Source organism: Carassius gibelio, chromosome A2 (genome assembly GCF_023724105.1).
Source record: "Carassius gibelio isolate Cgi1373 ecotype wild population from Czech Republic chromosome A2, carGib1.2-hapl.c, whole genome shotgun sequence".
Classification (NCBI taxonomy): domain Eukaryota; kingdom Metazoa; phylum Chordata; class Actinopteri; order Cypriniformes; family Cyprinidae; genus Carassius; species Carassius gibelio.
Window position 1 is genome coordinate 8,330,151 of NC_068372.1, and position 72,089 is coordinate 8,402,239.

At 36.3% G+C, this 72,089-nt stretch overlaps 1 protein-coding gene across 3 annotated transcripts; it reads left to right on the forward strand.

The window, feature by feature from the left end:
* Positions 1 to 10,011: 10,011 nt before the first annotated feature.
* Positions 10,012 to 53,560, forward strand: LOC128025892 (divergent protein kinase domain 2A). 3 transcript variants are annotated; one of them, XM_052612480.1, is made up of 5 exons: positions 10,012 to 10,263; positions 14,972 to 15,872; positions 31,901 to 32,204; positions 32,424 to 32,497; positions 51,763 to 53,560. In XM_052612480.1, the coding sequence occupies exons 2-5, from the start codon at positions 15,219 to 15,221 to the stop codon at positions 52,066 to 52,068; spliced, it is 1,338 nt and encodes a 445-aa protein (XP_052468440.1). In that variant the 5' UTR covers positions 10,012 to 10,263; positions 14,972 to 15,218; the 3' UTR covers positions 52,069 to 53,560. The 3 variants fall into 3 exon arrangements, with proteins under 3 accessions (XP_052468440.1, XP_052468450.1, XP_052468458.1); XM_052612490.1 differs by having other exon boundaries at positions 10,012 to 10,180; XM_052612498.1 differs by lacking the exon at positions 32,424 to 32,497.
* The last annotated feature ends 18,529 nt before the right edge of the window (positions 53,561 to 72,089 follow it).

Sequence of the window (72,089 nt, forward strand, 5' to 3'; positions counted from 1 at the left end):
CATTACTGGTCAAAGTTTTGGAATAAGTTGTTGTTTTTTTATGTTCTTGAAATAAATCTCTGTAACACTTTATAATAACTTTCATTAATAAATATTAATAAACATTAACAGATCAATAGTTAATATATATTCAAATAACTAGAAACATGAGATGTGCTTGTTAATGTCTTCTAATAAACGTATTAAACATTACCCAATGATTAACAGATCATTATTTCATGTCAATTAAAATGCTTACAAATGTCATTAAACTTTCAATTCATATGCTCATGCACTTCTTGAAAATCTACAAATGATTTTAACAGATGTTATACAATAATAAAAAGCTTTTGTTAAAGCACAACACTTTTGCTGCTATTGAAGAATGATACAAGTAAGGTTAGGGACAGGTTGGTTATGATGAATGAACAAGTATTTTCTTGGAAAACTGAGTTTTTTTTTCTGTTGATGTATGATTCAAGGAACACCCTATTCAATTGTATGTAAAGATAAATGTGACTTAACTAACCACCCTTTACATAAACGTTGTTACAGCAGCTAAAAGTCCCCTGCCCATAAAGGTACTAAATGATTAGTAAACGTTTATAAAGTAATGACTTCATTAATTTCTTCACTGATAAAATAGATATAATCAGAAATACAATAACAAATGTAGAATAAACAGCGCCTTGTAATTCAGCTCCATTCATTGCACCCAAAGAAAAACTGCAGTGCTTTATAACTATAGGAAAGGAAGATTTAATTAACTGCATCTAAACCAACAACATGTTTATTAAATCCTGTACACACTTAATTACTGAAATGACTGAGTTGTTACCTGTAGCAGACGAAGCACTTCTCAATATTATTAACTTGTCGTTATATCTAGGTCACGTCCCAAAATCATTTATGCTGGCAGTTATTAAGCCTCTTATTAAGAAAAATGTGTCTGCTTAATTGTGCTCCTTCACCCTTCACCCTATGAAGAATGCAGTTAGGTTTCAGGCCCCATCATAGCACAGAATCTGCATTGTTAAAATATAAATGACTAGCTTCTTGCATCAGACCAAGGCTGCATCTCATTGCTAGTTTTACTTGACCTTGACATACTCATAGATCTAAAAACATACAGGTATTCAGGCTGGCTTTAAGATGGTTTAGATCATACACTTCTGACCGCTATCACTATCTATTTAAATGGGGAATCTTCTCAAATAAATCTAGTAAAATATGGAGTGCCACAAGGATCTGTTCTAGGCCCTCTGCTATTTTCAGTATACATGTTGCCCCTTGGTAATATTATTAGAACATGGGGATTATATTAAATTGTTATGATGATGAAACCTAACTATATATTTAAACAAGACCAGATGGAACTTCTAAATGATCTTAGGTAACAGAGTGTATTAAAAATGTAAAAGGATGTCCAATAATTTTATTCTATTACATTTAGATAAGACAGAGATATTACTTATTTATTAAAAAAACAGTACAGAGAATCTCATAGATTACAATTTGCATCTAGACGGATGTACTGTTACCTTCTCTACAGTCAAAAATGTGGGTGTTATATTGGACAGCAATTAAACAGCATTCTTTCATCTTAGAAACATTGCCAAGTTTTGGAACATGCTACCTGTTTCTGATGCAAAAAAAGCTAGTCCATGCATTCATTTCCTATAGACTGGACTATTGGACTAGACAGCACAACTAGCTGGTTGTCCTGCATCTTCAATAAACTAACTACAGGTGGTCCAAAATGCAGCTGACAGAGTCCTTAACAGGTCATACATTATGATCATATTACTCCAATTTTACATTTACATTTACATTTACATTTAATCATTTAGCTGACGCTTTTATCCAAAGCGACTTACAATTGTTATATATGTCAGAGGTCGCACGCCTCTGGAGCAACTAGGGGTTAAGTGTCTTGCTCAGGGACACATTGGTGTCTCACAGTGGATTCGAACCCGGGTCTCCCACACCACACCACACCAATTTTACATTGTCTGCACTGGCTACCTATTAAGTTCTGTATCAGTTACAAAATATTTCTACTTACTTTTAAGTCCCTAAATGGTTTAGCACTGGCAAACCTAACTAATCTTCTATCATGCTACAATCCATCCCCCTCCAAAAGGTCGCAAACCTCTGTACTAGTAGTTCCTAGGATAGCAAAATCCATTAAAGGAGTGTCACGCTGTCTAGTCTCTGTTTCCCTGGGTGTCCACTAGTGGGCTCACTTCCCCTTAGGCACTTCACCGTAGGCACTAGAATTCCCACTAGCCTTGTCCCTTCATCACAGTAATTTCACTCCTGCTAATTGAACCAGGTGCCTTCACTTTACTGTCATTAGCCTCCCTATATTTACCAGTCCTTTCCTGTTGTCTGTATGGAGTCCTTTCCTTTTGTGATCCTGTCTTCTCGTCCTCCTGTTCCCTTTCCTGTTCCTTTTTTTTTTTTTTTTTGGACTGCATTCTGGTTTTGACCCTGGCTTGTTTTGACTTTGATTTGGATTACCCCAATAAAACATATATGCACTTGGATCTCTCTCCCTGTCTTACTGGGTCGCGATCATCACAAGGAGGTAGAGCTTTTTCGCATTTGGCTCCCAAACTCTGGAATAGCCTTCCTAATAATGTTCGGGGTTTAGACATTCTCTTTCTGTTTAAATCTAGTGTTAAGAGCCCCTGCTCTTTCTATTTTTTGCTTTCCTGAGTACAGCAGGTAATTGGATGTGGGCAGAGACTATTACAAACACCTGAAGCCTCTACCTATTTAAGAGCTACTGGCACTATAATGGTGGCTTGCCCTGGGAACTCTGTTTTGTGTTTGCTTTTAGTCTTGTTTCTCCTTATTCTCTTTTGTTTAAGGATGGTGAGTGATTGCCTGTTTAGTTACCACCAATTACATAGAAAGCATGTGTAAGTGAGTGTAATATAAAACTCCATAATCATCTGGAAGAAGGAGGCGGAACCGGCGAACAATCCAAATGAAACTTTAATAATTCAAAATAAACACAAAACAGCGCACCAGTCCCTCACAAATGACTGATGCGAACAAAAAAGCAAACATAAACTAATGCCCAGGCCTTTATCCTTCCATCTCCTCTGTGGGACTCGAGACCGGTGGTGGGTTCCAGGTGTCGCTCATTTCCCAATCACTCCACCGGCCTCGCTCATTCCCACATGCCTCGGCCCCGCCCCACTCGTCACAGTGAGCTGACCCGGAAGACTTTTTGCTGTGTTTTAATTTCTTCCTCAGGAGATAGGAAGTTTTCTTGATTCTTGAGTTAGTGGTAGTTTAAGTTAGTTAGCTCACCAGTCCTTATTCAGGATTTGTTTGTTTGAATGCACTTTTTGCTGTTTTCATATTTGATTTATTAATTGGCTTTTTGCCCCAGCCACTGTGGTGTTTCAGTTAGAAACTGAAATTGTTCACCATCTTCCTCGTTCACCCACAGTGGAAACCACTGAGCTCCGAGCATCACTTTGAGCACAAAGTAATGATCTTCTGTTACAACAAATTCACAACTTGTTTGACACAAACAATGACAACTTGACGGCTGTTAGAGAATGTTTCCCAGATAATTAGCATCAGTTTTTCATCATTGTCTGTTACTTAGCCAACAGGACTCACTGCACCAACTGCCAGGTAATGCTTTGAAGTCACATAGGGAGATAAACCTGTATGCTTATTAACAACAATTACACATTTTCTATGGATTGAGTGGTCTTTCTGATGATGGAATATGGATACAAAATTTTTAAAAGTATGGTATCCCAATAACAATATATTCACCCCTCTGCCATTTGGTAGAAGATATAAGAGCATCAGAAACAGCTCTAGTAGATTCAGAGACAGCTTCTATCCTCAAGCCATCAGAATGCTGAACTTTACTCAACCATCTTCACTCTCCTAAATGGTACACTTGTCACTTTTTAGAATTAATCATTCAACCTAAATTAATCCTTTTTTATTTTACCTCTTCTATTTATCTAGTTTCCATTTTTTTTTTTTTTTTAATTCTGTAAAGTTGAGATTACTCAGCTGTCACTCTTGCCTGTCTTCAAAACTTGAGAGCCCTGAGATCAACTGCACATTAACATTCTTTTGCTTGGGTTGAACACATCATTTGTGCTTAGTTAGAACAGCAGGAATATTATCATCCTGTGGTTACTATAAATTACACAATCTTCAATCGGGATCCAGCGCATACAAAGACCTGAGATGACCGAACACCTGAGAAGAGATGATGCCAACCCCTCAGAAGTCCTCTGATGCCAACCTACATACAAACATGGAAGTCCTTTCAGAGGAACCAGTCGGCAGGCCTAGAAGAATCTATTTACTGTTACTAGAAGAATGCAGGTAAATCCATCAGAAGGTGATAAGTCAGTAACAAAATCTATCCCTAGGTGTGACCATGGACGCCGAGGAACAGGAAAAGGTAGTGATTTGTCAAGGTGTCTTGGCCATTGCACACTCCTGGCATCCTCACACGTACCTTCTGATGTCCTCTGGCATCCCAGGCTAAAAAAAAAGTGATCTTTTAGCAGAAAGGGGCTTTGGTTGATCCGATGATGACCAGTGTCCAGGGGAGTGTGGATTGAGTGGATCAAAAGGGCAGCCCGGCACCCCAGCAGAGCAGGATCGGAAGCACTAGTGGCCACGATGTCTTCATCCAGTGACCATTTAATGGGACAAACAAAGATAAAAAGAGCATCGGCCCTGTCGATCATTAGACCGATTACAGCAATTCACAATACAGCAATACTGAACCATTTTCCAAAAAATAACCAAAATTAATGACCAAATGACCGACGTTACCTTCTGCCTACTATACGCTATTATACAGTACATCATCTTCCGTACCGCGATTCCCACAATGCATTGCAACGTGACGTAACAATCCCAACCTCTTGTTACTTGCTAACGTAGCATTCTATCATCCTGGGTAACACATACTATCACCAGTTAATACTATTTTCCACAGTAGAATCTGCATTTGAAAGCCTGGTCAGTCACTACTGCTAGTTTATTTGTGTGGCTAGCTAGTTATTTTGCCTACTTAACGTTACACTCTGACTCTGCTTTATGAAAAAGCTTCTTACTGTAATTCCCCTTTTTTCTTCTTTTGTGGCATCTACAAAGTACAAAAAGGGGGCAAAAAAACGGAATATTAAAATGTTTTTACTGGCCTTTGTATGTGGTACAGAGACAGCCCTGGTAGCTTACCATCGGCTGTCGGCCGTCGTCAACATGTGCGCGCGCGCACACCATAGACAGTAAAAGAAATGGACACAGCGACCCCATTGGAACTCAACTGAGACTATTGAAGCCCATTTTTAGCGTTTATTAGCACTTCCGTTTCTGACGCGCAGACTCAAACGAAGCTTGACCACGTCAGCAACCTGTCTGACAGATGTAAATCTTCTAAGTGGCTGTGCGTGAAAACTGCCATCGTTAATCTTGCAGAGACGGTGAGCTTGAGCGGGGAGTTCTTTGGCGTGAGTGAGCAGGAGTAAGTATTCTGATTAATTATTTTGTATAGTATTTTAAAATGTAATGCCAGTACGCCATATTAAGTTAATTGCCTGCGAGCTTCTCATCCTGTCTGTACGGTAATGCGACAGAGAGTCGAGTGGTTATGACGCAATCGTTAGCCTATTTTTTACAAAAACTGTTTCTACGGGGCCATAAGGTAACATAGAAGGTAATGGAGCCATTTATATATTTATTTATTATAAATAATGGACAAACGGAGTCTTTAAACGCCTCAGATGTACAGTTATTCGCTGTCAAAGTGACGCCAAAATTAATGGGAGTCAATGGGAATGCTAACGCAAGTGAAGTTCTGCTACAAGATGGCAGCACGCAGCCGACTTCAACTTCTGGTCGACTTCCTTGCCGCCTGGCGCACACACACATCAGCCGCTCGCTGCTAGTGCAAGCACAAAAGTAGTCCCGGCCCGTGCGTGTAGCCTGTCAGATATCCCGCCGCCAATCAAATTACAGTGTTTCTTGTAGTGATGGGCATTTCGGCTCTTTTTCGTGAGCCGGCTCGTTTGACTCAGCTCACTGAAAAGAGCCGGCTCTTTTGGCTCACAAACGGCTCTTTAAAAAACAATAATGTTTTGACTATGATAGGTGTGAAAACAATTCTAATTAAATTATTAAATGAAATCCTACTCACAATTTCTCACAATTTCTTTAAAAATGCATTGATTTGTTATGAAAAAAAGAATACTATTAAACATTTGCATTTAAATTACAACTTTTAGATATATAGAAACAACATTACAAAACAAATACAATCTGAATCTGAACAAAATAATAGAACCCATATTAAAGAAAGATAAATAACTAAGGATTAAACTGGTCCCTCTTTTTTGGCATGTTATATAGTCAGCATGAACTATCTCGCTAGTTATGTTTTGTATAACTAGCATGAACACACACACACACACACACAGTGTCAAACACGGAGGAGATGACAGGAAAAACACAACAGCTTTTGAAAACAAAACAAAAGCAGGAAAATGAGTCGGAAGCACAGCCGCCTTTTTAAATAATTTTAATGATCATTAGCCTCTCGAAAGTAAGGCAGCTTGCATTTCTGAATGCAAATCTCTCATAAAATAAAAATATGATCAGCATTGTGTGTATGTGTGTGTGTGTGTGTGATGGCTCGGCCCCTCCCTCATGCCGTATAATTGGTTGACACCTCGTGTATGATTGACAGGAACAGAATGAGGCTGATAAGACAGTCAAAATATATTTTTTTTGTTCTTTGAATTAGTCATTTATTTTAAATAAAATAAAATGCGTCCATTATTTCATTATTACATAATTATTTAATTTCTATAGGCTATATATATATATATATATATATATATATATATATATATATATATATATAATTTTTTTTTTTTTTTTTTTTGTTTTTTTAAATAGAGTCAGCTCTTCAGATACGCGAGCCAGCTCCCGTCGTTCACCTACAAGAGCCGGCTCTTTCATTCGCGAACGACCCATCACTAGTTTCTTGTACTGTGATCGTGGCCGTTAGAATCGATCCAAATAGCAGTGCAAAGATACAAATAGCAGTTTAAAGGAGCTTGCTAAATATTGGTGTGGACAAATTTGTCATCTCAAAATATTGATAGGGACTAGTACCTAGTCTTAATACAGGGGCGATGCAGTCATAGAAAGGGCTCTAGTCCTTGCTGCTAAGTGGGACCACCTGTTCCATCCACTAGACCCAGTGAGGCGCCTGGTTGTAAATGGGACTGGCAGTATACAGTAGATCTGAGCCGAAGAAAATACAGTTGCTTATTTATGTTAATATCGGAATATCATTGTCCATGTAAACATACTCACTAATGTGACAGAGTATGTGCTCTTTTAGTTCCGAGGACGTGGTGAGATGATGGACAGGTGTGCCTAGTTAAAAATTGGGTGATTGAGTGTTTTAAGTGGTGGAAGAGCCTGTCGTGACTATGACATTAATATTGTAAAATATTATTACAATTTTAAAATGTTTTCTAATTTAATGTAATATTTAAAAATGTAATGTATTCCTCTGTGGCACAGCTGAATTTGCATCAGTCATTACTCCAGGCTTTATAAGAAAAGATTTAATTCATTTTCTTTATTTAAAACAAAACCAAAAAAAAACACTTACTTACCCCAAACTTTTGGATGGTAGTGTATTATGGTTTCCACAAAAAATATGAAGCAGTGCAACAGTTTTCAACATTAATAATAAAAAGCAATGTTTCTTTAGCAGCAAATCAGCATATTAGAATGATTTTTGAAAGATCATGAAGACTGGAGTAGTGATGCTGAAAATTCAGTTTTACATCACAGGTATACATTTTTATATATTTTTTTAATGGAATAATATTTAATAAAATGTATCAAGATATTACTGTATTTTACAATATAATAATTTAAATACAATATAGCAATTTGAATTATGTTTCTGTCTTTATTTAAAATCTGTTTGCTAAATGGCTTTGGTTTTAAGTAACCTTAAAGACAAGGGATAATGATTCTGCGCTCGCAGAGTGTGTGCATGAGTGGTTTGCCTCGTCTGTCGACTAAATATCTCTGTGCGCTTGTGGTGAATGAAATTTGACTGCAGACGACATGGATCTTCTCCCTCCTCTGTCTCTCTTAATGGACTTGATAATGGGATGATATTCTTATCGTTCTTGTCTCTGCTCATCTGGAACATCAGGTTAATGACTCCTGATTGGATCATGGCCAAAGAGATTCACCAAATGGCCTCGGCAGAACTCACTCTTACTCAGAGATGTGAAGGTTTTAAAGGTTAGGATTTGGATGCTGGATCATCATATTGACAGCATTGCTAAAATGACAATCCCAAATATATACAGAAAGAAAAGAAAACAATTTATGAATATATACTGTACCATGGAAATTATTTATGACTCATGGCATCTACTGCCAAGCGGACTTACTTACATTTTAAATCAATTAATTAATATTTCCCTTAAGTCTATTACATTTGTACAGTGTGCATTTTAAAGGCACACTTAATGAAAATGGTTCTGAAAAGTACCTGATTAAGGCTTTTAGGCTTGTAACAATAGCAGAAACCATTTTGGTGCTAAATAGAACCATTTTCATAAGGCTCTAAAAAAAACCATGCTTTGAAAGTACTATTGAAACTTTATAGTGTTGTAAAGAGCCCACCCCTTACTTCATACATTCACTACAAATCACCTTGACACCAGCTGCCCTTGTTAAAACCTCTTAAAAAATCTTATCCTAAGAAAAAGTTCAACATCATTCGTTTGAGTGAGATAAAGCAAGCACCACCAGCTAACTTGGGGACATAATGAGTGTCCATAAAAATGTAAAGAAATTATGGCTCACTTCACAACAAGGTGAAATTTATGTACAGTGCCAAAACAGACAGTCCAGTGGTCAACTATCTACAAGTGCACAACAAAAATACAATTTAATGTAGCCTACCAAAGAAACAACAAACAGGACAAATAAACATAGAAAAATCCACAACATTGGGTTCTTGGAACTTAAGAGTTAAATGTTTTATCTAATGCAATTTGACATTGTCCACAATATTTATGTGTGGCCCAAAGACATGTGTCCAAAGACATTTCACAGTATAACATCAATTTATTCATAAAATAAAGTAAACAAATAGCCTACCACTAGATGTCACCAGAGTACTAATATCTGGTGGAGGGCTATTTATCTTTTAATGAGGAGCGAATGGATTTGATAAGTTTCTAGTTCATTAATTAATCTGATATGTTTAAATCGAGCCAAATATTCAAAGCTATATTTGCATTTTCTGTTCATTAATGGTCTAGTCTTAGAATGTGCAAAATGATAATATGAAATTTTATAAAATTCAAAAATGTGTTTGCTAATGTAGCCTTAATCAGCGTTAAACTTTCATTAAATAATCTTATATAAAGTAAAACGGAGCCAAATATTACAGATTATAGGTAAAGCTATTTGCATATTCATTCAAAGTCAAGTCATAAACCGTGAAAAATAATACTACTAAAAAATAATTTGTTCCATGCATAAAGAAAAGGAAATTAATGTTCACGTTTTCACAGAAACTGAAAATAACTGCGTGGGATGAAGCGATAGACAGAAGTGGCTTTCAATCTCTTCACTCTCATCAATTGCAATTTCGCTTACAACTGTTTGAGTAGCCTAATAATGTGGGCGTTCAACTCGAATAACATTCACTTATTTTCATTCATCTAAGATCTGACAGACTGTTCGAATGTAGCAGCTCTCCACAATGAAACAGATTTTCTTTTGCTCATAAGATGACCCCAGACTTTATGCAGGTCAGGGTCCTGTTGGATAGAACCAATTAAGCCACTTTACACCTGAAGGATGCACTTACTCCTGAACACGAGGACGAGAAGAGCAGCGCTCTAGATTTCGGGGAGGAGTTACAAACACGATCACCTAGTAACCAGTAACGTAAACTGACCAGAAGGGTCGTAAATACGAAAGCAGATCCGCGAAGTCGGATCTTTTGTGCAGCTGCTTCAGCGCTCGCGGACTGAACTTGTCTCGAGATTGAGAAGACAACCCTTGGGAAATGTAAAGGGATAGAGAAAAAGCAATAGTGCACGCAGCATATAGAAACGTGGGAAAGCGTCGACGTGCACGGCTGCTGGTAAGAGACAGGAATTCATAAATCGACAACGAAGCTTTCTCGAGCCACTGGAATAAACCAGGAATTTCACACATTTTTATTTGGTAGGTTTGGGTATTTGCATGCCATCCTTTCATATAATTATTTTCATATTTGCAATGTTTCTACCATACATTTTGAATGAACTTGGGAACTTCTGCATCGAGACGGAGAAAGTAACTCCAGTTTATTGCTGTTCTCTAGTAAAGCGAATTAAACGAGAAAGTTTTCTATTTTGGACTGGAGAAAATGGATAACAAATTGCTCAAGCATGTTGTTATTATTATTATTATTATTATTATTATTATTATTATTAATATTATTAATATTATTATTAATAGTACAATGAACATTCAGATATATCGTGATATATTTTTATACAGATATATAGATATATTTTTCTTAGACCACCAGCCGTGAAAAATGATTAGATAAACAATACATTTCGTTAACTGGTTTTGTGTTTTTGGAACTTTACGTAGCTACATCACATACTCAAGTCTGTCGTTTACATACCGACAAAGAAAGTCAGAAAAAAGTTCCTGAGTGCGTTACTTGTCTCATTCCTCTTGTTTACCTGCTGGTTTGCTCTATTTTGTCCGCGATATGATGAATCTTCACGGCTTCAGCGGTCAGAGTTTGAGCGGTCAAGCTAGTCATAGTTTAAAGTACAAAGTAAGGCTTTACATTTTTTTTTTTTCTCGTGTGTGTGTGTGTGTGTGTGTGTGTGTGTGTGTGTGTGTGTGTGTGACAGTGATTAATTTGTACCGAAACCGGTTATGTTCTTTTGTATTACGTCCAGACGTCTCAAGTGAGTATTATGGTAATATCTAACGTTACAAAGTTAACGGTTGAACTACACAACACGAAAATACTCCCCTGGTGCAGCTGTCAAACAAGCTCAAGTCAAGTTTCTCAGAACTGTTTCGCAGTCTGATAAGTCCTGGAAGCCAGTAAGAAAACATAATTTATTATATTACCAGTCACTAGAAGTGGATGACACATCGGATGAGTGGTCCAGTTTTTTTTTTTCTGTGTTTTTATGACAGAGTTTTGTTAAAGAGATAGTTAACCTAAAAATAAAAATGGTCTACATACCATGTTGCTTTAATTCTTTCTCTCTTTCGTTTCTGGAACAAAGAATGATATGTTTATGTCTTTCATAGAGTTGTAGCAGGCTAACTAGTATTTCATATGTGAATGGTGACTGCATCTTTTCAATAAATAGCTTAATTTTAGTTTGTTTTTTCACTAAAATATTCCTTTAGAATACTTGGAATATGGTGCATGATCCGAATAGACTACTTTCGTTATGCTTTTACTGTGTTCTTTTTATTTATTTATTTATTTTTTGTCTTTGATAACCCTTGGTGGTTCCTATTCATTTTCATTGCATGGAGGTAAGCAGTATTAATATTTGTCACAACTTTTGTGCGTTAGACAGAAATTGTATACCTTATGAGTTTGGACTGACAGTTAGGCTTCCTAAATGGTGACAGAGCTTTAATTTATTTATTTTTGTGGTGAACTGTCCCTTTAAGGGTGGTTCATGTAGGTCACCACAATTGCTTTCTCACAGTACAGCCATCAGTCATAACAGTGTAAAGTGCAAGATGACATCTGCCCTCCTCACATTTACGGTTGGTTATTTATAGCTCTTTATCTGGTTGGGTTGTACTCACAGCATAACAACACTGCCATGTCGTGTGATCAAACATTATTGACTTAAACAGTCAATAACTGTGACAACTGTGGTTTCTCATTCTCAGTACCACAGAGAAATGCTACTTAAAGCAGCATGCAAGACAATGAATGGCCCAGCACACATCGTTTAAGCATTGATAGAGAAGAATTCTGCTATTTTGAGGACATTAATGTTTAATTTACACCTACTTATGTCTTCAAATCGAGGTTTTGTTGGACCCTTTTGCATTTTTTATTAAAGTTAACATGTTAGTTCTGAAGTGAGTGAGATGATAATAAGATACTTTTGACACATTTTAGTAAGCATAAAAAGCGTGTTTTTTTTTTTATAAAAGGGCTCATTGGAATTCTCAAACATCATTGTTTTAATGCATTTGTTAGGGTAAATGTTGAAAATGTTTAACTAGAAACTGGGTTTGTTTCAGTGGTTGAGCCCAGGTTTGTTGTGAAGCTTTGAAACTGGTGTTGATGAATCATCTTGAAAGCCGTCACCATCTGCCAGATGTTTTCCAGGTCTGTTTACCCCTCGTTCGTGTGCCTTATCCCTTCAGCAGAAGTTTTGCACTTCATACAAAGTCTTAAAAGTTGTGAGCTGCGAGAGCTTTGTGTCTTTTTCGGTATGGAAAACGTGTCTGGTGAGAAGGCTGTGTAGTTATCTGAGCTCTCTTTCTCCATGATGAGTTTTTTTTTGGACCTTTCCCCTGCTCATCAAGTGCTGAGGGGGAGGTAGAAAATGAGCCTCAAAAAAACCCCATGAAAAACCATCAGCATACAACATGATGCTTTCATGCTAATGATTTGGTTGCATACTTGTGAAAGTTTATTGGTTTCCACTACTATTGCTTTTTGATGCCATTTTGCTGATCGTCTCACTTTTTTTTTTCTTTTGCATATTCATTATAAAAAAGTACAAAAATATCCAAAATATAATAATTTGTAATGTTGCAAGACTTATTGCAGATTACAGTTATTATTTTAATTAGCAGAGCTGCCATAAGCATTGTGAGTTTAATACAGCATGCACATTTATTTAAAAATAATCAGATAAAATAAAATAATCAGTATCAACCTAGTATTTCTTTACCTTTGGGTAAAAAACATTTGGGTAAAAAACAAACAAACATAAATCTATGTATATTTTGAAGAATGTTGGTAGCCAAACAGTTGATGGTAGCCATTGATTTTTAAAGTGTGAAAAAATAAAATAAAAATAAAAATACAATTTTAAATTTTAAAATAAAAAAAATTATATATATAATTAAATCCTTAAAAATTCTTAAATCAGAGCAGAAATAAAAAGTCTGTTGTGTGTGTCTCTAAGTATTGCATGCACTGCAAAAAAATATTTATGCCTTCCTTAGTATTTTTGTTTTCCAACACATATTCCAATACAATAAAGAAATCCATTTACATGAGAAAATGCAAAATGTAAAATAAAAGTAAAAAAAAACAAAAAAAACAAAACAAAAGTTGGTTATGTTTATGCTTAATACAAGAACAAATATCTGTCAATGGGGTTTTAAATCTTTCCCATTTATTTAAATAGTTTGACAGACATTTGTTACTTCATTTTGACTAGTTCCACAGAAAACAAGATGATCTTTTATGTAATGAAATTTTGCTTCTCAAGTAGATGTATCTTGATTTAAGAGGTTTTTGTGTGACCAGAAGTACAGTAAATGTTATTTTCATATTATAGTGGTTGGGAGCAGAGGTATTCAAGTCTTTTTTTATGGTGTGTGCATGTAAAATGATTTTTAGTAATAGAGATGGCTTAGTAATATTGCTAATATAACTCAAACACAAACAACTGTTTCCTTCAAATTATTCCTTAAATTTTCTTTACTTGGTCTTAAAATGGTCTTTAAATTTCCTGCAAACCTGACATTATGTGCAACCATTTAAATGAATTTTCCACTATTATTGTGTTATCATTAGTTTCAGATAAACCAGACCTAATTTACAAGTAAAAACTAAACAAACTGTGGTTGAGTGCATTAAACGCTGGTCTCTTCCTGTCTAAGTGGGTTCCTCTTTACCAGAATAAGTTGCAAAGTTGACCAGATTACTTAAGTATACAAGTACAATATGTCATATTTTAACATATACAAACACATTTATTAGATATGAAAGACTTTGTGTACAAAATAATTTTACTGTCATTAAAATAGTTTTACCCAAATACTATTTTTAAAGAGCAGGCAGCCTTGTTTGAAGTTCATGTTAGTTATGTAATCATTGAGTTATAGTTGGTTTGATTTGCATGTTCCTTTTATGCATTCATTTAACTGAATTCTTTAAAAAAAAAAGGTCAGTGACGCTAAGTGCACTCTTTCGTATACTAAGCTGTAAATGTACTGCTTTATGCTAAATGTTTTATGAGGTTAAAGATGATGAACAAAACCATGCCTACATTTTTATAGAACCCTAATCTCACATTTTTCTGGAAAGAGTCTTCTTCTTTTTTGAGCAACAGTTTCTGCTTTACATCAATGACATTTTACAGTGTCTTATCAGCACTTATTAATTGTATATTTTTGTATTAGAGATGTTTGTGTGAACTATTCTAATTGGCTAACAAATTAGAATTTCAAACAAGCTGCTTACTTCAAATGTACCTCTCTCTGTGTGATTCTGTCTTTTTCTAAGCCGTCTGCTGAAGTTAAAGGCTTTAAAACATACATCACTGGATTTGAAGCTTTCGAAATAGATTGAGCACTGATATTTAAATATTTTAACAACACCCACTTCCTGTTGCCGTCCCCACTAGGCTGAGGTTTGGCTATATTAGGTTACCGCTTACAAACTGACATATTACTAACATAAAGATTGATTGTGAATATATTTTCCCCCCCTTTTTTTAAAAAAAAGGAAGAATGCACATTATATAGGTTTGGAAAACATGAGGGTGAGTAAATGATGAAACTTTGGGGTGAACTATCCACACAGATACCTCTGAAACGGCAACTGTGTGAAAGAAGCGTTTATAACTGCTTTATTTTATAATGTCATTATTACACTTAAAGCTTAATTTGCTTATATTAATCTGATTTCATTTATCTGTTTCAGGTAAAGGGATTCCTGATGTGGCAGCTTAATGGAAACTCGATGTAAAACCAGAAAGCCCTTCTGTGAAACATGCTGAGAGGGGTTCTTGAAACCGATGAGTTTACCAGGCAACACTGCTGCCATTATGGAGCACTCTCTAACTAATGTGAACTTGAGGGGGATGATGATATTACACATAGCAATCATGGAACAGACACATTGACAAAGATTAACTGCACTCACTCTCAGTGCGCTGCTGCCAGTCAGCATGCTGCGGATACTGTCGCTCAAATTTGGCCGCGTCTACCGGTGCGGCAAGTTCCTCTTCATCGTAGCTTTTTTTGTTATCCTGCTGATGAACACTCACAACCTATTCGCCTCTTTCCAGAGAAACGAGCTCACCGACAGGCGATTCATCGGCTTAAACAAGTGTCCAGCCTGCTTCGGCACTAGCTGGTGCCGGAAGTTCATGAACGGCCAGGTGACCTTTGAGATGTGGGGTCGCCTGCGCTTCCTAGACTTTTTCAACGTGAAGAACGTTTATTTTGCTCAGTATGGAGAACCCAGGGAAGGAACGCGCAGGGTCGTGCTCAAACGCCTGGGCTCCAACCAAGAGCTCGCAGAGATCGATCAGAAGATCTGCAAACGGGCCACTGGAAGGCCTCGCTGTGATCTCATTCAGGGTATGTACAAAACGGAGTTCGCCCAACTTAATGGGGACGTAAGGCTGCTGACGCCAGAGGTGGTGGAGGGCTGGTCGGATCTGGTGCACTGCCCCTCACAGAGGCTTCTTGACCGTGTGGTCAGGAGGTACGCGGAGACCAAGGACTCTGGCAGCTTCCTGCTGAAGAACCTGAAGGACACTGAACGGATGCAGCTGCTGATGACGTTGGCGTTCAACCCTGAGCCGCTTGTGCTGCAGGTATCCACACACTTCTCTAAATGCATTTTCAAGTTGCTGAACCTTTCCTTTGATGCTGAAGCACTGTGTCTGATGCCCGCTTGGAAGTTAAAGGGATTAACGATGCATCTTTGCATATTTTAAAGCTCTGCACAAGGTTGTGTCAATAATAGATACTTTGTGTCTGTTGGTGGCTTTGCACAACAGTATGCTTGTCTTGAAGAATTCCTATAGACATAAATCAAGGGCATTTGTTATTGAATAAGCAAAGTTTTTAAAAACAGAGGTGGCATTTTGTTCTGACAGTTATTTTGTCCAAAACATGTTTTTAGCATAATAAACATTTTCCACTTAAGGATGTGTAATATTGACGAAAATATATATTTATTTATATGTTATGGGATTTTGTCAATAGCGATAGTTAGATGAAGTCTTGAGTATGTTATTGTACTCGTACCTTGGCTGGTTTATACCTGCCGTGGACTGCTGACTTTTGAACTGTTTTCAAGAACAGTTCATATATATATATATATATATATATATATATATATATATATATATATATATATTATTCAACATCAAGTCAGGAGCAGCAAAAGCAGTCAAAAGAAAACTGCTATCAGTAGGCTGTTCCAGTTCATTAAATGACTTTCAATCATGACTTTTTCTTATATTCATGTTTGAAAAGTTACATCAAAAACAGGTTTACCTCTTGCCATCTTCTCTGTCAGACATTTAAGTTTCAACCCATCAAGCGCATAGCGCAACCACAGCTGTAACAATGGTGCAATACATCAATAGCACTCCTGTTGTAGTCAGTGGAGTGCACAGAAACTTTGCTGGATAAAACTGCAAAGTCGCATTGTGTTTCAGCAATGGTTCGTTTGGCTGGTGGAGAAACTTCCAGGATGGGGCCGGCGCATTGATCACTTTAAGTGTAGATCTGGTGAATGCTGTGTTTGTAGAATGCTAGCAATACAACCAGACGTTAGGGACATACATTTAAAAGAAAAAGTTATAATAATAATAATAAAATAAAATAAAAATCATCCAATAAAACGACCCAACAGGATAAATCCAGAATTTGGGAAAAAAACAAATGTTTTTTTATGAGTGTAAATGTAATAATTTGCACTACACTGATGAGTACATTTACATTAACATTAATACATTTATGCAGATGCAGATGCTTTTATCCAAAGCGACTTATTTAATCATGCTATAATTGTTTTTTTTTTGTTGTTGTTGTTTTTTTTTACCAGTATGTGTGAGTAAATGATTCAGTCAGGCTATAAGTACATTCATTTGTGAAGTGAAACGAATCAGTTGATTTAAGGATTAAGACAGTTACTCGCTGCCGCCTAACGCCTGTCATAGTTTCACATTTAAAAAAGTACTGTAGCTTATTATTTCATTTTTGCAATCATTAAATATTTTTACATTAAAATGTTATATTTAAACTATGTACTATCCAATCTATGTATGGATTTCATTGATAGTGATTTAATTTGATTTTTAAAAGGCAACATTTTTATTCAGATTGAATATGATTCAATTTAAGAATCTAACATAAGTTGACACATATTGGTTATGACAATAAATTTTGTATAATACTAACTATTTTTGCTCTGTGTAATTTCAGGGTTTTGATCTCTCAACTGAGAGAACACATCCTGTTTTTCGTATTATAATGACTTTAATATTACATCTAAACTTTTAATAGGCTAGACATGTTGCATATTAGTTGTACAATACATGAACCTCAAAATATTTAGTGCGTGTGCGTGTGTGTTTTGTGTTACTCCATAATGATGTTCTAGCCGTTTTTACAGTATAAGACCCAAACATGACCTCAAGACCAGGGGCCCCGGCCCCCTAACTCCTGCCCTGGCTGGGTTAGTGAACCTATCAAAGATTTTTGATTTTAAATAAAAACAAGTTTTATATATAGGAGAGGAATAGTTAATACAATATATATTTATATAAAAGTATACATAAAAGTTACATCAAAAACAGAAATATCTATATATATATACATTTATTAACCTGCCAACTGTCACCCCCGTCCCGTATACGGGACGCCTACGTTGACGATACTATATTACAATCAAATCTAATCTAATCTTGACAAACTATATATCGTTGGAAAGTTCTAAGACTCCCAAATATATATTTTACCAATATTTTTTGTAGAAAATTATGTAGGAAAAGTAATTAATTAATTTATGACAAGAGTGCACCCTCAGAAATCTACAAAAGGAGTTTTGACCTTTTTTTTAAAATAAGACTTCCTCGTTGCCTTTTTCTCTATCACATTTTAGAAATCATCAGAAGTTATATATCACTTGAAAACATAAAATCTCAAAATTCATCCTTCAAAACCCATTTTAAAATCAGACCATGTATTACCATGTAAATGGTACATCAAAATCAGGTTACAAAATGTTTTCAGTCATGAATTTAAAAAAAAAATTGGGTTTGTATCATGCACATTCATGTCTATCTTCAAAAACGTGAGTGACAGTTAACAGGTTAATTGGAGTCAAACACTGTATAGTTTAGCCTTTGAGCTTTAAAACAACTGTAATACTTAAACATTAAATAATAATAATAATAGTAAAATAACCTTTTTTTGCTTAACAAGTAGAATTAGGCTACTCTTCAAAATATTTGAATAACAGAAATGCTTAAGGGGGGGGGGGGGGGTGAAATCGTTTTCACTCAATATCCTGTTAATCTTGGGTACCTATAGAGTAGTACTGCATCCTTCATAACTACAAAAAGTCTTTAGTTTTATTATATTCATAAGAGAAAGATAGTCTGTACCGATTTTTCCCTGAAAAACACGACCGGCTGGAGGCGTGACATGTGGGCGGAGCTAATGAATCACGAGCGCCAGTAGGCTTTTGCGTTGAGAGCGTCCAAAACAAACCATGGTTAACAGTCAGATTCAGCGTATATTTAAGATCCAGAATCAGATCCAGAGGTTGAAATTTAACAAGAGCAGCAGCAGCAACGAAGTCTCTATGTGGTATGTATTGAAACTGTATATATTTGCTTAGCGGTTTTGGAAAATGACTAAGTTCCACTTCATGTCGTCTTATTTTTTTATTTTTTTTAAGCTGTACATGTGGAAAGTGCAGTTTGATGACAACATCGCATGTTGTTTACTTGATGTGCTTACGCGCCGATAGCTAAGTTAACAACACAGAGATATTTTAAGCAGTTTTACTCACCGCCTGCGGTTCCAACACACGATCGTGACCCTTTGTCGTTGGGACTGCATTATCCTTAAGAAATAAACGATATGCAAATCCGTCGTCAAACTGGGCCTTGTTTGTAAAACAAGCATCTTCGAAATGCAGGGGAACAAACACAAACACAAACACTTGCACAACTCCGTTGATGCTCTGTAAAAATAAACTCCATCCACTGGTCCCTTAATGCTGTTTTTTTTTTGGTAATCTGTGCAGGGTTGTCTTGCCCTGGCAACCAAAAACACTTCTTTTGTGACATTTCGCGACGCTCTCGCTCTGATCAGTGAAGTCTGTTGTGCTCTCAGTGCTCTGCTCTACGGGAGCGCGCGCTCTTCCGGCAGAAGTGCCTCAGGACCCATATAAGGAAATTCCGCTCCATCTAACGTCACACAGAGCCATACTCAAAAAAAACTTTCCGAAGCTTGTGACAAACCGGTATTTTTGGAACAGAAATACTCCTTCAAACGAACAACTTAATTTTTGAAACTTTGTCCATGTTTAGCATGGGAATCCAACTCTTTAACAGTGTAAAAAACTCAGTATGCATGAAATAGAATCCCCCCCCCCCCTTTAAGAAAAGTTAGGCTAAAGATTCAACTTTTCAAAACAAGGGGTACCATTTTTCATACACATTGACATACTGTACTGTATGTGTATTGGTAGTCAATCATACTTATTTTGCCTACTCCTTAAAAAAAAAAAAAAATGTAGTGTCATTCATGCACATATGCTTTGTATCACCACAAAGTATATAAACAACATTCTGATATTTTATAAACTAAATTCTTATTGCTTAGAACTTTATAAACATCAACAACAAGGTCAGTAAACAACATTACTACAGTAGACTGTAACATTCATCATTCTGCAGAGATAGCAGAAAGTACTGTATAATTAACTGTAATTAAATTACCTTAAAATGTACAGCAATCCCTTACTTTTACAGTGGATAAAGTTTAAATTTTAAAGTTAAAGTTATACGTTACTTAGTAACATGTTATACCCAACACTGGCTCAACAATGGCGCACTAGATCAATAGCACTCTTATTGTAGTCAGTCTAGTGCACAGAAATTTTGTAGCACATAAAATCAAAGTTGTGTTTCAGGACTAGTCACACATTTGTTTGGCAGAGGTTAAACTCACATGGTGGAACTGATGCGACATTTGCTTGATTGTCATTTGAGTGTGGAACCAGTGGATGCTGTGTTCGTAAAAGGCTAGTGTTCCAAGCAGACGTTAGCTACGATGCACATAAAAAAATAAGTAAAATAAAAAACAAGGGGAAATGTGAGATTACAATGTTTTCCTTTATATACAGTACAGTGATGATTTGATAGGAATGCAATGTAATACGAACCTTAATTTCATTAGTAAAGTTTCCCTCCAGGCAAGTTTTCTCAGAACAGAAAACATAATGAACGTTTGACATGTATCCAGTTTTATCTGGTTTGGCACAGACTACACAACATTGCTTCACATTGACACAGCGCTGAGTATGTATGTGAGGGGGTTCATCAATCGTATTAACAGTGGAAATGACCCAGCAGCTGAGTTACAGAAAATATCCAGCACCTGGGTAGAAATCTGAAAAAAATTACCGAACAGGCTGAACCTAGTGTAATATCATGGTTTCATGGTATTACGGTTTTATTGTTACAGCTCTTAAATGCATTCATTTTAAATGTCCACGTAAAAAAAAAAAAAAAAAAAAAAAAAATTTGAGCAACATACAGAATATTTGGAACAGTAGTGTTTGTTTATTTTTTTCTTTGATTTGTTACTGAAATGTTTGCTGAATTGTCAGCTTTTGATGTGGATGGTTGATTTGCTGCAAGAGCTTCTGTTGCCCTAAAAAGAAGAAAAATAAAGACTGACATCTCTATTGAACCTAAATCTGTAATTACAGTTATTTAATTTTAGTTATATAATTCCTTTACAACATTTATATCATTACATATCATTTAGTTATATAATTACATATACATAATTTGATTTAGTAATAACCCAATTTAAAGCAAAAACAGAATGATCTGATGAGCTTTGTGAAATTCTCCTACATACCTGAATGAAATAAACAGCAGAAGCTCTGAATGAGATGCAGATTCACTCTCTGACAGCAGGAGGCGCTTATGGAACAGCAGAAATACAGCTTAATTCCATCTAAACTTTTCTGAATACTGTTAGTTTCCCTCAGATACATTCATATAAACCTCCAATTCAGTTTTTAGGATTTTCTTCCTATATTTCGCTCATCGTGATCAGAGATCTTGCTCTGCCTACTACAGAATTTTCTCCTTTTTGCGTTCGCCTTCAGTGTCTCTGGCCTCTACATTGCTTAGGCACTTAGGTATCAGTATGACGGTTGTTTTTTTGTTTTTTTTTTTTGTTTTTTTTTTTATTCATACCATGCCCGTATTGTTCAAACCAGTTTACCGTATATCAACTAATCATCTTATGTCAAATTCTTACATTCCATTAATAATTTCAATTAGAATAAGATGCTGTTACCAATCAAATGAAATCCATATCAACAAAATTAACCTTTGCACTGCAGAAGCTGCATCAAAAGTGGCATTTAGATGTACTTACTCAAGTGGTTTAATAAATCTAGAGGAGGATTGAATAATTGCACACTGCATTTATAATTGCATGGATAATTCACCTAGACATTTTTGTTGACAAAAGCAAAAACAGTGTTAAAATGTAACTGTAATTGTTAACTTATCCTTTATTGAACTGTTTTGTTAAATCAGTGTGACATTTGTAATCTTTTTGATTTCTGGGGAAAACGGCACTCTTGCTTTGTCATGTGATGTAAATCTAATACAAAACTCAGGGAAAATGGCCCTGTATAACTAGTACCTGTATAAGTTTGGGGGCATTCTAAGTAGCGATGAAATGGTATAAAAATGTAATATAATGATTGTAGGGACCAAAATTATCACGATTATCATTATTATAACGGCATTGTTAAAATGTGCTGGAAATGTTCAACAAGTACTGATGCACACATTAAAATCATTTCAAGAAGTTTTATGTCAAAAACAGTGAAAGTGAAATGCACAAAAACGTCAGCTCGCACATCATTAAAACAATAATTGCAATATTATCATAGACAGTTTACACCACATAAACCTATTATTTTCTTGTGTTTTCATTCACACCAATAAGAGTCCTTGACAGCTTCTGTTTTTTGCACCCTTCAGCCTAGCATTGATTTTTAGACCCTGCTGATCTATTCCAATTTCTTTAGTGATTGACCCAGCTTGTTGAAGGCCTGGGCAAACAAAAGGACATCTCTGTGTGAGCAGCCAATATCTGTTCTCGCCTCCCATCATTCACTCCATCTGCCACACCTCAAGCATTCCAGGTGATAAAGGCAATCTGATCTCTCTCCGGAGAGCGAGCCGCTCGATTTGATTAGCAACATAGAGTTTAGCCCCCTTTTGCCCTGCAACCTCTGCAGCGGTTCGGTCAACATAATGAAATGTCATTAGTTTGCTGTGGATGGTGCTAATGAATTGGCTCCTAATCCATAGATGGAGTTAATTGTGATATTCACCAGCATTTGCTGTTGTTTCCCCTGCTGAAACCATGTTAAAGCTAACAGATGCTTGTCCCCTTAGAATGCTCTAATAGCACTGCAGTTTAGTATCGCTTAAGAGTGGGTGGGATTGTTAACGTCGTTATTGTTGCACCGCCTCTACTGGTGCGACTCCTGAAAAACTTTTCCATTCCGTGTCGCCCCATCAAGCTCTCACTGGATCCGCTCCTCTGCTTTCAACGAGAGGAATGTATGTTCTTCCTCAGTAGACTGGTTGTTAAAAAAGGTGCGCTCGTTCAAAACGGTTGCGTTCAATTCTCTGCTGGCTATGCTGATTTAAATTGTGTTTGTGTTGCAAGTTCAGTGACGATTCTCTTCAGCCAATCCGTGATTAGCAGAGTTTACATATCACGTTTTGATAATGGTACGGTTCACTTGGAACCTCAACTGAGGTGTTACTAAAAAAAGTACTAGGTACTAGGTTACTGTACCCAGTGGAAAACCCCCCCAAAAGTGAACCGTACCGTGCCGTACCATGGAAAAACAACATAAATGTTTCATCCCACTTCCTGAAGCTAAGAAAAGACAGTTTTCTAGTTTGCCAGAAGTTGTATAAACCATTTGCAGCTTCATAAGGCAGGCAAAATCTGCTTTCCAATTTTTTTTTTACTTTGTTGGAAACCTGAAGCAGCTGCCCTGTTCTCAATCAATGCTTACGATGATTCTTCTAAAGTACCATACTGTGACGTTTGATATGGCTGCACAAAATTGAAGAAAAATTTGATAAATTATTCAATTATGGAAATTGTGATATGAGTCTTAAAAGTATGTCAAATCAATTTAAATTACTTTTAAAATTATGACATAGTGAAAGTAAAAGGAATTATGAATTTTTCACTATAAGATCAATAACATCCTTTTAGAAACTGTGGGGGCATATACACAACACCAAAAATTTAAGACTTTTAATGCATTTTGCCGGTTCATTTACACGACAAGCGGGGGCGCTTGTCTGAAGTTCAATATCATTGGCTACCCGTAAGCCAATCACATAACGTTTGGTTATGATGTGTTATGCGCCGGCTCAGCCTCCTCAAACTTCCACTGTAAACACAGGTATGCAGCGAGGATAAATTAAACTTTTCCCAAAACCTGTCAGGAGTAGGGCCACAACAACACCTCCATTCAAAATGTGAAACAAACATTATTCTTATTCTGGCTTCAGTTGGCAAATGCCGGGAATATTCTCCACAACATAGTGAATAGCATACTGTGTCTCCATATCCGCGGTCATTTTTGATTTCCCTAACCTAAACTACAATCTTAAATTCGGAGCTTAGTGTCTACATCACGGCTCTCAGCCCGCCCTCTGTTTGTTGATTGGCCAGCTGTTTTGTAGACGGAGGAAAACTGGGAGACAGTTCACTATCTCAGACTGAATACAGAAGCGAACTGAAATTGAGCGGAAGTACGAAGTCTGACGTAGTCAGGCTAATAAGGATTTCTGTATGTTGTAAAGTCGAATTTAGGATGTTTTCACACCCGAGCATTTGTTTCGGAACTTGGTGTGTTTTCTCCCTTGGCTTGTTTAGTTAAATGAATAATGGGCTAACTTGGAACAGGGAATGACTTAAATGTTTAATTGAAATTTGCTCAGACGAACAGCTCTCCAAAACATACAAAAACACTGAAATTTAAAAAAAGTGTTAGTGAGCGCTTAAAACAGATGGGCTTTAATTAGTTGGCTGAAAAAGTGCTGCGTGACAGCAAAGAGGCAAATAAACTGTCAACAATATATATATATATATATATATATATATATATATATATATATATATATATATATATATATATATATATATATATATATATGTATAATATCCTAACTTGCACAAAGTTTGGTCTGTTTGGTCTGCCTTGTGAATGTGAACCGAACTAAGTTGAAATTGCAACATTGTAGTGATTTAACCCCCGGGGTTCGGAACAAAGCAATTAATTTACAGGTGTGAAAACAACATTAGATTCTGTCATATGGCTGTTTTCTGTTCGTCCTTCACAATGGATCTGGAGTCACTCAAGATTACATTTTTTGTGGTCTATGAATTTTTAGGTTTGAGTAACAAAAAAAGAATCTACTCATTTGTTATGTCAGGAGTTGATGGGAGTGCTGCACTCAAGTGATCAAGAATTCAGATGTCCCTTCCTGTTGGTGTTTTTTTTTTTTTTTAAGTTCTGTCCTCTGGCAATTTTACTGCTATTTAAAGACGTAAAGGTCAGAAATACAGTTTGTCCCCCTTAGCTTGGTATTGTGTCAGATTGTTTGAAACACGTGTCCTCTGGAAAAAAAGCTGCTGTGCTTGACTTTGTGCTTGCATTACTCATGCTTCCTTCCTTCCATTGAGAATGGAGGCCCATCTGCTCAGCGAGGCTGAGAATAGCACAGGCAGAGCCCTGAGGGTCACGTCCATCACAGCATTAATCTTGCACACAGCCCAGTGTGTGTGGTGTGCACCTCCTCTCACTTCACCTGACGATGAGGTTATTATGAAGTTGCTATGCCTGAAGCACCTTTCTAAACAGTCCCAGAGCTGACAGGAGTCAACTGCTATTTGGGTGTAAGGCTTTCACAAACAAGACTAAGCACAGCAAGGTTGTTATCAAGGACATGCTTATTATTTAGTGCTTGTAAACTGTTGAACTCTCCTTCCGTTGAAGAAAAATTGGTCCAGATAGCACCTGTAGTGTTCTTAAAAGAGTTTGAAGCGGTTCCCTGAGGGAACCACATGCCTGGTATAAAACGTAAGCTCATTAAAAAGTAATAATTACTGTTTTATATCTTAGATTGTACAGAAGATATCTGATTTATTGTTTGCAGACATCTTAAATATGGCCCGAAGAGAGAAAGAATATGATTAAGGTGCCTTAATGCTACAGAATTAAAGGAATAGTTCACCCAAAAAGGAAAGTTTTGTCATCATTTAGTCTTCCTCATGTTGGTCCAATCTTTCTTCTGCGTTTTTTTTTTTTTTTTTTGTGAACTATGCTGTCCCTTAAAGGGACATTTGAGGACAGAAGCAGAGCAACATATTTCAATATGTAAAGTATTTCTATATACACTACTGTTTAAAACTTTTTGGGAAAAAAGTCTCACCAAGTTCTACAAGGCTGCATTTATTTGATCAACAATACAGGAAAAATATTGCATTCAAATATTTGAGCTCATTAAAAAACGAATATTCGAATATTAGTATATTTAGATGATGTTTTATGAGAAATATATATTTTTTTATTCTAACATTTTTTCACCATTTCCAAACAATCTTATCACAACAAGCTTATAAATGATATCCTGTGTTTTCCCATTTGAAAACATTAGACAGTGTGTGCAAAAATAAACTAAAATTAAAAAATATTTAAAGCAGAGCAATTTAAAATATAAATAAAAATGCTATAAGGTCATGACGTTTGTATTTCATAATTTCTCATTTTAGTGATAACTCCGTTTCATTTGACAAAGTTTGCGTGCTCAGGATTTATAGGGGATTTACTGCATTTACAGCCAACAAAACAACATTTTAGGGAAATTCGAATAGTGTTTTTATTTTTTGAATAATTACACACCTATTTTTCAGGATTCTTTTATGAATAGAAAGTTCAAAATAACAGCATTTATTTATTTCAAAATCTTTTGTAACATTACAAAAGGCTTTACTGTCACCTTGGATCAATTTAACGAAATACTGGCAATTAAAATTACAAAAAGAGCAGGTGGATTTGGCATTTTAATTTAACTATGCAAATATGAATAAAGACACCAAATAAATGTGTGAATATGGGGCAATAAAAATGAATTAATACTACACATTTACATTGACTGCTCTTAAAAAAAAAATAAAAAAAAATACAGTCTTAATTATTCTGTGAGTATCAGAATAGGTCTTGTTTTTGTTGAGTTTTTCCCTTCCTTCTGTATCCTTCTGTCTTTTCGTCCTCTGTAGCTGAAGCTGACAGGTATATTGCATCATGGATTGTATTGGTGTGAATTTGCTTTTTGTTCATCCTAGTGTGAATTGTGTCAAGTAATAAAGTCTACAGGGCAAGACATTCTGGAGGAGTTAAAAGCAGAAATATGTTGCCTTTAAAAAAAAATAATAATAAAAAAAACTGTTAAAGTGCATATATTAATTCTTCCATATGTAAATGTGCTACTTGAAGTATAAAATTGTCTGCATAGTTTTTTCAGCACTAGACAGATGATTATACATTACCATCATAGTTCTTGTGGATGACTTTTTCTCGGTCTCTTTTCTCATTTCATTTTGCACTTACAAGGTTCGTGGATTTTATCACCCTAGTTTTACGTTTTGTTATGGTTGCATCTTGTTCAGTTGAGGATGGGAATGAAATCTGAAAAAATTATAATAACAAAATTAACAAATTCTTCTCTCAGGAATGCAAATGCAGCTCTTATCACTTTGAATGGGGAACATCAAACTCCTAAACAGTTCACCTAGCTTACAATTCAATTTTATATTTGAAATCACCAATGAAATCTGACAACAGCTGTGTCATAAATGTTATTACTTTTGCTCAAATACTTTTGCTCAGGGCAGCGCACGTCTAAGATCGTTTCTATAGTAACCTGGACTTCTAACAGCCTCTGCAGTGACGCACTGACTTTATCGATTAGTGATTGGCTCTTTCATTCAGAAGGTGTGGCTCCCTGCCATACTGAGCATTGCATTTTTCACCATTCAAAACTATACGAGTGACATGTCTTGGGTATTCTATAGTCTTTGCCATTACCCACATGAGCATCCGAATGCTGTATTACAGCTCCAAAATACCCATATTTTTTAAATAGCACTGCTGTATTCTTTTACAATTTGTCACTTGGAGCACAGCTATCTGTGCAGAGTTGATATCCCTCTTCACACTTTAGCCCCAGTTTGACAGACTCTATAATTTGCAGAGAGTGTGAGCAAACTGTAGACTCGGGAGCATCGCAACCCAAATGGAAGTTACAGTTGTTTATTAGCCGTCAAGCAGATGTGTTTGTATTTAAAGAAACCTTACTGCAAATATTACAGGAGCCATCTTTCTGAGGCTACCAAGTCGTTCTGTGATGTACATTAACTCTCAGTTTCTGGAATTGGCCCTGTCAAGGTTGGAACCAGGCGCTGGGTTTCATGATCAGATCTCATTAAGCTGCCTCTAAACTAACTAGGGTTGGATTGATACCAACATTTTAGCATCAGCACAATGCCAGACATGGTATTGATTCTAAATTGGTACCTCAGCATTAGGGGTGGGTGATCTGACGATTTTATCTAGTGACTGAGCTTGAGGACGTCTCGAATCAGAGATACTGATCTTATATGTTCTCATAATAATGTTAGAACTACAGCAGTAAGTGACTGCCTTCTAGATGGCTGTGACTGTCCAAATTATATCAAACGTCTCTATTAGGTGTCTTTCATGTGCTGTGGCGTATTTGAAAAACAGTAGGCCTAGTAGGTGAGTATTTACATATATCAGTCAGTTATGTCTTAAATGAACAGTTGGGAAAGAAATCGGATGTGTGTCAGTATATTAGAACTGTGCATTGTCTCTTAAAGTGCCTTCTGCTGTCCGTGTCATTAAAGGGGACATAACACACAGTTTCAGCCAATATCATGTTAACCTTGAGTACCTATATAGTAGTATTACATCCTTTATGTCTCCTAGTTTTATCAGATTTATAAAAGAAAGATACATACGTAATACAACTTGATGATTCTCTCTGAAAACAGCCAAGCTCCTGGAGGCGTACCGAGGCCAGGGCTAAAGAGTCACAAGCAATATCACGCCAATTGCCAACAAAACACAGTCATTTGATGCAGTTTTACTTGATCCAGCTCATGACCGGGGTCTTTTATTAAATTTAATTCACACAGTAATGCACTGTTTTAAAGTTTAAGAACTACTGATTGTTTAATGCAAAACTGTTTTTCTTTTTTAAACTGTGCAAATAGAGAAGTCAAAGGCTTGTTCCAGTCTGAATATTCTCAAGAGTACATCTCAAAATTGGAAAGATAGTGATTCAGATTGTGGATCGTGATTCTGCTTTACAAGTGTGTGATATGATATTTTGGAATATCGCCCACCCTTCCTCAACATAACAAAAAAGGTAAATCATTGAATAAATAATTTGCATATCACATGTTCCATGCTTATCATATATATATATATATATCATATTATATATATATATCACATTAAAAAGGTATATGAGAATTTCTTTTCACTTCATCTTACTGCTATACCGCAGCACACTAACCATTGTTGTATATAGATGACTAACATGGCTGTCTGTTGATGGTGCTTTTATTAAAACAAACCTTTCACCTGCCTCCAAACGCCTATTCTGTGCATAACACAGCTAGATGGCTTTTGTTGGCTTTCATCAATGGGTTGAGTTCAAAGTAGGATCTATTCTTGATGGGCTAGAATTTCCACTGGCTTTGATAAAAAAAACAACTGACTTCCCTAAAACGGTCCTCTCTGCATGCTCTTGCATGCGTTGCTTGTGTTCGTCACCGATTCCATGCATTACCAACCTGACAACAGTCTGTGAAGAAATTAAATTAGTCTTGATTTTATTGCTTCTGAGACACCCTGAGGTGAAAACAATTGACAGACAATTACCTCTGATTTAAACTGCTGTGCTCTTGAATGTGTTTGCAGCATTTTCATATTGTTTACAGCAGTGTTTGATTATTCACATGCTGTAATAGCATGTTTGTGAATTGAGGATCTTGTTGACCTCTCCTGGATAAGTCGCATTTCATTGCATAAAAAGAATTTCAGATATTTTAAAAGTTAAAAGAATAAAAGTTATTGTCATCTTACAGAGTCCTTGACCAAAGTCAGAGATCTGTGAGTTAGAAAATAGTGTTAAGTGTTAGTCAGAGTCTCAATTATAGCAAGAACAGCATTTCAAGTTGGAAATAAAGAGAGAAAGATCTTGCTCCCAGACCGTGTTAAGCAGCCAACTGCAGCTCAACAGGTTTGTAGTGTGGGGTGCTGTTTTATTTCACTGAAATTCTTGGAGCTGTTTTTTCATATCAAAACCTTGTTTCATTTAAATGTATTATAGTCTATATGGATTTAGCTTTCCTTCATGTTTGGTAATGATGCATATCGTTGGAAATTTGATAGAAGTGTGTTGTAGAACAGGACACAGGGTACTGACTGATACAGTGATGTTGGACAATGTCAATGCAAAATGTAAGCAGATAATGTTTAATACAATAATTATACATAAAAAAAAAGGGTTGACGTTGAACTACACAGTTTCTGCAAAATAATAATTGGCTGGCTGTATGTGTTTCTCTGTCAAAATCAGGCTGTTGAGTTCCTTTAAGGATGAAGTGGCCTGTAAACATTATATATACTGGCATTGAAAAATGCAAGTTTTGCAAGTGTTAGAAATTATGATAGAATTTAAACAAATGTAATCAATCGGTGCTTTAAAAATCTAAATATAGGTTATGTCTTTTTTGGGGGGTCAGTGTCGGTAAAAAAAACAAAACAAAAAAAAACATTATTATTTTTGGTGGTCATCTATTATTTATAAACTTCATCAACATTCTGTTGCTGGGCAACCACTTCATGCACAGTGAAATTATTTATTTATTATCTTTTTCCGGAACAAAACCTCATTCTCACACAGGACGTGGTCTTCCGCAGACATTTCATACTTTCAGAGTACTTTCATACTTTCATGATGATGTGTTTCCAGAGGTTAAAAAAAAGAATCTAGAAACACAATGTTCTCTTCTGTAATTGACTCATTTGTCATAGACTGAGCAGTTACACTTTTAGCACCTAATAATTCAATTCAGTATTTAGTCTAATTCCTAAAGTTAAAACGTAGTTTTAGTAAAACTAAGTAATCATCGTAAAGATTACCATTACAGTCATGCTGGATACAGCATTCCATTCACACACACACACACACACACACACACACACACACACACACACACACACACACACACACACACACACACATATATATATATATATATACATTATATATATAATGCGTTTTTATATCACTTTTGTTTGTTCTGGAACACAAAGTGCTGAAGTGTGCTAGAGAAATATTACCAGACAGCCAGAAAGAAATAAACTGAAAAACATTGTTGTTAAGTTCCAACTATTCTGGATTTACTGAATTCACCACGCATTTGCAGTAACAATGATTTAATACCCAATATACACTATAAGCAAGAAACGTGCAAACCTAGAATACCACTTTTCAAATCAACGAAGCATAGTAAATTAAACTGAGTGGACAGCTGTGTTTATAATAATAGGAGCATTTGCATTTGAACTGTAGTGCCTTGAAGTCTTCACCATTTAGTCTTAATTTACTAAATACATAGCAATAAATAAATGGACAGTAAATAGCAATAAATAAATAGACAGGCAGAAATGTGTATATTGGATGTGTAGCTACACAGAAAATGTCAGATTCCTTTTGGATGTGTAGCTAAACAGAAAATATCAGATTCTTTACTCAAAATAGCATTTTTAATATAAATTCCATTAATCTACGATAATGATACTAATTACAATGTCAAAGGAAAATGATTTTGTCCGTCAGTATCATTATGAGCATCAAAGAAAGGGAAAATACAGATCTTGTTCTGGGTTTTTGTCTCTACCTAATTCACTTGTGACCCCTTAAACACTCAAGGACAGGATGAGTTTATCAGATTGGACACATCACTGAAATACCTCCTGCACTTATCAGATTGACCACATTTAAGAGTGTAATATATATGACCAGTTCGCTTTGCCAAATATCCCTCAGAAACAATTTATGTAATGAAGAGCAGGAAACATCCCCTCCACATCATGATTCAGCTTCTTCAGCCCTGATGTTGGAGGCTCCGTCTTGTTACTGAATGCTGTGTTTTGTCCTCTAAATTATTTGAATCTCTAGGATTAAAGTTTAATGGTTACTTTTTCATTTTTAATGACTCAACTTGAAATGGGGATATCAAATATCCACAGATCTTAAGAAAGGTTTGGTACAGGTACTTTGCATCAAGATAATGATTGTGGAGTTTATCTATGTATTAAAGGGCATTTCTTTACTCCAATTTGAGTAGACATAGTGATTTTTACTTGTGTGTATGTGAATGGAGAACTTTTCTCTTACCTTGAGTCTCTCCTCATGTTTCATCTCTGCAGAGTTTTCCCTCTGATGAGGGCTGGCCATTTCCCAAATACCTGGGGGCCTGCGGCCGGATGGTAGCGGTGAATTACGTGGGCGAGGAGCTCTGGAGCTTCTACAATGCACCCTGGGAGAAAAGAGTGGATCTGGCCAAGCAGCTGATGGACATCGCCGAGCAACTGACCAACAACGACTTTGACTTTGCCCTTTACCTCCTAGATGTGAGCTTCGACAACTTTGCAGTTGGGCCTCGTGACGGAAAAGTCATCGTCGTCGATGCAGAAAACATCATAGTGGCGGACAAGAGATTGATTAAGCAGAGTAAGTAATGACTTTACTCCAGGATCTCCATGCTCCTCTTTTACAGCATTAATAAATTGTTCAGGAAACTGTTATCCAGGTTAGACGGTGTGGTGGTGATGTTGTTGTTGTTTTGACCCACTTTCAGTTTTCCCTCAGATGGGCTGGAGCAACTGTTTTTTAGGCCTGTTTGTTTCTGTACTTTGCCATCCCCATCAAAATAAATGTTTTTTTTTTCAGGACTTTTAGGAAGAAGTATCACAGTATTACATACCAGATGGAAACCTGCATGGGCCTCCCACGCTCTCAGATTTGTAATTAAATTCTTATTGCTGTTTCTTTTTTGGGACTTTTAAATAACTCTACACATGGATAAAGCACAGACGGCTTTCCTATAACTCTGTAGAACCCAGGGTCTGAAATTAGATGGGAACTTGGTCCAAAATACACTCCAAATTCAAGAAAGGGGTGCAGAAAATTATTGAGTTGAGCATTATGTAACCAATCATGCATATTTCTCTTGTGCTTATGAGTGCAATGGCCAATCATAGGTGTTTAGTCACCGCTGAAAATGTAACTGGTAATTACCAATACTGTTAGTTAAGAGCAGCAGTGGCACAAACTTTACAAAATTGGTAAAGAACCTTACATAAATTTGTTTTAATAAATTTGTTAATCACTGTAGTCTATATAGTGAATATAGTATCACTTGATCAAAAATTAAAACAATAAAGATAATAAAAACAAATAAAATCACTGTAATGCTCTGCAGGAACATGTGTCCCATGCACTTTGATCATGGAAAGTCTCCTCTTACTGTCATTTCTTTATCCTGTAAAAGCGTCTGATGTTTATATTCAGACAATAACACGTTGCTGACCCTTCACAGTTGCTACTCTCATAAACTACTCACACTGCATGTTGACTCTTACACCTAAATAGAAATGTTAAACAACAGATATTTCGGCAAACTGAATGTTTTTTTTTTTTTTCGCTGAATATTGTTTCTCTCACCTCTCTGTGTTCCGCTGTTTGGCACTTTTTCAGTAAAGATTTCAAATTAATGCAGACTGTCAGGGAGGGCCTTTATGCAAAAATGGAAAGGCTTTTGTGAATTTGTGACATTTACAGATAAGGATATGCAGTGGTGTCAAAAGTACTGGCATTCATTACTCAAGTAGAAGTATAGATACTAGGGTTTAAAAAGACTTTTGTAGAAGTTGAAGTATCAACTCAAGCTTTTTACTCAAGTAAAAGTGTAAAAGTACTGGTTTAAAAAACTACTTAAAGTATAAAAGTAAAAGTAATGTAAGGGGAAAAAAATGCCATTAAGAACAAAAGCTTAGGCCGCACCACAGGGGCCTATTGTGTACTACCCCACCTCCTCAAAAAACATTTTTCTAAAGGCCACAGGCCATAATGACTATAATGTTATATTAAAATGTTCATGTTGAAAAATTTGGGATGCACTAGGCTTCCTGTTTCAGCCGCATATATGAAAATACAAAAATGGTGTGCACATCCCAAACATCCAATTAGGACGCAGGTGCAAGACAACTAAATGATATAGACAAATAAAGAAGTGAAGTCTGAACACTGAAAACTACTGCTCCAGAGGAATTTAATCAAGCAACGTTTCGACCTTCAGGTCTTCCTCAGCCGCATATATGCCCATTTAAAATGAACACACTTTAGTACAATCCAAATACATTAAAGGACTAGAGATATGATGACTAGTTGCCAATAAGTATTGTTATGGTGCAAAAAGTCAAACTTCAGAGGCTTGTCATCAATAACTTTTAATGGAATGTTTATGTACATCCATGATTAGCTGCAGGAATCTGCGAGGGCAATGGACAAGAACATTGGTGCAGGCTTAGTAACAATTACACTTGTATGGTTGTCTATTTACAGTAAACATTATAGTGCTGTCAAAATGAATGATTAATCCAAGTGATTAATCAAAAACTAAAACTGAAAAAGAAATCATAATCCTGATACTTTATTGATTGATAGCTTCTTGTATTTGGTACATACGTCTGCTATGTCCAGTGTTCGGGGGGGAACGAGTTACAAAGTTGGTATAGCCTACTTATCACAACATTGTCAATCGCATCGTCAATCGAAAATGCTAATTTATTAAAACATCTCGCTACCGAACTACCTACAGTAGCTTAATTTGTGGAGGACGAAGAAAAAGCACTCATTTGGTAAATGAGCCAGTGAGAAATAATAACTTTTAAGTAGGGTCCAGTGCCTTTTCAATACTTTTAAAACGGTACCGGCTCTTAAACGGTGCCTGAACCGATACTTTAAAAAAAAGAACCACAAAAAAACTATGGATAACTTTAAAGAACATTACAAATATTTTAAATAAATCCATAGCATGTTGTGCAAGTTGTGCTTCCCTTAATCTAAGCCTAATAAATGTATTTCACAATCTGGGTCATTATTTAATACAAAACCACACATAATGTTTCTACTGTATCTCTGTCACTCACTCTGATATTTAGTTAAGATGAGTGCTGTCTGTCACTGTCTTAAATCAGTTCTGTGAATTACTGTATGGTCATTCTTTATAAAGTAGCAACAATGTCGTTTTTAAAATACAGTACTGTGCAAAAGTCTTATGGAAAAATGAGTATTTTCTCCCCAAAAAGGGTTTTAAGCCAGTTATTTATATCTTTTGCTTTAGTGTGTCAGTTGGAAATATCAGTTTGCCATTAATTTTAATAATAATCTAGTGCGATTTTGAATGCACAAGCAGTCTGACAACGGCAAAATGAATGTTTGGAAATGTAAACTGATATTTTATACTGACACACTACAGCAAAATATATAAATAACTGTCCGAACACCATTCTTTTAAGTGAAAATACTAAAGTGTCTAAGACTTTTGCCGTATGGTCTGTATGATTAAATTAAGTACATTTAAGTAAGTGTAATTAAAGTATGTGTTCGTTCATATGTGTTAAGGGCTAGATTTTCGCTGGAGGAAACGGCTGTGGTGTGATGAGCGAAAACTTTACAGATGAGAAACCGACTGCTACCTCGTGACCTTTTGTAAACTCTATTTATGACAAAGAACTGCACAGATATGGATATTCTAACAATCTATCGATAAACACATACCTTGTGTCCTCTGTTTGTTTAAGTGCGCATGCGCTGCTCCGTTCGCGGTCTGCGCCTCTGCGGATTGAAGAGCGCGCTGAAAGACGGGAGGAGACCGGTCTGACGCTGGTTTCATGTGAAATTTAAGCGGACTGACTCTGAGGCGATCGGATACCGGTTCCATACCCAACCCTACTTTTAAGAAATATATTTTTTGATAAACGAACCCAAAACTGTCTATGTCCTGGCTGGACTGTGATGTGATTTGTGTCACATGCAGGTGCGATGGATCGCGTACAGACCAATAGGGTGTCGGAATGGTATATGTTTATACTTCTCATCCAACCACAATCTAATTCACTCCATCCGGATGGCGCGATTTATCTGGATAGGTTTTTTTTTTTTTTTTTTTTTTTTTTTAATGATGACAAGCCGGTATGTAAACAAGCAGAAATGAAATAGCAGTAACGAAGCTATTTTTAAAATGTAAGGAGTAGAAAGTACAGATACTTGCCTGAAAATGTAAGGAGTAGAAGTAAAAAGTCGGCTGAAAAATAATCACTCAAGTAAAGTATAGATACCCCAAATTTCTACTTAAGTACAGTAACGAAGTATTTGTACTTCGTTACTTGACACCTCTGAGGATATGACCGTTAACTAAAAGTTCCCTTTCAAGGGAACTTCAAACTGCGTCCTCTAGGGGGCGCTATGGAGAACACCTCGTCGTGACCAGTGTCTGAAGCATACATTGAAAAAACACCAACAAGTTGGACGGCGACAGCCTATGATGTCACTACCGGTGCAACTATAAATAAGCACCGGGAGAACACGTCACCCTCTTCTTCGTCTTCATTGATTGTTTTGTTTGAAGCGTACAGCATCTAGGTGTGAATGTTTCTCGACAGAGGCTTTGCTTTGATACCTGCAGTTCACATGGCTCACATAAGCCCCTTTCACACTGCCATTCCGGCAAATACGGGGTAAAGTGTTCCTGTAATTGTTCCCTGGTCGCTAGATTTGGCACTTTCACACTGCCAGTGATGACCCGGTATATGTGCGTGCTTTCACACACAACCCTTGAAGATCCCGTAGCGACACGTGACATCAGCGCGTGACGTGTAATGTACGAGTCGTAAACACTAGGCACATTATAATTTCACTTAAGCTAGTGAACGATCGCGGCGTCAGCGCGGAAAGTAAGGAACTGACTGATCTCTGCTTCATTACAGTTTGCACATATGTTTTCGTCGCGAATGTTGATCTTCCTTCAAAACAGCCGGTAAAAGAGTCGCGCGATAACGCGCGTCATCACTTCGATACGGAATTAGATCTGGCTTTTGTTCACACAGCGCTCGTTCCGGATCGATTACCGCAATGTTACTAGGTCCCCGACCCGGGTTCGATTCGGTAATCAATTCCGGGACGTGGTTGCTTTCACACAGAAGGCGACCAGGCAATGTTACGGGAATATTGCGGGTCCGACGTGCAGTGTGAAAGGGGCTATACTGTGGTGTGTGTGTAGGCAAGAGCAGGCGCAAGCGTTCAGCTCTCGAGGGAGTTCGATGTGCTCTGCCGAGCTGATTGTAATGCATTCGCAAGACTCAGAGGGGATGTGAGTATTTAACTATTTACCAAAATTTTAGCAAAATTCGCATGATTGCATTCGCCTCTTGCAGGAATAGCGATACATACGCGGCAGCAGTTTTTGCTCGCACTTGATTTCTGTGATAATCTAGCGAGTGGGCGGAGCGTGTTTATCTCCCGCGGAATACATGCTGCACGTTGTGTCACGGTGAGAACATGTAATGTAATTGTTGGGAAATTTTTCCCTATAAGTAATTTCCTTTTGTTTATGCTGCACCTTGGCTTATTTTTTTATTTTTTTTTAATAAAACATAAAAAACTTTGTTAAGCAGGCACTAGCAAAACGTTTAGAGGATGTGTGCGTCCATGTCATCATTGTTTGATACCCGCTGACACACAATCTTGGTGTTGGTTGTTTGGGCTAAGAGCATGCACGCAATATCTTTGAGGGGGCAATTTCCATGCATTTGTGAGCGTTTAAAAAAATAAAAGTCCCCGCTCTCGGTTGTCTCTCTTTTTGAGGAAAGAGGGGCAGACATCTGCTTCCCTCGAGCTATTGAGGCTATGGAACACTCCAATCTTGCGGCGGAAACATGCTAAGAAGGTAACGCCGCAAGGTCGTCTTGAGGAATGTTATCTTTCTGGCCATAGCCCTCCAACTCAGGTGAGCCTTCCATTTCTTCCTGATCTCCTTGCAGAGATCAAGTAAAAATGGAAGAGGCCATTTTTCTTGCACATCCAACGATTCCAGCATACGAGTATGCAATATCGAGGTAATGCGCAGAAAAGGTTTCAGAATAAGGTAGCAGAGTTGCACCACCCTGGCAGATATCTGGAAGAACGAGACGTTCAGGGAAGTGAAAGCATGCTCAGCGGCCTTCAATCATTCATGAACAACCATTCATGAGCACTAACAAAATAGGTGTCATGGTCCGTCTCGGTCTGAGGATCAGAGACGGGTACAGAAGGCTATTGTCATGGCTCATGCTCCGCCCCCACCTGCGGGTAGGTGTAGGTGGAATCGCGGGTCAAAGTAGGATAGGCAAAGGGAGGTGATCCAGACAAGGTGTCATCACTTTTCTCTGGATCAGAGTGATACTTGAGTATCTGCTTGCTCCCTTTGGGGGTTTTTAAATCTTCCCCTTCCTAATTCCCCTATAACTAAAAGCTCTCCATCTGACCGAGGTTAGGTGGGAACTTCCTGCATTACGGTCTCCTCTTGAGCAGGGCTCCAGCGTGGGAACCAGGGTGTGTGAGTATGATCCTTTCTCTCTCTCTCTCTCTCTATATATATAGAGAGAGAGAGAGAGAGAGAGAGACATTTGAATTTGAAAATCCCTTTATTAATAAAATAACATTTGGGATTTATCTGCAAAAATATATATATATATATATATATATATATATATATATATATATATATATATATATATATATATATATATATATATATATTTTTTACAATTTGTTAAAAACCAAAAACATTTTTAAAACATCCTCCATTAGACAATTTCACATATATTTTCATTCACATACACATTAGAGAATGTTTAGATTAAAACTTCCATTCCCATCAGGCTCACACAGAAAATTATTAAAACCCCAAAGATGGAAAAAAAGACTGAACATTTTGTGTAATGCTATAAAAAGCATACTCTACCATTAACCTTTTTTTACAAAACATTTAGTCAATAAAATAGGATCAATACATCCACTTTCTTCAACTTAGTTTTTTCTAGTACACCAAATTGCCAACTTTACCATTCCATAAAGAAAATTTAGAATAATAACTTTCTTCTTGTTTTCTACTGAGTACTTTGGCCCATAAATAAACAATGGAACATTAAACTAACCCATTAGCTCCAGACTCCAAACCTTCACTAACTGCATCAAGTTTTTCAGGCAAAAACATTCCATAAATGCATGAATCACAATTTCTGATGCGTTACAAAAAGGACAACCCTCCCCAACTAAAGGATTCAGTCATGCTATGTGTCTGTTTGTGGCTAAAACTCCATGTACAATTCTCCACTGCAGATCTCCCACTCTCTTTTCAGTGGGTTTTTTTACAGGGCCGCCAGTTACCTTTCGGGGAAGAGTCTGACCCCAACACTAAAGTCCATTTGCTTTCTGTTTGGTCTTTAAGGTCTTGATAGTTCATAGTTTTAACACATGCTGTATATAAAGTTCTTTTTAATAAATCATTGAACAACCCCATTTCTGGAGTATTCAAAGACAACAATTTTGCTGGATCTTCCTCTTGATAATCCCGTTTCATCAAAAAGTCAAATTCCGGAAAAGTGAATGGCTCTGTGTCCTCTCCTGCACAAGTCTCTTTGAGAAATTCTTTAGCTGAAACGGGAAGTTCAGCTTCTAGGTCTTCTAGCACTCGTTTAGCGAGACGCACAGACCTGAAACCCACTTTTCGAGCAAGTTCTTCAGCTTCAATCCACCCATCTCCTATCCTTAGATCCCGAAACATAGATGTTCCAGCAGCCAGCAACTTTGACCTTATGGTGTCAGAGTTCAGAATCTCAGTAGGAAAAAGAGGATTGAAAAAAAGAGATTCGTTAAACAGCCACGGACCTGGTTTTGACCACTCTCTTGAAACAGAAATCATTTGCCATAAATCCATAATATTGAGGTAAAACGAGTTAAGTCCACCAAGAGAAGTTCTCTTTAGAGTCATGGTGAAAAGCTGTTTATCTAGACCCATTCGTCCAGCCTTGCGTAGAAGAGCACATGTTAGTTCCATCCATCCATGCTGCTGGTGATATAGTTGGCGCTGAATAGCCTGCAGTCGAAAAACTGTCAGTCTAGCTCGAATGTCAATCAGTCCCTGTCCCCTTTCTTGAACAGGAAGATAGAGGACAGCAGCTCTCAGCCAGTGCTGACCAGACCAAATAAAATTAACAAGTCTCTTTTGAATTTCTTGGATTAAAATAACTGGTGGATCCACAACCATCATTTTATGCCAAAGCATTGAGGCAATGAGATTGTTGGCAATCAGTACTCTTCCCCTATATGATAACTGGGGTAGCAACCATTTCCAGCTAGACAACATCGCACAGACCTTCTCCACTAAACCCTCCCAATTTTTATTTTTATATTCCTCTTGACCAAGATATACTCCAAGATATTTCAAACCAAGTGTACCCCACTGAATATCATTTGGGAGTTTTGGTGACGCTCTTTCATAGATGTCTAGAACCCCCTTTAAATTCTGTACATCTTCCTGGTTTTGAATTATCACAGTAATATAATTAGCGTATGCAGATAATATAATTCAGTAATATAACAGTAATATATGACTCTTTTTTTAAACTACCATTTATAGTTAGACCATTTAGTTTACGTCGCAGCATACACAATAATGGTTCAATCGCCAAGCTGTACAGTTGGCCAGACATTGGGCAGCCTTGTCTGATTCCTTTTTGTATTTTAACTGGTATACTTAACCCACCTCCTATTTTTATCATACTCAAGGATCCTTTATACAACAATTTTATCCATGATATAAAACTATCACCAAAACACTTTAAGACATGAAACAAATACAGATGATCCACCCGATCAAATGCTTTTTCTTGGTCTAGAAATATTAGACCAGCACCAACATTGTACATTCCTAAATATTCTAAAAGATCTCTCATTAAAAACAAATTATCATAAATACATCTTTTAGGAACACAATAAGACTGATCTTCATGAACCAACGAACCTAAAACCATCTTAAGTCGATTTGCAATTGATTTAGACAATATCTTATAGTCAGAGTTAAGAACAGCAACAGGTCTCCAGTTTTTAAGTAAACACAAATCTCCTTTCTTTGGAAGAAGAGAAAGGACTGCCCTTTGACAACTTTTTGGCAGTTCCTTCAGTTTAAAGCTTTCTTCAAGAACTTTAAAAACGTCCTGTCGCAAAGAGTTTATCTGTTCAACAGTATACAAATCTCCATATCTGCCAACGTTTACATCAATGCATGAATCACCATCTCTAATACTCTTGTCTTCGGACTCTTTTTCCGCTTCATCATTTGAACCTGTGTTGTCTTCTTGCATTCTATCATCTTTGAAGCATAAAGCACCAGTAACAATACAACCAATAGATGACACCTCTTCATTTATACCCTCAGTACTTCCAGTCACGTTTACACCAACCTCTACTCTATCACCACCTTCACTTTCTTTTTCTGCATCTCCGTCCTCTTTCCGAGCACCCGCATCACTCACCGGCTCTCCCACCTCATTCGCTCCGCTACTCGCACTCGCACAAGACTGATCTTCATGAACCAACGAACCTAAAACCATCTTAAGTCGATTTGCAATTGATTTAGACAATATCTTATAGTCAGAGTTAAGAACAGCAACAGGTCTCCAGTTTTTAAGTAAACACAAATCTCCTTTCTTTGGAAGAAGAGAAAGGACTGCCCTTTGACAACTTTTTGGCAGTTCCTTCAGTTTAAAGCTTTCTTCAAGAACTTTAAAAACGTCCTGTCCAATTATTCCCCAAAACGACTTGTAAAATTCTGCGGTAAGTCCATCAAGACCTGGTACTCGGCCAGTTGAGAGTTGTTTTACTGCATCCGTTACTTCTTCAAAGGTAATGCTGGAGTCTTTCATCTTCTTTCAAGTTTGGTAAATCTTTAAAAAGTTCACATGTTGTATTCAGATCAATGTCTTCTTTTGCAAATAACTTAGAATAAAAATCAACAGCAGTTCTTCTCATCATTAAAGGATCGGATGTAATACTACCATCAGGTCTTCGTAAACAATGCATAAAATTATCATGAACAACCTTCTTTTCCAAATTAAAAAAGTATTTTGTAGGTGCATCCATATTATTAATTGAAATAAACCATGCTTTAACGAGTGCTGATTTCACTTTTTCATGTAAAATACCTCTTAATTCATGTTTTTTTGGATAACAAATTTTCTTCCACTCCCATGTCATTCTTATTAATCAATGAAACATATAATGCAGAAATATCTTCTTCTAGTTTAGACATTTTCCTTTTTAAACTAATCCAAGCTTGTCATTAATATTGTTGGCAGAAAAGCTTAATTTGAACTTTTCCCACCTCCCACCATTGAAGAAGATTCTCATAATTACTTTTTTGTTCTGTCCAATAGTTCCAAAAAAGATTCTCTAATAATTTATTACTAAATCTCCAATAAGTACAATGAGGGGTTGTTTGTGTTACAATCATTTTTAAGGAACTTAAATGATGATCTGAAATCGGGCTTGGGCATATTTTTGTCTCTTCTATTCTACTGCACGTTGTATTCTTGACATAGAATCTATCTAACCGTGCTGCACTGATCCTATTTTCTGTCACTTAAATCCATGTATATTGTTTTACGGTTTTATTTTTCTCTCTCCAAATATCAATAAGTCCAAATTGTGTTGTAATCTCTCTCAAAGATGCTGCTGATAAAAAAATGAGGTTCTTCTCCATTCCTATCACAAGTAAAATCTAACATACAATTCCAATCTCCTCCAATTACTAAAAAAATCTTAATTTATAAAAGAGGAAACTACATCTTTAAGTTTAAGAAAAAAAAAATATTCTCTCTCTACCTGTTGTAGGAGCATGAACATTTATTAACACAAAAACTCTATTTTTTATTTCTACTCTTAGTGCAAGTAGGCACCCTCTCACTACTTCATTTTTAGACAAAATTTTAACTTTACATGTGGGTGAAAATAATATTGCCACCCCTGCACTAAGGTTGGTGCCTTGACTCAAAACATGATCTACCTCCCACCACATCCCAAAATCAGTTTCATTTTCTTCATTACTATGTGTTTCTTGTAGAAACACAACTTGAGTTTCTTTCAAATTTAAACACTCTTTTAATAAAGGCCATTTACTTCTGTCCCTTGCCCCGTTTATATTTAAGGATCCTATTTTAAGAACATCCATAAATAGGGGGAAGGAAAAAGAAAAAGAAAGAAAAAAACCTAGCAAAGGCCAGATTTATTTAAGACTAGTTCTAGTAGACCTACGTTTACCCTTCATCTTTTGAATTTTTTGTCTGACTGCTGTCAAATATTTCTTTAGTCTAAACCTTTTTTGCTGCAACAAAATCTCAACGTTACATTCTTTACGAGCTTTCATTACAGATGCGATAAATTTCTCTAGGTCAGGAAAAAACTCTTCAACATTAACACTCCTCCCCTTAGTTTCATCCAGAAAAGAGTTTATCTGTTCAACAGTATACAAATCTCCATATCTGCCAACGTTTACATCAATGCATGAATCACCATCTCTAATACTCTTGTCTTCGGACTCTTTTTCCGCTTCATCATTTGAACCTGTGTTGTCTTCTTGCATTCTATCATCTTTGAAGCATAAAGCACCAGTAACAATACAACCAATAGATGACACCTCTTCATTTATACCCTCAGTACTTCCAGTCACGTTTACACCAACCTCTACTCTATCACCACCTTCACTTTCTTTTTCTGCATCTCCGTCCTCTTTCCGAGCACCCGCATCACTCACCGGCTCTCCCACCTCATTCGCTCCGCTACTCGCACTCCTCAAACCTGACGGCCCTGCTGTTTCCTCTGCCTGCTGCTGTTTATGAGGGCAAGACAATCTCTTGTGGCCAAAAACTCCGCACTCAAAACAACGTAAAGTATCAGTGCTCGCGTAAACCATATAAGAACTCTCTCCACATGTCACTCGAAACGAAACATCCAGTGTTTTAGTAGGCACTGTCAGAAACAAAAACGCTTGTCGTCTAAAAGACAATATGTGTCACAGTGTCTGGGTTGTTGTTCCCCGGGGTTCCACTAGATGTCCTCCTTCTCACGGTGTCTGTCCCAGATCACTTCCTGTTCCCTTATATGGTCACCTTCCTCCTTGTTACGTAATTGATTGTTCACCCCACCTGTCTCCTGTTTCCCCATTATCCTTCTGTGTATAAATACCCAGTCTGTCTTAGTCTATGTTACGGAGTCCTTGTTTAATGTTATGTATTATTCATGTCCGTCAACTCTCGTCTTGCCTTGCTCTGCCTTGCCTTGTGTTCGTGTCTTGTTGTATGTGGATTGATGTTTTGGTTTCGACCCCTGCCTGGACTGTTTACCCCTCTGGATTATCCCTTGAAATAAATCATACTTACCTGCAATTGGTTCTCGTCGTGTTTCAAGCGTCTCGTAACGTGACAATATGTGCTTAAGTTCGGTAGATTTACAACCCAAAGGAATCGTTTTCACAGCACTAGCCATCTTTCCGAACCGTGTCAATTCTCGCACGATCGCGTCATCTTTAATGAAAGGAGGTACATTGGAAATTGTCACTTTTGTAGCTGGAGCAAAAAGAGGTGTAACTGGTACAAAAGTTTCTTTCACCCAAATGCCGCTTTCAATTATTCTGATTACTAGTTGTTCGTTTTTTAAAAATGACAACTGCCTTGTTCATACGAGATGCAGAAACAATGTTTTCATGGCCTACCTGTTCTCCTGTTGCTACCTACCTGCCTCAGGAACACACCTGAAACCATTCCAAAGCGAGAGACATGGCTCTTCCCCCACAGGGAGAGAGGCCATTCTGTTTGACTAGAAAACACCTCACAAACTTGAATACAATAATCGGTGACCCAAAAAAGTGAGAAAAAAAAAGAAGAAAATAATAAAAGAAGATAGGTTAAACCTATGGAAAAAATAGTTTTAACTATAAGAAAAAACTTAAGAAACTTCACGCTCTCGCACGTGCCTCTCACACCCCACGCCACACTCTCGCTTCCCAGCATGCAAGACACCAGACAGAGAGAGAGAGTTTGCTGGTGGTAATGTGTGTGAGTTTCTTTGCAGTTATGGAAGTCGTCTTGTATATGCTGTCTCAGGTGATGCTCCCCTCGCCAGAGGTTTGTAAATTTGAGCATGCCTCTCCCGTACGGTTTGGCACCTCTGCGATGCTTAGGAAACTTTAAGTACACATGCTAAGCTCTGTGTACTTTCTGAAAAGCATATGGTTGTAAGTGTGCACGCAAGACTCTGCACTCTTTCTGAAATCCGGTACGGTAAGGGTTACGTGCTCTGCTTTGTTCCCTTTCTTCGAGATGGTTAGACCTTGTGTCCTTGGGCTCCACTCAACCAGTGTATTTTTATTAATACACTTCAAGCATCGCTTCCCTCAACATGAAGGGCTATTGTGAGCCTTGCGCTTCCCTTCAAGCGCCCGAGTTCTCTACCCTTGTGAGGAGTTGAATTCCTCGCTCCAGGGGCTGTTCTCGTGGTCGTTTAGCAGCGCTCCCCTTTTCCAAAAAGGTTTCCTATGAGCGCGCTACTCTCTTTCTGAATTCAGATTTCTCCTCTAACATGAGAGTTGAGTTCTCTGTTTTTCCCAGAGCACCTGGCATCCAGCAGCATCAGGTGAAGTAGGCCTTTCCTTCGCCTCTCTGATGCGCTGTTTTTTTTCTGGCCGTTCCAGCATGGAATATGATGCAGGTTGAGCCCCCTCTCTCGTGAGAGTTGGGTTGTGCTCCCTCAGCTAAGTAAATTTATTTCTAGCTGTTCCAGCTTGGAACATGTGGTGGGTCGAGCTCCCCCTCGTTTGAGAGCTGGGTGTTTACCCTCTACCCCGGGTCGAGGCCCTACAGGTAAGTTGGGTATGTAGCCTAGGCATTTGGCTGTAAGGGATGATGTCATGGACAGCCATCTAACATCCCAGGGGCAACTCCGATGGAAATGGTAGAGTTGGTAGTTAGTGCTCGCCATGATACTGGCCTGCACTCCCCTCAGCATGGCGGCGTGGGTATACTGTTCCCAAAAGCGCCCCCTAGAGGATGCAGTTCGAAGTTCTCTTGAAAGGGAACATCTCAGGTTACTAATGTAACCATGGTTCCCTGAGTAGGGAACAAGACACTCCATCCTCTAGCTTCCTGTCATGCTTTGGACGCAAACTTCAGACGAAGAAGTGGGTGACATGTTCTCCAGGTGCTTATTTATAGTCGCACCGGTAGTGACGTCAGAGACTGTCACCAGCCAATTTATTTATTGATTGATTTTATTAAAATTTTAATTTACATACTTTATGTAGGCAATTTAAATTTTGCAGTTGTTGTGTAAACACATACCATCTTTGAGCAACATTTAGCATAATAGCTATGCTAAATGCAGCTTTTGTTCCACATTTATAGTTTAAAGATAGTTTCTGTTGATGATAACATTTTATTGGTAACAGTCTATAGTATGTTGATTGATTGAATGAAGTGATTGGCTGAATGTAAGTTTTTGACATAAAAAAACAACACGCAGAATACATTTAATGAGGTGATTATAAAAGTGTTCCTTGCTAAGATAAAAATTGCTTCTGAAAATAAATTCCAATGGCCAAACATTGCCCTTTTGTTGAAAAGTTAGGTTTTATTCTTGATAATTCATGGGATTCCAGTTTCACGTTTAAGTAAGCATTGCTGTAGAAGTGCATTGCAGCAGATGAACATGGCCCAAAGATGCACTTTTGATTCTGGACTGTAGTGAGTTGGCATGGATGGGTGCAGTGCTGGACCAAGTATGCATGCCAGTGGATCTGCCATCTAGACAGGGCAGGCTGGGCTGGCGGATGAACTTGGAGCATGTGTGCTACATAACAATGGCTATTTGCTTCAGCCTGCCAGCGTTTATCTGAATGGAGCTTGTGTGTGTGTGTGTGTGTGTGTTTGTGTGTGTGTGTGTGTGTGTGTGTGTGTGTGTGTGCGCGCGTTTGCTTCCAGATGGGTCTTTCTAAAATGTTAGATAACACCAGCTTTTTATATCAAGTTTCTATTCTGAATTTACATGTACATATGTTGGGCATCAAGGTTGGAAGTCTTTTTTTTCATCTTTTAAATGTAATTAATTCTGCTTATAATATCTCTGTACATTAATTAACGTGAACCTTTTAAGGATTGCCATTCATGGATTCAGAAATGATTTTTATTCTATTTCTATTTTTATTGCGATTATCTCAAGCAATGCCAATTTTTGTTTTTTTTTAATAACATTTAATGCTTACACTTTATAATTAGATTTTATTATATAATGATAATACTAATAATAGTTATATAAAATGCATTAAATCGTTCAAATTTGTTAATTTGTTTGCATTAACTAAGAAATATTGGTAGAGCAATATATATATATTTTTTTTTTTTGACAGTCGATGCCGATATCTTGGAAAGCAGGGGGCTCAATAGCCGATATATATATATATATATATATATATATATATATATATATATATATATATATATATATATATATATATATATATATATATTTATTTATTTATTTAAGAAATGTGAAATCTTTTGACAATGGATTAAAAAAATATATAGGTAAAATAATTGACAGATAATAAATAAAACATTTAAGTATTTATCAAAAAACATTTTTTTTTTACAAAAATATAATTAAAAGGAAAGTAAACACTGTAACCAACAGGGCACTCAGTATTCTGAATAGGTTGTGTGCATTGGGAAACATGTTTTTCAAATAAAACCCATTTTACGTATAGCACACAGTGAAAATGACATAAATATGACCGTGGGCAAATGCATAAAGCACAGCATAATTTAAAAAAGTTTAAAGCATTAAATTCACACGGACCCACCGTCACACAGACAACACGCGAATGTGCTGGATAAAAATGCACACTTGACAAGATCTCACAGCTGGATTCGACTAAGTTTGCAAGGTTTGTGAAAATAAATGTTCATTAGCCATTCAAAGATGTATTTAAATGTGTATTTGCTTAATGCTGATGGCAAATGAGAACGTTTTATAATGTTAATAATATAATATAAGAGTAAATAATAATTATAATAATGATGATGCTAATAATAATAATTATAATAATAACTACATACCTGTTTGTAAGGAAATTAATTTCTCTATCCAATGCTGTCACAACACGCAACAAAAGAATGACTTGGAAAACTCAAAGGGTGAACTAATCAATTCTCAATAGTTTGAACTAATAATCAATAGTTTGCGTAAGTACTAGATATGTTAGGGAAGTAACACTTAACATTTTAATTACAATTTGCTAAAATGAACGAAATGACTCAAAAAAGATTTTTACATTTTGCTGAATGAGACTCCAAGGACTGAATTGGTAAAATGATCTAAACTTCCCATCACTAGTGCGCTCAGACGTTGCCTTTCTCAACACCTTCCAAAAAAAAAGTCTGGTGCACAGTCAGAATAAAAGTCCCACCTCGAACACATAAGCCAAGTAGAAAAACGTAGCAAAACGGCCTTGGCGATATATCGGTCGACCCTTACTAAGAAAAAATACTTCTTCAGAATTTAATAATCTTAATTTTAATTTTAGAATTGATTAATATTGTTTACGATCAAAAGTTGTTTCCAACAAAATTAACTATTGACATTTTTATTAACTAACATTTAAAAGAGGTTAATATATTTGTTCATTTTTAATTGTAAAGTATTGCATGTTTAGTTTTTACAGTTTAATAATATCCGGTGGGTGAATAGACAAAAAAAAAATATAATAATAATAATAATAATATTCACTGACTCTGATTTTGTTCCAAACCTGTATGAATTTCTTTCTTCTGCTGAACACAAAAGAAGATATTTTAAAGATTGTCTCATCTGTTTTTGTCCATACAATGAAAGTCAGTGGGGTTCCTTTGTGTTCCATAGAAGTCATACTGGTTTGAAATTACATGAGGGTGAATAAATGACAAACTGTCTCTTTAATGTAAGATTTCCATGAGTTCTGGAACAATATTTCGTGCTGTTCCTCCATAAACCTCTGGATGTGATTCTCAACACACAAAGCAAAAGAGAAAAGTGCCGAAGCCAGCGTGTGCTCTGATTGGCTTTTGCACATTACCTCCCATGGATCTCATAATTGGCTTCCATGAGTGTGATTGGCAGTGCAGTGACTTCATTTTCTCTAATTAGTTATTGGCGTGATATTGAGCTGTGTCAAATGACCAAGACAGCAGATCCCCAACTCTTTAAGGTGCTTTATTACTCAATCTAGTTTTGCTGATGAATAGATGTCACAGCCCAGTCTATTTCTCCACCCCACCACCTCCTCCTAGAAGATCCTCAGATTTATTGATTTGTTCAGCATTAAAATGTATGGCTAGAGAAGAACTGCACATGCTTTCAGAAGAATTTCGTATTTGTCTTCTCACAGTGAAGAGCTGAATCAATTCAAGGTCTTTATTCTTCAGAGTGTTGTTCCATTTTAGTGTAGGTTGTTCTTTTTGAAGAAGATTGAAACAACAATAAATGGAGTGATGTGTAATAATAAAGAGCTTTGTTGTTGTTGTAGTTGTTGTCTGATACACAGAATCTAACAGCAAGCTGTTTTTAAAAGGAAAAGCCAGTGGAATAAGGAATAGGCCGGATTGAATACAAGTCAGCTGACTGAAACTGCATGTTGTGAAACAGGAGAACTTGACAAGAAGTTCAATCCTTGCTTCTGCAAACCATAGTAAACTTGTGTTGAATATTAACATGAAATTGACCCATTTTTTCCCCTTAAAACATGTTTCTTTAATTTTTTTTTTTTTTTTTTTACCTACAGACAAATATTTAGGCACTGTTTTAGGTTAATGTATTAGGTAATGCAAACTTCTTCATTGTTTTATTTAATAATTAAGAGTAATTGAATGCCAGTTAACATTGTAATGAAATCTACTGCAAACATGCTATAAAATTAGATTAAAAGATTATGTTTGGTGTAATGACATTTTAAGTCAACCTGTTGAGTTTCTAGAACCCCAAAGCAATGACTGAAAAGTACTCTAATCTCTGCCTAATCAGGATTAGAATCCTAAATCAGTCGTACACTACTGGTAAAATTCTGTGAAAATGCGAGTAATTTTCAAAAAATAAGAGAGATCATACTAAATGCATGTTATATTTTATTTAGTACTGTCCTGAGTAAGATATTGTACATAAAAGATGTTAACATTTAGTCCACAAGACAAAAAAATTGCTGAAATTATTAAAATAACCCCCTCAAAAGTTTGGGAACCCTTGGTTCTTAATACTGTGTTCTGTCACCTGATGATCCTCGACTGTCTTTCTGTTTTGTGAAGGTTGTGCATGAACAGTTAAAACTGAGCAGCGTTCTTCAGAAAAATCTTTAAGGTCCTGCAGATTCTTCAGTTTTCCAACATCTTTGCATATTTGAACCCTTTCCAGCAGTGACTTTATGATTTTGAGATACATCTTATCACACTGAGGACATTTGAGGGACACAAACACAACTATTTAAAAAGATTCAAACATTCACTGATGCTCCAGAAGGAAACAAGATGCATTAAAAACTTTTGGAATTTGAAGATCAAAGTAAATTGTACTTAATTTGTGTACCGGGAAACATACAAGTATCTTCTGTTGTTTACGAAGGGCTGAACTAAATGGAAAAAAAATATATTTCAACAAAATAAGACAAATTTGGCCATCTTCATTGTGTTCAAAAGTTTTCACCCCCAGCTCTTAATACATCTTGTTTCCTTCTGGAGCATCAGTGAATGTTTGAATCTTTTTAAATAGTTTTGTTTGAGTCCCTCAAATGTCCTCAGTGTGATAAGATGCATCTCAAAATCATAAAGTCACTGCTGGAAAGGGTTCAAATATGCAAAGATGCTGGAAAACTGAAGAATCTGCAGGGCCTTAAAGATTTTTCTGAAGAACGCTGCTCAGTTTAACTGTTCAGAACAAACAAGGGACTCATGCACAACCATCACAAAACAGAAAGACAGTCAATGATCATCAGGTAACAGAACACAGTATTAAGAACCAAGGGTTCACAAACATTTGAGTGGGGTTATTTTAATAATTTCAGCAATTTTTTTGTCTTGTGGACTAAATGTTAATATCTTTCATGTACAATATCTTACTCAGGACAGTACTAAATAAAAAATAACATGCATTTAGTATGATCTCTCTTATTTTTTGAAAAATACTCGCATTCTCACAGATTCTGCAAAGGGTGCCCAAACTTTCGAGCCCCACTGTATTTGATCAAAATACAGCAAAAGCAGTATTATCGTGAAATATTATCACAAGTAAAATTATTATTCCAATTGTTTTCTTTTGTCATTTATTGTACACATTTATTTTCTTTAATGACAGCTGGATTTTCAGCAGCCCTCAGTCTTCAGTGTCACATGATTCATCATTACAATATGCTGATTTATTGCTCAAATATAATTTATTCTTATTATTATTAGTTTTGCATTCTTTGATAAATGGAAAGCTCAAAAGCTTCATTTATTTGAAATCTTTTGTAACATTATTAATAGTCACTTACCCTTCAATGGATTCTACTGAAGCTCAAAGTAAACTGGCCTACATGTTACATCAAGCTACCACAGCTACAAAATGAGAACAGGTGTTAGGCTGTTTTTATTAACTACAGCAAATATTGCAAGAACAGCTTTTGATTAGCTGGTATGAGCAGCTGGCCCCTGGGGTCCAATCCGAATGGTGCTGTGCAGGGGTCCTAACTCTTCGTGACACCAGCAGTGTCATAAATACTGATCTCATTCTGCTCTAGCTCCGCTTCATAGGGCCAAATGAGTTTTGGTTTTGTTTGTTTTTCCTGTTTAATTTTTTCTGGATTCCATTTTAATTCTTAAATCAAATGTTAGTTATCAAAAATTAATTGTCTAATTAATTTAAACCAGAAACATTTAACAACACAACACATTGAAATCAGAGGACCCAAACTTCAGTCTTCAATATTCAATTATTGAATATCCTGTTTCTCCCAGAAGCATGGGCTGCAAATGCTGTTTCATGCTGTTTTTGATTTTGAGGGTTATCGTCATGTATTATTTTGGCAGATATTATGCAACATTTGACCGTTTTTTTATTTATTTGTTTTTTATGTCAGATAAACCAGAGAACTATGACGTGTGGTACGAGAGCCGCTACGAGGAATGCGACAAAGAGGCCTGCCTCTCCTTCTCCAAGGACATCCTCTGCTCTCGAGTCACCGTGGACCACAACTACTATGCTATCTGTCAGAACCTGCTCTCCAGATTCGCCACCTGGCGTGGCACCACGGGCGGTCTCCTCCATGACCCCCCTGCCAACTTGGTCAAAGACGGCCGCCTCACGGCTCTGCTGGACCAGTGCACCAGGCCTCAGAAACAGTACGGTCGCTTCCAGGCAGCTAAAGAACTGCGGGAGTACCTGACAGAACTCACACAGCTGAGCAATACTAACAGGTAGTGTCCAGAACAGGGAACATTCTGTGCCCCCACTCCTCCCAAAAAAAGACCTCTGAAGTAATTTTACAAATGTGCTACCAGATTCTGGAACACATTCATTCACCTTCAAGGTAGTCGCTATTTCATTCCCACTATAAATCATGCCAGCATTGGCTCCAGTCCTCTCCAGGGACTAATTAAAGAAGTTTGCACATGAACATGGATTAAAGGGTCGTGTGAAAATCAGCAGACTAGAGGCTCAAACTGCTATGATCACACTGGGGTGTGTGTGTGTGTGTGTGTGATAGATGATTGTAATATCCCTTGCTACCAATATAGGTTCCGATAAAGATCCTGTAGTACGGTTTTTAATGAATTAATAAATTGAGTGCTGTAGGTGCACTATGAGCAGGGGTTATAACTGAAGTGATACAGGGAGTTTGGTTTATATTTGGTTGAGTTTTAACAAAATCATGTCCAGGTAATGTTTTACAAAAAAATGTTTTTAAAAAGATTGTATCAACATAAATTCAAAGCAATATAATTAAATATATATTTTAAAATATACATTTAAATCAGTATACATTTTCTTTAAGGAAAATGCAGTTTTTTGGTGAAATATTACTTGGATGTGTTCTTGACAGGCATTGAGATTCATCCATTTGTGCTTTATTTTAGTCTCTATATTCGATTAGACATCTGGTTTTTCTTTGCTACGGGAAGTCAAGTCTTAACTGAATTTGAAAGTGTGAATGGTCAAATTATGCCTGTGATGGAAGTTGAATGAATTGATTTAATAAACAAACCTGAAATGAAAATACTAAAAGGAGAACAAAATGGATTCGAAACAACTAAGTATGCAAAAATAAAAATACCAAAGAATATTATCACCGTTGCTTTGACCAAGAGTGTTCAAAAGGGAAACCATAATAAAGCTCTTATTTTTTCATGTTCCTGTCTTCATAAACATTAGAGTTGTTGTTTTTTTTTTTACCTTCTTTTTGGACCAATGCAGTTAAAATTCCCATATGCTGGTAACCATGACATATCGTCTCCTTCACTTGCATTTGCATTTGCATTGTGTTTAGAGAAACAAGTTGCACTACACTGTCACATCAGTTTTTCCTCTTAGACCCTTTAATGTTTTGCCCTCTTATCAGTTTTGACTCCATATTTTTAATGTTCTTTTTCCCCTAATAATGTTACCTGTGTGCCATTTCCCATGTTTGTAATGAGCAATACTGGTAGTTGATTAATGAATCATAACTTTTAAAAAATGTCTCACATTTCATATTGCTTTATAGGCATTCCAAATTTTGAAATATGATTTATTTTTGTATTTTCTTTAAAAAAAGTCTGCTGTTCTGTATGCGTTTGTTTTGAGACTGAGGAAAAGTCTGGTTGTATTGTGCCTTTCATTCAAAAGTTGTATTTTTGACTGGAAAATAATATAATTATATTAAAGTATGACTTCAATTACCTTCTCTGATTTATTTTATTTATTGAATCCGCAGTATTGAATTGAATATGAGGTTTGATAACGGCAAATATTCAATTTAAGGCTGCATCATTTTGATTCTTAAGTTAATAAAATATCTTCAGGTGTGTGTATCTCTGAAGACCTCCATATGGTTGCATCTGGAATGAAGCTAACACATATCCTGAGCAGAAGAGAGAGCAGTGTGAGAAGATTAAACTGAACAGAGAATGAACCCTTTATTTGTATTTTTTCAGTCTTTCAGCTTCTATATAACTTGAATTGCTTCAGGATAATCAATAGTTATCAGGAGAAACATTATTTTTGTAAGCCAATATACTTTAAATGAGTATAAAGTGTTTGGCGTTTGGTTGACCACAGAAGTGATTAATATCAGGGCCTGTAGCTGGAGTCGAGGTCTGCGCTCCCCTTTGTGCTCGTTCCTGTGATGAATGGAGTGACTCTGGGCTAAAGTTAAACACCTTCCCCAATGGCATCTAAATATACTCTTCTTCCTCTGGCTGCAAAACCCATGGCAAGGATTAGAGAATAAAGAGTCAGCACCGCTCTGACAGTTCTCCAAATCTAGTGGAGATGGAAATATTGAAAGTTAAAAAAGACATCCAATATCCCAGACAGTCCGAAACCATTCATATTATTCACCCGTTTCATACACTCTAGGCTAAATCGAGCCAAACGTCAAACAAGCGAACAGTTTCAGGCTTCTTAAATGATTTCAGGAGTGGAAAAAGTACCAGTGTCAGAAATTATTTTATTATTAAGAAGCAACATTTGTAATTTTAAGGAGGAACTTAAAAGCATAACCACATAAAAGCATACTACTTATCCTATGAAATGCTGAAAGTTTTTTAAAAAGCATGTTTTTATGGGTTATGAATAATATCCATATTAAAATATACAAGATATCAAAACAAACACACTGTTAAGACATACAGTAGATTACCATTAAAAAGTTTGGGGTCAGTAAGAATGATATTGTGAATTTTACCATGTTAAGTGAATGTTATATTTTAAAAATGTATTTTTTATTTTTATTTTTTTTACTGTGATGCAAAACTTTTAGCAGTAATCAAGGAACATTAATATTACTATTATTATTATTATTATTGTTGTTTTATTATCAATGTTGATAAATATGTGCAGCTTAATATTTAATATATTAAAACAGCTTTTGTTAAAAATTAGTTTAAAATTACTTAAATGCCTATTGTTAATTAAATGTTGTGCAACTTGATATTTTTGTAGAAACAGATCATTTTAACAGTAGTTTTCAGTATTAAATGAATTATATGATTTGCTCAGTTAATGGGCCCTATCATACACCCGGCGCAGTGCAAGTGCAATATGTATATTATATATAATATTATATATATATATATATATATATATGTGTGTGTGTGTGTGTGTGTGTGTGTGCAAATAATGTAAACCAAATAATGTACTGTTTTATTTGAATGATGTTGCTTCAGAAAACACCAGATCCTAAATTAGAACACATCTGCACGTTATGGTCAGAGGACCGTCCAGCTGTGTGGGGTTATATAAACGGTTTCATTATCTGGATGTTTGGTCAGGTTTACAGAGTGAACTTCATGAATCAATTTGCAAGTGGCAAATTTACAGCTGCGAATAATGTTATTCAGTCTCAACGGGAAACGTTTGCACATTGAGGCCACTCTGTTGCTGATTATACAGACAAAAACATCAGATCATAAATGTCAGCATGTACTCGGAAGAACCACATGGCTGTGGTTTTCTGTCATTTGTGCTGTAAGCACAGATGTTGCAGCTATATTTCACTGTAAATAGGGGCAGCAGGAAAGAAGCAAATGAGCAGCTTCTGGAGGGGTACTGTGCGTGTGTGTGTGTGTGTGTGTGTGTGTGTGTGTGCTTATTCTTCGTGCAGAGATGAGAAACTGAGTGCAAATAAAGATAAAAAAGAGATCTAAATGATAAGCACCTGATCTGACAGTGCAGACAACACCATAATCTATATCTACCATCAACTAAGAGCTCAAATCAGAACACACAGAATCTTTATCTAAACTGTAGCTAGAGACTGCATCCTACAGTAAGACGAATATAAACTCACAAATGACTGATTTGGGCACTGTACACAGGCTTCAGCTATAAAAGTTTGATTTCAAAACTGGTGATGTGAGAGGACATCTTTTAGTCTCTTTATTTTGCTATACTGTATTAATATATACTGTACATAGTACAATAATTTAGGTACACAAATGTAAGGGTAAAATTGCAATTGTTTAAAGTGATTTTAGCCATTTTATAAATATTTGTCAGAAGGGTCCAGCCACCAGAATCCCTTAGTAAAAATATATTTATCATCAACATATCCTCCACCATCTTGGCTTTATATTTTTAAGTGAATTAAATATATTTAGCATTAGGTTTAAATATTTAGTTTTTAAATTGTTTTAAATTAATTTGATCAGTTGTTTTCAATATTGAATGAATTGTAAGTATGTTTAGTAAAAAGTATAAAGCCAAGATGGTGGATAAAATGCGGATTGAAAATATAATTCACTGCTGACAACTATTAATAAAGATTAACTATTTAAGTCCTAAATAATGTGCCTTTTTTTTCACTGCGTTAAATATACACACAGTTTTGAGGTGAAATAGTCATGTTTTAATTATTTTAAACAATTATAGATATTTGCCAGTAATTAATAATTTATAGTTATATTTATAACCACATTTTGTCCACCATCTTGGATGTTTATTTATTCTCTGAGTTAAGTATACATATTACACAAATATGGAGATAAAATATTATTTTTTTCCCCTTTATATTTTAACTAATTTTTCTGATAAATTCCAGTATTGCATGAACTAGAATTATATTTATAATACGTTTTTTCATTCACCATCTTGAAGTTATATTTTTTAATTAACTAAATACTTTTAACGTACAATTTTGGGGGAAAAAATTGTCTTTTTAACCTTTTTTCTTTCTTTTTTACATTTTTTTATTAATGTGTTATCCGTATATTTGTAATCAACATTTTATCCATCATCTTGTATTTACATGCATTATGGGCAGGGTTGTAGTCGAAACCAGCTCATTCGAGTCCAGTTGTGATTGGGTCAGAGACAAGACCTAAAGAAATCTTCAAGAGTATGTAAAATGTTTGGTGGAAACAATAAAATTGGTACCATACTCAAACACTATATCAAATTTAACATGGCATGTACACAGTATTTTGATATAAAATGCCACATATCACATATCATTTCTTTTTTAGAGACTTACTGCACACATACTGTTTGTGGCTCTTATATTCAAACTGAATAATACATGTAGCAGACGTTTTAAAAAGTTAATGTGTTAAGTTCATGAGACATCCTGACCTGAGTCCTGCTGCCTCTGCACTGACGTTATCCTAACATCTCATGTCACAAGAAAATCACCAATCATTGAAAGTGTCAATCATACATCAATTTAAAGAAATATTAACAAACAGTAATAATCATGAAATATTTTGATTGGGACTCGAGTGGACTTGGGAAGATGGAGTCCGAGTCTCGAGTACTTAACACTGATTATGGGACTGTCTTAAGTGTCTTAAAGTCTTAAGCGGCAGCATAATGAAGTTGCCTACAATTTGAAATTAACTTTGCATCTGGATTATGCCTATTATATTTTAAAATGGTGATCTATATCTTAAAATCATCTCACTTGGTCTTGGAGCAGAGCTGGAGTCGTTTCTGTCGGTACAGTCCTATGAGATGGCCACAGGCACTGAGGTTAGAGAAACAGAGTGTGCTTGGAAAACCAACACAGCGGGGCGTCTGAACAGCTGTGCCCCCATTACTCTCACTGCCCACATGACCAACCCACAGAACACACACAGGATGTGATTACTATTGACCTAAGCAAAAGAAGAGAGAGAGAGAGAGAGAGAGAGAGAACACCATCCCTGGGGGACATTTAGAGCTGTGCTGGCCTCACAATCAGCTCTGAGTGTTTGTGCACGCATTTGTGTGTGTGTGTGTGTGTGTGTGTGTGTAGAACCAAACACTGACCCCTCTGCCATCCATCTCTATTACTGGCACAAATAACACAGAACTGCAGGACACAGTGTTGTTCAGTTCTTTCTCATTGCTCTTGTCCTTAAAAGCAAACTTCAGAAGACATAGTTTTCTTTAAAGGTAGAATTCACTGAAAAAAAAAGGTAATTTACTCTTTCTAATGTCAATTTAAACTCTTATAGCACTCTTTCTTTCTTGGAATGAAAAATAAGATATTAAGCAAAATGTTCCAACTGCTCTGTCATGTACATGTGAACAGAGACACTGACACAAACATTCAGGTACAGAGCGTAATGATGTGTTGTTCTAGGTGTGGTTGACATAAATGAGAATTCAGTGTTAGCTTTGTGTGCTGTCTGGCTTCAGATGATTAGTAGAATATAATATATCAGATGATTAGTAGAATATAATGTACAATATCTGCTACTTCAGCAAAGACCTTGGCAACTGCACGAGCCCTAAGTGAAGACCTAGGCATCTAGCTGAGCCCTTTGTCACAGATGCATATGAACGTGCCGTGCCAGTACCAGCTGGGACCAAATGCAGTTTTATCAAAAAGGATGTTCATCGTGCTTAAGGTTAGTAATAAGCCAGTCATCTATTACTGGCTAAAGAGCTGATCTATCTTCATGTTTTTCAACCTGCTGGACACAATACAACTCTTCTCTCCCACTTAATGCTGGTGTGATGTACCTCGATCAATATACACCGTATTTGTTTACGGAGACCAGAAGAGAACTAGTCCCCCAGCACAGTCCGGTTTACCCCAAGGTTTTTTTCTCCATTTCTGTCACCTAATGGAGTTTGGGTTCCTTGCCATGGTTGGCTTCTGGCTTGCTTAGTTGCGGTCTGAAAGACATGTTTAGTAATTTATTTATACGATTGCATTGACTGACAGCATGCTTTCTTAAGCATTTTTGAAAAATGGCTTACCCCACCTTTAAAGAGGCAATACAGGCAAGTGGTATAAAGTCTTAAAGGGGCCACACACACAAGCCGTTTACACATTAGAGTTTCTATGACAAATGAGGAGAAAATTATTAGAGAGAAAGATGTCAAATTTGCTGTCACTCCCTCAGCTGTTGTGTTAGAAACACTCTGGCAGCAGTGTTAACTAGTTATCTGTCATTTATATCTAATCAGCTAACACATGGCAGCAACTCAGTGCATTTAGGCATGTAGACATGGTCAAGATGATATGCTGAAGTTCAAACCGAGCATCAAAATGGAGAAGTAAGGTGTTATAAGCGACTTTGAATGTGGCATGGTTGTTGGTCCCAGAAGGGCTGTTTTGAGTATTTCAGACACTGCTGATCTGCTGTTATTTTCACTCATAACCTTTTCTAAGGTTTACAGAAAGTGGCCAAAGAAGAGAAAATATCCAGTGAGTGGCAATTCTGTGGGCGAAAATGCCTTGTTGATGCCAGAGGACAAAGGAGAACAGACAGATTGGTTTGAGCTGGTGGAAAGGTAACTCAAATAACCACTTATTACAAGCTGTGGCTAATTCACACGGGCTCTCCAAAATTGGACAATACAAGACTGGAAAATGTTGCCTAGTCTGATGTTTCTCGATTTCTGCTTTCAGATGTTAGTGTCAGAATTGGCATTTAGCAACATGAAAGCATGAATGAATTTTGCATTGTACCAGCTGTTCAGGGTGCTGCTGTAATGGTGTGAGGTATATTTTCTTGGCACACATTGGGCTCCTCAGTACCAACTGAGCATCGCTTAAATACCACAGCTTACCTGAGTATTGTTGCTGACCATGTTCCTCCACCACAATGAATCCATCTTGTTTGCTACTTCCAGATAGCCACAAACCTTAAATCATCTCAAACTGGTTTCTTGATTGTTACAATGAGTTTGCTTTATTCAAATGGCCTCTCCAGCTGTCAGATGTCAATTGACTAGAGCACATTTGGTACGTGTTGGAACAGGAGATTCGCTTTTTTTTCTTCAATAAGCTGCTTCACTTGAAAATGTCCCAACACAAAAATACATTGAATCCTTTGTTTAAGCCAAGCTTTAAAACATTGTCAAACAATCAAGATTCAAACCTGCAATGTCCTACAGAGATGATAATGTCAAAGAACAAAGTTAGAAATTGAGCCCATCTAAAAGTGAATTCTATAATTGCACTGGGCTACCGTTATGATAATATATATATATATATATATATATATATATTTTTTTTTTTTTTTTTTTTTTTTTTTTTTTTTTTGAGCTTCACAGTCACATTAAGTAACTTGCATGGATAGAAATGTAATAATATGCCTAAAGAGCCACAGAGCTAATATTCTGCAACCTCTAAATAATTAGAAACCTGTCCAAATAGCAACATTAAACCTTTAAAATATTTGACTTTGTTGGTGGTGAATATAATAAATATCCAATTTCCCTTCCACAGTTTCTCCCTTTATCTTTCACTTTTTAAGCAATAAAGCTCGACTAAGGGCTTGAAAATCTCTGTTGAGTCTTTTTGTGCTGAATCTCCAATTTTCACCTTTGAGAGCAGACTAGGTTTTCCATCTCTATTAAATGAATGGAGAGTAAAGACCTGAGGTGCATCCACAGATCAAATGCATCGACATGCTGACTCAGGTGCAGGATGTTCTGAGACACCGGCAACTCTATAGCATGGCAGCACTGATCAATAGCAACGCTTGCGATTCAGGACGCTTCCGTGCCGAGCCAACAAATTGGGATGCTTTGACTTCATGTTTTGATCAACATTTCACTCTGATGAAGATCAGTCCTGAATGAGTGCAGAGCAACATGATGTTGACAACATGCGTCACCCAGAGCGAGCTCACTTCCAAGGAAGATTAGAAAAGCTCACTGGGTTTCAACCATGTGTGGATTGAGGGGCTCAAAAACTTCTGTAATCAGAAGTATTTTAAGTGAAAGAAATTTAATAAATCAAAGTTGACAATTATGATGTTATAAAGTATTACATTTCAAATACACGCTATTCTTTGCTGTTTACTTTTAATCAAAGAATCCTGAAAAAAAAAAAAAAAAAAAATATCATTAAAAATTCTTACCGAATAATAATACTAAAAATAATAATAAAATCGGTAACACTTTAGCATAGGGTCCAATTCACACTAATAACTAGTTGCTTATTAGCATTTCTATTATTATCATATTGGCAGTTTATTAGTGCTTATAAAGTACATATAATGCATGACATTGCATAATCCTACCCAATACCCTAAACTTAACAACTACCTTATAAACTATTAATAAGAAGCAATAAGGAGTTAATTGAGGCAAAAGTCATAGTTAATGGTTAGTTAATATTGTTAATTGGACCCTAAAATAAAGTGTGACCATATAATCTTCCTCACTGTATAGCTAACAGGATTGGATTGGTCTTTGTTGTGTTTCTCCCTCTATGTCCTTATTTGGTCATTCCTGTTCCTGTCCTTGTTGTCCCTTAGTTATTAAATTTATTCACCTGTGTTCCTCCCAATTGCCTCGTCAAGTCATGTATTTAGTTCCAGTCTGTGCGTTCCTCCTTTGTTGGGCTGACCAGTTGTGTACGTGCGTCTTTCTTCCCTTCTAAGTGTGGAGTTACCCTGTGTGTTGGGTTTAATATATATATATATATATATATATATATATATATATATATATATATATATATATATATATATATATATATATATATATATATATATATATATATATAGCGGTTTGTGACAACAGTTTTTTTTTTTTTTTTTTTTTTTGGACAATGTATAAAGGAACTATCAATGTCTCTAAAATTAATTCTAACTTATTGATTACTATTTAATCTAAATATATTTTTGCTGGAAAACTGAATTTTTAATTTTTGTCATTTATTAGTTAATATTAGTTAATAACATTAGTTGACAATTCATTATTATTATTATTATTATTATTATTATTATTATTATTATTATTATTATTATTATTATTATAATTATTATAATTATTATTATTATTATTATTATTATTATTATTATCTTAGTCTATTTCAGTATTTAAATTAACTGCAGGCTTTCAGTCCCAACAATCTGGAGCTAAACATGCACTGAACTGTCTAGATGATTGTTGTCTTTCAGGAAACCCCCCTGCACTCACTCCCCTCATCATGAACAGCACTGTGGCTGCAGTATTCAGGTAATTCAGGTTCCTGAGCATCATCATTTCACATGACCTGAAGTGGGACTATCACATTGACTCCACTGTGAAAAAGCCCCAAACACAGGTTGTACTATCTTCATTAAATGAAAAAGTTCAACCTTCCACAGGTGCAGATGATACAGTTTTACTCAGTTGTTATTAAGTTAGTTCTATGCACTTCTATAACTGTCTGGTATGGGTCAGACAACAAATCCGATATAAGAAGAATGTAATGGACTGTTAGGACAGCTGAAAGAATGAAGAAATGGGGAGGTAACATCATCACAGACCCCTCTCACCCTAGCCACAACCTGTTTGCACTTTTCCCCTGCAGGCAGACGTTATAGATTTCTGTGCACTACAACATCTAAGCATAAAAACAGACCCAACCATGCCATCTCCAGCTTAATAATAGCCTAGAATTTAGCCTATCTGAGCAGGGAGAGATTAACACAGCTCAGTGGTCTCAGCATGTCAGGTCAAAGTGAGTATCACACTAAAGACAAAGCAGCCAGCTGGAGCCTCAATCTTGTATGTAATTCCTTGCCGTATTCGAGCGTGTGGCATATTGAATAAACCCAAAGAAGTGGAAGGCCAAGCGTAAGACCAGGCATTAGGGTGAATTGATATGGGTGTTAAATAAGTTTTACGTCTAATTGTAACAGATCATCCATGCTAGCCATATGTAACATCATGTGACTCTGATTCCCTTGCTTACAGTGTATGTGTGTTGTAAGTGGAAAATGTTGATGCTAATTTGTGCTAATTATAAAAGCAGAACCATGCCGAAAAATAGATCAGTGAGGTTTCCTCAAGGAAATATTTCTATAAATGTTGAACACTCATTGCCAGCATGTAATGGCATTTTAGATGAGGAGGGACAGGAGGCAATGCTATTTTGGGATGCATCAAAGTGCCACACCACCATACATACTGTACCAACCAGACAAATCTGATTTAAAGTGAATTTGCTGCTGAAAAACAGAGGCAGACACTCTGAGACGCACAAAATGAAAATTATCAGATGTAGTAGCGCCAAGAAGGAGAAAGCTTACTGTGCTAATGTGTTGTGTTTCCTCATTTATGCTGATGCATTAGCAACGACTCCTGCCCTCGTTGAAAATACTTAGAGCTCCCTTAGAGATAGCATTAAAACTCACACGGTGCTTTCAAAATGGGTCTGTGTTCATTTTCTGAATGGCCAACCATGAAATTTTATGTGGTGCACACTTGGAAATGTGTAATTTAAGGCCATGATGTATAATCTGGACTGCAGTGAAGACAAGTTACGATTTTAACAGACATAAACTGTATTTATAAGGAGAAAAAAATTGTCGATATAAGATGCTAATAAGATTATTCTATTTTTAGGAAAATTCATCATAATTTTTCAACATCTAGGCTTCATTGATCTTGGTAATAGGTGAACACAGGCGGTGTCTCTGATAAGGTAACAAATGTGTCATGTGGAGGGTAGGGATGAACTTACTTGCAGACAGGAAGTACAACACAACGGTTTATTAAATACAAAAAGGGGAAAACAAAACCCACGAGGGGGAAAACAACGACTAGGGCAGAGACTAAATAACTTAACAAGACTGGGTAGACATGATAAACAAAGACTCTAAACACTAGAACACTAACTACAGACAAACACTCACGGGTAATACAAAGACTTCTTCAAGGGGTAACAATGATACAATATCTCACAAGCTAATATGTAAACACATCTGTAGAAACAATGAACCGACAAAAGACAGAGCACACTAGGGGATAAAAATAAGACGACTAATCAAGACACAAGAGGTGGCACAGGTAAGGCAATCACCGCAACTAGGATAACAAGGGGGGCGGGGCAAGGAAACGAGACAACACAAACACATGGCCCAAAGACAAGGCCATGTGCTTGTACACAAAACACGGGTCTGTCATGATCCTGCCTCAAGACTAGAGGAAAGTCAGCACATGAAGGCAGAATCATGACAAAATGGGTGAGCTATCAGAGTGCAGTTTGACTAAACTCTCATTCTCACTCGAGCAAAAAAAGGCAGTGGCAGATTCGACGGCAGATGATCAATAAAGCTCAGAAAGCAGTGGGTTCCCTCAGGGCATATGCCGATGCTCCATCAAAGCGAATATATCCAGCTGTGTGCTGCTGCCAGGAATGAAATTATAACTTCCAATAATTGGCACAAATCTTAGTGACTTATATCTTAGTGACAAATCCGCACTAAAACATATTTTCTGGCTACAAACATGCCATTTAGCGAAAACAACTGACACTAAGAACTGTTAACAAATTCCAACTAGGTAAGAAAAAAACGAGAGACACAACACAAAAACACCTCCTGAAGTGCTTTGCTTTCCTAAAGTTTAGAGAGCAGTTTCAAAAGAACCGTAAAGGAAAGCCCAATAGTTTGAAAATGTTTCTGAAAATGTTTTAGATTTTTGTGGTTGATGTTATTATTTTGGACACCATTTGGACTTGTTTTGTGTGGCCCAAGACCGTTCAAAATATCAGTCCCACTAGTTGTCTACATACTATGTATAGTACATAGTATGTACACTTTATATTAAGTGGACAGTTCCTGGGGGAAACAAAAAGGTGAAGTGGGTTAACTCCCACTTTACATATCCCTAAACCTACCCATCTTCACCCTCTAGATAAAATGGTTCCAATTACTCTTATACATATTGTTGTTACAAAATGTAGTTATATGAGACCTGTTACACAAGTACTTAGTGAAGTGAAAAAAAACCATCCTGAGGGTTGTTACATGTGTAGTTACAGAAATATGAGAGCTGTAGATACTATTTAAATTCAATTTACATTTACATTTTTTTTAATAGTGCATTTACAATAGCCCCCAGGCTGACCAAAGTGCTTCACAGAAGAGCAAGAATATTACACATACACAGAAAACAGCCCAGAGAAAAATTTAAAACCACCTATTAAAAAATCTAACACATCACAGTAGTCAATGCACGTAGGAAAATAAAACAGTTTTTAGCAAGGACTTAAAAATAAACAAGGAAGGGGCCAGTCTAATCTCTAAAGGCAGGGTACTTTGTACCAATGTGTACTTATACTGTAGTTACACACTACGTATACCTTTAGTTACTATGTATGTACATAGGTTTTAATGACAATTTAAAGTGGGACCGAAAAAAATGTCTCTTATGAGTTCTTGTGTTGTATATTTATATCAGATATGTCATAGTACATAATAGCAGCGGGAGGAAATGTGGGAAACAGTTTAATTTGATAGTCCACTTTAGACATTCTACTATAAACAGTAAGTAACTTTGCAACTATATCAGCTGCCAACTTAACAGTTCACTAATACTATTAGTAGAGAGTTAGATGAAATGTGGTTGAAAATAATGAGAGTTAGTTGACAAGTAAAAGAAAAGTTACTTTTAATTAGTAGAATAGTAGAAGGTTTCTATTAGTAGAAGGATTTGCTGTGAATTATTTGTAATTGTTTGACTTTGGAAGCAGCCAGTGACTCAACAAAACCTCTGAATGATTTTAGTTACATATTAAAAGTATTATTATTAAAGTTCTAAACAAATTTTTACATATTTCTTTATTCATAAGTTTATATTTAAAACATTTATCTCATAAGCAGCAAGTTTAAGTTTTATATATATTTTTTTTCATTAGTCTAAAACCATAGCTTAAATACTGGCCTTAATGTGTCGGCTCCCTCAGGCTAAGCATGTCCCTCATTCAAGGAGGTGGATGGTAGTGTTGCTGTTGCGTATTGTGGCATGCTCAGTGTTACACAAAGATCAGGATACTAATTTAAATCAATCAGTGCTTATTTTTAATGTGACTGACTGATTTAAGTAAACAACAACAACAACAACAACAACAACAAAAACGTTATTACTCACACTTGTCTGTATGTACAAATTAATAACCATGGATGTACGATTGTTAAGTACAGCCATTTTTCTTATTTGTTACCATGTACATACGCTTAAGGTAAGTACCTTGTGTTTCAACTCATTTGCCTGTAGGTATAAGATATTTTCCATGTATGTACCAGGGAAGTATACGTAATGTAAAATAAAATGCTACCCAAAATATGTTTAACAAATGTTATTTAGATGATGGAGAGTGTATTGGGAATCTCCAGGGACAATACAGCTCCTAAATGCAGGATGCAAGATGCAGAAACAACATAAACACTGACTACCTCACTGAAGTCAGCAGGACTGAGTACAAGAACATCTGTGGGTATTTGCTGAGAACACTCAAGTCCAACTGGGGTTCTCCACAGAAAGTGGTTGAAAACCACAAGGCTAATGTCCTTTTGGACTTTGGGATCTAGATCCAAGTAATAAATCTGTCCATCCAACCAAGTATTTTGATCAAAGATGAAGAGCAGCAGTGATCACAATGCTGAAGCTGAAGAGCAATCAGGAACTGAAGGAAGAACATAAAAGAATGTGGCCAGGTACTTCTGCCAACAAGAAAAGTTCATTGCTCTTTTGCAGCTCAAGAGATTTAAAGGAATTTAAAATAAGTACACTTCATCACACTTTCTAAAAGGAGAACTGATTGCAATGTTTTTAAACTCTTAAAATCATATTAATTACAAGCACCAGCAACGCCAGGGGGGGTCCCCCATTTGACCCCCCATCCTCTTCTTGATTAAAAAATAAATATCTGGGATAAAGTTTAAAAAATATATATATCTTTAAACTACGCAGAACAATAATAAATAATAATTATTTCGACATTTATTCGTACACTGAACTGAGAACCGTTTCTGTCGGACGCATCCGATTTAAGATCCGAGGAGCTGATGATACTGCGCATGTGTGATTCATTGTGATGTAGACTGACACACAGAGCATCTGAACTGAACTGATTCTTTTAATGATTGATTCTGAACTGATTCTGTGCTATTGTTATAAGCGCGGGTAAACTGAAGGCTTGAATGAAGGGCGGTCATCGCCAATGACATTACATCGAGTGCAAAAAAATGGTGAACCATTTTTTTTTTCAACTGGTTTATTTTATCGAACTGTCCGAAAGAACATTTATTTTTGTAATAACATTCCCTTTTAGGAATGCCTGCCCACGCCCAATCATAATATTAGTACAATTTATTAATAATAATTTAGCCGTAAATAAAATGACCAACATGACCTTTCACCTGACAACGACAAACTCATCCGACAGGGAAGATTCCTCACGCCGCACACGCATTTTTTAATTGCTAAAAGATATTTTCAACACCATGGCAGCTGGTAAGTGGTGTTTCATTCTCAGCGAAGTGATTCTGATGTTTATTTACTTATTATTATTTTACAAGAACGATGTGATGCGAGAACATGCAGATATGTTGTTTATATTGCTGTGTGTAGCCTGTAGTGTAGAAGTAACACTAGCATGCTGTTTGAGGGAGAAAAGTTTCACAGGCATTGAGGGGGTCTGGTCTTTTTTATGTTATTTGACTTAACATTTATTATATTACAATACTTATTTATTTTTTAACATGTTGAGTGCCTTAAAAATAATTATCACAACACTGGTAAGGCTTAATCAGATTTTCTCATTCTCTGAATTATCATCATAAAAATAAAAACAATTCAGAAATGAATTAAAATATAATTAAATTATATTATAATTATATATTATATTATATTATAATTATATATGACGCAAATATTTTTTTTTTCTCTACAATAGCAACAGTGTTTACAACAGCAAGACCACTTTAGCCTGTAAACTCAATAATATCTCTCTGGAAATAAATGTACAAATATCAATTTCAATAAAAAATGCATAATATACCTGACATCAAAGTGCAGTGTGAAGGATATGAATAACAAATGTAGCCTGTCATTTGTTAACAAATATATATTTGTTTACGATATTATCCATATCGATACGCGAATCGGCAAGGAATGCATCAAAATATATTGCTTTACTGATATTTTGAACAGTGCCATTTAAAGCCTTGTTCCATGTGCCCCTTTTATATTGAACACCTGCCCTTCCAAAGGTCTCTGTCATTTGTGGATTAATGCGTTTTGGAGACGCAAATATATATATATAAAATCCTATATTTTTACTATGCTCTCTTTATTCAAAAGCAAGTCAAAACTCATTAGTATATACATACATACATACATACATACATATATATATATATATGTATATATATAGTTGCACTCTGCCAAATTACACTCTGTGTATTATGTGCAGATAAGACAATGCCAAAATGCATTGTTCTGTTCTCAGTTAAATAATGTTCAAGATGGCGCATGAAGGGAATGTTTAAATACAAAAACTTTGTTTCAGTCTATACTGAAAAGCATAAAAATAAAATAAAAAAACATATAATTAAAATGTATTATTTCATACCTAATATTTTATGTCCCTTGAGTGTGTTATGTATGCTTTTTAGTTTACCAACATCTTGAGTCTCCCACAAAGTGTTATTTTTGCATTCCATGCAAAGTTGCTGCCCATGTAGACTGTTCCAAATCAGTCACTTACTATGAGGTTTCATGTAGATTAAAATGCTGTGATGCAGTCCACTAGGTTTTACAACAAAGACACACCTATTTTTAACGGTGGTCTATCATTTTTTTGTGAAAAATATATTATCGTGAAAAATTTTACTAAAATATTCTTGGTTTAGGATATCCATACTTTATGGTAAGGTAACAATACCTTGAATTTTCTAGAGAGGAGGGCAATTCTCCCACGACGCAGTATCATATGACGGCTGCTGTCTCCAGCTCTAACTGATGGACCTCTCTCCAACAGTTTAAAAAAACTTCCTCACTCTCTCTTTCACTTCCTCTCTGGCTCCTAATCATGAAAGCTGAGGGGTGAGGCCAGGGCAGCGGGATAAGAAGCTTAGTGGCAGTGCTTTGGCTCACTTCTGTAGAGGAAATAAAACTACTTTAGGGGGCTCCTGTGCCCTAGAAAGAGCTACTGGGAATAGGAGTGAGCGTAACTGTGTGAACAAAAGTAATGGCATTAGGACTCACATCTTTCCCTTGTTACAGTACATTTTGCAAAGCAGTAGGATTAAGGAAAAAGTATTCTGTCATGAGGAAACTGATGAGTGCCAAATGAGTGACAAAAGCCATTTGTTCTTGAGGTGGTCTATGTGTGTGGGATTTTTTGAGGGATTATATGGGAGGCTTCACCAGCAGAAGCAAGAGATTGACACCAGAGCATGTTATATATAGACAGAAGTTCTCTGCTTTGCACTGCCTGTCATCGTGAATGATTCTTCCTGTCATGGAGCGCAGTGGACAGCAGATCATTTCTGTCTTTTGGTCATTGCTCTGCCAGGAGAGCTAGATGGCATTCACTAAATATTTTAGATAATATTTTAACTATTTACATTAGCTCTTTCTTTGACTCATGACTCCACAATCAGATTCTGAGTAAGTGGAAGCATTGTCAGCATGACTGTTTTGCAGAGGATTGTAATTTTCCCCAAAAATGCAATGCATATAGTAAATAATACATTTTGACATTGTTTCTTTCATAAACAGACTTTTACATACATTTTTCTGTCATGGGGCAGGTTTGGTAGCCTGATAAACTTTGCTACTTCGCTTTGCTTCGTAGAAAGAATCTGGAAAAGCATAACTGACAAATCTCGTAGAGGGGCGCTTATCTAAAGTTTAAAATCATTGGTGCACCCGTAAGCCAATCACAAAACGTTTGGTTAAGACGTATGTTATGTTCCCCCTCCGCCGCCTCAAACTTCCACTGTAAACACAGGTATGCCACGACAACAAAACCATTGAGCGCAATCTGATCTGACCCTCAATGAGAGCAACCAAGGAGGACACAATCACAATTACCGCCTTGCCAGTCCCTCCAGAAAAAAACGCGGATTATTTTTGTGATTGTTGCGGGCAAAAATCCTTGATTTTGCGGCAGGTTTTCTTGAAAAATGCGATGGAATATGCAGGATATTTTTGCAATCTTATGCGATGAAATTGCGGGAACTTTGATTAAAAAGAGAAAAAAGGTCACCCCCCCACACCCTGTTCTCACTAGGCTACTACCTTACTGTAATGAGTCATTTCTTATGACTTCTTATGATAAGCAAGCAAACTAAATCCCATAATATTTAAGTTCTCATTCTGTTTTATTTCAGACCTTAACACATGGCTCAAACTTACAAAACATTGAGTCAAACAAGTTCTCTAGCTTTACAAAAGGAATATTCAACAACTTCCGTAAAAATGAATAAATAAAATGTAATAAAAAAATGCTGTTTTACAGGAATTGCAAAGTGCAATCTCTTACTGCAACGTAAACTATTTTACATACTACTAATATACTTACAACTGTAAGGTTTTGGTACTATTCTGTAACAAAAAAGTACAATCTTACAACTGTAGAGGTGCATCAACTTCTGAATGAAACTACAACAGTCCACTGTGAAAATGAAAGCTAACTGCGTAGCCTCTAACACTGGCCTATCATTCGCCATCCTCATCCTCATCCCTCTCTCAAAATAATTTGCCCCCACTGTCATGTAACACACCGGGTAACTGCTTCGCGCTGTCTTTTTGCGCTTATTTTTGTTGGCAGATGAGAATGATTTGCGTCCTTCACCCTGGTTTCACAGCGGGGTTCACAGATGATGTTCAGGTCGCGCAATTACGTCACTTCATAAGGTTCCCATTGGAAAATAATGGCGATTTACTTGTGTGAAGTAAACACAACATTTTTCAACTTTCTGCTAAGATATATGTGACTTTTTTGCAACGAACATTATTATTATTATGAAATCATGCTACCTCCGCATATTTTTCTTCCTGAAATCGGCAATTTATGCGGCGAAAGTGCGGCGTATTTGAGAAAATGCGACCCCCGCATAAATATGCGGCCCTTGGCTGATTTTGCATTAAATCACGCGATCGCATAATCACGTTTTTCTGGAGGGACTGCCTTGCCAGACTCTGGCCTCCCCAGTTTCTCAGTGACGATCTGTAACAGTTGATGAATTAAACTTTTCCAAAAACCTGCAGGAGGGCCACAACAACACCTCCATTCAAAATGTGAATTAAACACTCTTATTCGGGCTTTGGTAGGCCAATGCAGGGAATATTCCCCACAACAGAGTGAATAGCATCCCGTGTCTCCATATCCGCGGTCATTTTCGATTTCCCTAACCTAAACTACAATCTTAAATTTGGTGCTTACGCTTAGCTTAGCATCTACGCCACGGCTTTCAGCCCGGCTATTTGGAGCCGTAGGAAATCTGGAAGAGAGTTTGGTATCTCAGACTGAGTACGGAAGCGAACTGAAATTGAGCGGAATTACGAAGTCTAAGGTATCTCAGAAAATGTCTGGAGAAGACAAAAAAAAAAAAAGAGTGCAAACATTGGTACGGTAGACACATGGTGGTAAGATTCAATGACTGAAAATCCTTGAGTATTGACGGAGTGATGCCCAAGTTGCTTATTTTTTGTTATAAAGGAATTAATTATGCATAGACCACTCTCAAAAACACACTAGCAGTATAATTTACTTAATACTTCTGCTGAACCATGGTGACAGATAGCAGTGCAATGTCTACACCTATTATGTTTACACCACACAAAGAACATCAATGGTAATGCAGCTACAGAATGCCCCTCTAAATGAAAGGTTCTAAAACATTTTACAATCATTTATTTTTCTGTTTCTGCTGCTCTTTCCCATTTAACAAAGGCATATACTATAGTAGCCAAAATAAATACCATAGTAATTTAATGACTTATGTCATGTGGTGTAACCATCAAGTAAAATCTAGCTTATTTTCCTTGAACTTTTAATATTCATCATAAACGGTAAACATTTGTATCTGTTCCTCAGACAAATCTATCACTTCAAAACATTTGAATATAGAATAAAGGTTTTATAAACTATTTTAGATAGGGTGCTCTTTGGTCATTTTAAGAGCATTCTTTGGAGTAAAATCCATTTAATACTGGTTTGACATAAAAATGATGACAGAGCTTTCATTCCAGTCTGAACTATTCAGATATATGCCCTTTTACCATCGGTCTGGCCAGTGGGGTTTTTAGTTTATCCTTCAGAAAGGTTTTGACCCATGATGAAAAATTTAATCTGATCCTAAAATACTCTAGACTCCAGTTTACTTAATGCCTCACTAAGAGTTTCCCTTTAATTTCCTCTTTTTCACACACAATCTTTATATCTATATATATATATATATATATATATATATTGCTCACTTTACTCACAGAGTCCAGTGCAGGTGTCCCATTTTTCAAGACTCTCTAATCTGAGACTAG

Excerpts from the sequence above, each read along its gene's own strand:
- LOC128025892 (XM_052612480.1), top strand. The coding sequence starts at position 15,219 with ATGCTGCGGATACTGTCGCTCAAATTTGGCCGCGTCTACCGGTGCGGC. Across the intron at positions 15,873-31,900 it reads CTGAGCCGCTTGTGCTGCAG|AGTTTTCCCTCTGATGAGGG; the intron begins GTATCCACACAC and ends TCATCTCTGCAG. Across the intron at positions 32,205-32,423 it reads CAAGAGATTGATTAAGCAGA|GACTTTTAGGAAGAAGTATC; the intron begins GTAAGTAATGAC and ends TTTTTTTTTCAG.